Source organism: Hippocampus guttulatus, chromosome 5 (genome assembly GCF_054856545.1).
Source record: "Hippocampus guttulatus isolate MCC_2025c chromosome 5, RoL_Hgut_1.0, whole genome shotgun sequence".
NCBI lineage: Eukaryota > Metazoa > Chordata > Actinopteri > Syngnathiformes > Syngnathidae > Hippocampus > Hippocampus guttulatus.
In genome coordinates, this window is record NC_141265.1 from 2728422 (window position 1) to 2800510 (window position 72089).

Consider the following 72089-nt stretch of genomic DNA (forward strand, 5'->3'; position numbering starts at 1 on the left):
TCACATTAGATAGGAAAGTGCCCTATACATTTTGGAGGATGCCAGTCACACTAGGCCAGATGACTAAGATCACAAGTTCCATCTTTCCACAAAGTCTGTGTTGACCTTCAAACTTTAAGACACAGTTTTTGTCAAGAAAATAATATAATTGTATTTTCCGCACTATAAGGCACATCTAAAAGCATTCAATTTTCCCAAAAGCCATCAGTATAATCCGATGCGCCTAATATCAAGAGACTGTATCTCTCTTTACATTCCCCATTGAGTTGTTTCCCTGTTTGTGTTCCTATGCCATCTAGTGGTGGTTATTAGCAGGAACGAATTGTAACCTAAAAAGGTTCTGCCTGACACTAATTGAGATGTGTATTCACCAACACACACTCAAACAGACAACTACTTTGTGAGCCATTATGAAATGAAGATAATACCACAAGCATAGTTAACAAAGGAAGGAGACAAGCAAGACGTCAAAGGATATTTAGCCCCTTGTGGATGAGAGCCCACGAAGTTATGTGTGCCTTTTTGTTCATCATTTATTGTTTTGTAATGCCATTTGTATTTATATGTTTCATGTCCGTGTTTGTGACCAGTTCTGCATGGCTTCGCTCAATGTAAATAAAGCTGTATTGTATTGCATTCCTTTAGCGTAGCCTCATCTAGTGGATTCATAGCACAACTGCAACTTCTATTCTGCAACTTCTATTCTATGCGCCTTATAATGCGGTGCGCCCTATATATGAAAAGTTTTGAAATAGGCCATTCATTGAAGGGGCGCCTTATAATGTGAAGTGTTTTATCGTGTCATATATACAGTACTTTAAATGCCATCTATCATAAAATGTGTGAGGTAGCTTAAGTTTAAGAGAATTTGTCCAAGATCAGGATTTTTGTACATGTGATTTTCCAAAGAAAGAGGAGGGAAAAAAAATGTATTGATCAAGACAATGTCATTCATTTTCAGTACTTGACATACAGGGCTGCAAGCCAGGAAAAAAAAAAAAACTGTGACAAAGCTGGCTGAGCGCACAAGGGGCCGATTGCTCCTTTGTCCACACAAGTTTCACTCACCTTCTCATAATGTGTCTCCATACACAAGAACACGGTATAAGCTGTCAGGCAGGCCAGGCAACCTTCAATATATGAATGGCTTCCAAGTTTCTCTGCCTCAGCATAGAGGTTATTCAACATCCGCACCGTCTCTTCAAACTGCTGTTTGTCAATCTTAAATGCATCATTCGGAAGGGGGGGGGGGGGCAAAAATGTTAACACAAGAGAAGGACATAGTAAAATGTAAGCGTTCTTCACTAGATTTTAATCACCTGAAAGTATTCAACATGATGATAAGATCCAAGCTAACATTCAAACAATTTGCATTCAACGCTGCTAAATAACTCCAGACAATCAGGCCCTGCATCAACAGGGCGCGGACATGGTTTGTGACATGGAATCAAAACAATGCCATGGAAATTAACACATTAAAAAAAAAAGAAAAAAGAAAGGATAAGGGCTTTCAGCACCAAACCCTTATCTGTAGCTCCCACTGTCATTTGTAATTTTTGTATAAAACAGGTGGAGTCATTCCAATATTTAGGAGTCATGATTGACTCAACATTATCCTGGGAATCTGGATCTCTCGCTCTCGATCCATCTATCTGTCTACCTAGTTTGCATGTCGTCTAGTTCCCATAGAAAAAAAGCAGAATGCAACCTCAAATTCTGATTCACTGACTTCCACATCCTCCAACTTCAAATATGCATTGTCAGCGACGGCATTCAAGCCCAGCTTAACTCAGTTTTGAAATACCAACTTCATATTTCTTGGACTGCAAGTACGTGCATATCAGGTGATAATAATTATCCTGGAGAGGTTAAGATGCCCATAACAATGTGTTCTTTGAATGTCATCCCCAGAGGACTGATAGCTGGATGCACACCATAAAAATCCAGAAATATGAAGGCTCCAGTCCTACTTAGAGGCCTTAACTAAGATAAACAGATCAAAATCTCAGCCGCTCTCCCGGCTCCCAAATTATAAAGTGAGCCATGACGAACCGATATTTAAATAGGCTGCTTGACAGAGATGTCAAATATAACTAATATGACTTATGCACAGGGTGTCCTGAACAGATTTTCGGATCTCTCATGTGATACTGAGGAAAGAAGAATCTTCAGACCAGACAAGCAGGCAGCTGAGGGAATCTTGCTTTTCTGACAACTTTCCCAAGTTCTGCTCCCATGTGCCCGAGGAATGTGGCAAAAGGCCCCAAGCTTTGTTCTTCCTCTAATTTTCCAACTCAGATGCAGCGATTCAAACCACATTTCTCTGTCGGGGCATCTGTCCATTGCATTTGGACCTGATATTTAACATTCCGACAAGATTACAAGTGAGGGAGGGTATTATTCTTATTAGGAATGTCAAGAAAACAAAACAGCAGCCCTACAAAAGCTCAGTCGACAAACTTCATTAGTCAACTTGATTCTTTTCATTTCATAACTACTTTTGCATTTTGTGTGTGCTGCAATTTAGCTGTCAAGATATCACTTGCTCTCTTTATTAGTGCTGCATAGCTCCTGCTCGGTCACAATGACCCGTTTCCACCCCGAGATTGTTCCACACAACTGTCCTTTACACTTGACCTCACTCGTGCCCATTTTTGACATGAGTACAATACCTGACAGATATCATAATCAAATTGGTACTTTCACAGTTAGTTTGCTTACTTTTATGGGATACAAAAGACAAGCAAAAGAAATCCCTACAAACTACAACGACAATACCAAAATTATTTTTAGATGACAGTGTTTGGTCAGGACGAATTAGACCTAACCGGATTGATTTGTCCTTTCCCAAATGTAACCCTTTCAGGGACAGCGGTTACTACAGTGGCCAACTTATCATGTTATCAGGTTACACGTTGCATGAAAGGGTTAAGGTCAAGATTCAAAAGCATGTCCATTTTACAGATCGGAGGCGAAATATACAATTATGTTTTTGATTGTCAAGCACACATTTTCTTGACTGGTGATCTTGGCGAAGAGAAGGGAGATGGCGTGGCAGGCAATATTAAATGTCACTTTTAGAATATCCTATAAGCCAGTAAAAACTCTGCTGTATGTCAGACTTTTAACATGCCTGCATTCAGGGATCTAGTTCATATGCAACATACAAATAATCAATTCCCTGAATTTTATGAGCAGCAATCACTTCCTGGGCAAGACCATACAGGTGGTCATACTGTGTGAGTCAGACCAGAGAGATTACTTGAAATGGCAAGGAGAAAATTTGCAGACTGTGGTCATGTTGACTTTCTCTGATTAATGATGTGTACAACGATGTTTGACATTGTGTTTTACTGGGTTGTTCTATCTCATCTTGTACCTAGAAGTGTGCATGGCTGTATTTACGTGATTAAAGGTATTGCCATTGGTGGACATTGGTGCCCCCTCAACTAAACACAATGAGTTCTTAGTAGTTCCTTCACACAGAAAGTCACCTACCGGATTAAAAAAAAAGAACAACAACAGTATATGCACATAAATGCAGTTATCTTACCCTGGTTTCCAGCTCAGAAGGGAACTTGGTTTGAAATTGGCACACAGTGCCATTAGTATAATCCCTCTGTATGAAGACTTTGGCAGCAATTGCAGCCTGTTGCCCAATGGGATGCAAACTATGAGTCTGTCAAAACATGAGATGCAAATGTCAAATGATGAATACTGTACGTCATTTAATCAAATATTTGTAGCAACGCATTTTTAACACATTATCATCAGTATAATTTCTGCAGTTTTTATACTGTAGTTATTGTTACATAAACATTACAGTGCTTCTGTGACATATCATCTTAGTTAACGGAAATGAAACACGGCTATAGTCACAATAATATATCGATATATAGTCACAATAATTGAAGGAACACTGGCGATATTGTTATTTGGCAACTAATGAAATGATTCAAATGTCCCAATAACTGCTGTTGTCGTAAGGTTGTAATCACAATTCTCATCGAGGCATCCAAATGCAGCGATTCGCTTGCAGGGCACACGATTACACAATTGCTCAGGCCGTTTAAACGAAAATAATTCCCAAATCGTTTACGTCATTACGCCAATTAAAAATATGATTGGAAGCCCCGGTCGATCAGCCAAAATCGATATTTATAAAGAACATTTGTAGTGCAGCTATGTTTAAAATAAAACACGTCCTCTTCACTACATCGAGAAATCATATATTCCTAATGTATCGATAAAATGGGTCATAGTTTCTAAATACACCATTCGATTGACTGATAAGATACCGTCGATAATCTATACCTTTGTTACTCATCGATATCAGACCGACAAACGTAAAATAATGTATTTTTTTTTTTACAACATTACCTCACCCACCTCTGCCATATTATCACTCGGTTTTTTATTTATCTTCCGTTAGCGGTGCTGTGGTGCGTTCACTAGATACAGTTTTCCGTGTGGGAACCTTTGCAACATAAAAAAGTTCCGAGCCTATGTATCCAGAAGTACAGGTACAGTAGTTTGCGTTCTATTTTAATTTAATTTATCAAGCAGATGATCAAGGGACGATTCCGTTTGCATTCTTAAGACGGAACATAGCCCCATCCAAATTAAGATAACTCATCTCAAGGGGGAGATCCAAAAAAATTTAATGAAATTGAAGATTCACACACTGTTCCGAGTGTCACACATGGTTCCGAGTGTGCAGTGAGACATCATCAGGGGGTGCTGCAGGAAATTACCCGATTTTACTGAATTTGTGTGAAAAGTATTGTTTAATAATTACAAATGCAATTGAATGGTTCCATTTGATAGCAAATGCGAGTGCATCAGCTTTGTGTTCAATCAAACAAGCACAGTCCACAGGAGGCCTCACACTGTAACCGATAGATGAGCAAATGCCACCCAGCCTTTGCTATAAAATAATCTCAATTTAAAAAACTTTCAAAGCCAATTTCATGGCTGAAATTGTAAAGCAGACAGACATTTTTGTGCTGTTTTCACAATTTAAAAACAGTTCCCAGTTATCTTAAGTAACATAACATAATATCCATCCATCATAATCATAATATCCATGCATCCATTTTTGGAGTCACTTATACCTATCCCAGCTGTCTTCGGACAGTAGGCGCGGGGCATCCTGAACTGGTTGCCAGCCAATCACAAATAATAATCTTTATATCTATCTATCTATCTATCTATATATATATATATATATATATATATATATATATATAGATAGATAGATAGATAGATAGATAGATAGATAGATAGATAGATAGATAGATAGATAGATAGATAGATATATAGGGCCCGGTAGTCCAGTGGTTAGCACGTCGGCTTCACAGTGCAGAGGTACCGGGTTCGATTCCAGCTCCGGCCTCCCTGTGTGGAGTTTGCATGTTCTCCCCGGGCCTGCGTGGGTTTTCTCCGGGTGCTCCGGTTTCCTCCCACATTCCAAAAACGTGCATGGCAGGTTGATTGGACGCTCTAAATTGTCCCTAGGTGTGAGTGTGGGCGTGGATGGTTGTTCGTCTCTGTGTGCCCTGCGATTGGCTGGCAACTGATTCAGGGTGTCCCCCGCCTACTGCCCGAAGACGGCTGGGATAGGCTCCAGCACCCCCCGCGACCCTAGTGAGGATCAAGCGGTTCGGAAAATGGATGGATGGATGGATGGATATAGATATATATATATATATAGATATATAGATTAGATTTTTTTTAAAATTGAAAGATCAATAATGATCGCATACTTAATAAACCTGAAATTAAGCTGTTTTACGGGTTATCTCTTTCGTCCATGTGAGCAAGCTCTTCTCCCACCCCACGTATCACTGGGCCAATGATGAGTCTGGTTTTTGTTTCAACGACGACGACTTGCCTGGCTGTAGCAGCCTCCTATTTTACATTCACTCAGAGGCCAGTGTGCTCCGTCTGCTTGCTTCTGCAACAGAGTCAGAGTCCAGATGTGGAAGAAAAATTAGCGCCCGAGAAAATAAAATCATTTTCATTCATCGAGGCAGGATAATAGATTAAAATTTGCGTCTGTGAATTATTGACACACGAATCCCACCCCCCCCCCCCCCCACCCCATGCCTCCACCACATCCACAACTTCATATGCAATAGCAAAATAATTTTATCAGAAGCTAACACTGTTATCTAATGCTAATCTTCAACCCAAAAAAACTCAATTCAGCTCTGCTTACCTTGTACCAAGTAATCTCCATTAACCCCACTGTCACTGTTCACTGACAGCAACATTGTCAAAAATAGGCAGCTAAAGGACTTTCTATTGCTTAATTTAACACTTGATGGGTGGGCAGGCATTCCAGTGACCCAACTAATTGCAAGCCATTAAAATGTGTACATTTGCCTATTATATATATGTGTACATAAGTCATTAAAAAAAATAATAAAATCTGTGCATAGCTTGAACAGCTCTGCTTTTTGTATGATAAACTCATTAGTTTAGATTTATGTGTTTTTTTTTTAGATACCTGCCCTAAAATTAATATACTTCATGTGTCAGTTGCTTCTGCAGCTGCAACTCATACATTATAAAAGACACACATTAAAAAAAGAAAAAAGAAATAAAAAACTCCTGTTGCTTGGTCAGGAAACTTGGGTGTCTGGTGTCAATGTGACGCCAGAGTTTGAATGGTCGCATGCATCATTAGCAAACAACACACAGCAGCAATATCTGGACCATTACGACAGACGTCCAAGCTTTAAATAATCATGGTCACACTTTTTTCCATGTTCTGCTCACCCCAGGCCATGTCTCAATGCCTACGAAACTAAAAATGGAACAAAATTGCTTTTAATGTAGCTAAGATTGGCTTGGGTTTAAAAGAAAAAGAAAAACATGGCCTATCTTTGTTTCATTTGATCATTACACGGAAGATTTTGTTACGGAAAGCAGAAACCAGGGTGCAACATCTTGGCCATAATTCCGAACAGTGTGTTTGGCGCAAAAATTGTGTAATGGGAATGTGACATATAACAGCACTAAATGGAAGTAACTGTTCGTATTATTGAATGCTGACCGTACCTTTGAATGCTGACCAATTATTTTGCGGATAAGCAAAGTTGCCTGTTCATGCACTCGTCTGTACTCTGTGTAGCTGCTCAAAATGCTGATTGCGCTGGCCTTCACCACCTCCCAACAAGATGAAATGAGAGCGCAAGACGCGGAGAGAGAGAAGGCTCCCTTGACAGATCTGTGAACGGTGTCCCTCCATGTTTATTTCTTTTCTTTTTCTTTCTTAGATAAATCTCATAATTTTTTTATAAATACTTTCGTTGCCTTGGTTTCCCTGGACAAGACAATTGCTCATCACAAAAAGAACATCATAAAACAGTGAAGCACAGTGTTTGCAGCATCATGCGCTGGGGCTGTATGTTGTTTTTGTTCAACGGTAACTGGAGCCTTAGTCAAGGTGGAGGAAATTAGAAGACTTCAAAATAGCAGTCAGTTTTGGAACAAAACCTTTAAGCCTCTGTGAGAGCGCAAAAACAAAAAAGGCAGGAAATTCTAATAGCGCAACTGAATTTTATTTGGGTCAATAAGAGGCACGTATCAATGGTGGCAGATGTATGCTGACAGCCCATAAACAAGAGTTTGAATGTGATTGGTCGATGAAGAACACAGCCACATCCCAGTTATGAGGGTGTGCATACTTGTGCAACCACATTATCTCAGTTGTTTATTTTGACTCTTCCTCTCAAAAAGATTTAAAACTAATTTTCAATGGAGCGGTAGCTGTTGCAGAGCAAAGGTAATGGTCGAATACATTTTAAAGTATTTTTTTGGTCTTGTAATTTTTGTTTACATTACAAACACAGAATTTAAACAGGGGTGCATAGACTTTTTGCCTCGCCTCAGATCTGCGATCCCTAGGCTCAAAAGTGCGGATCAAACCGTCGCCAATTCCTAGCGGATCGCAGTGAAGTCCGTAAGGGAGCCTCCACGCCGAATTGACTGGACTTTCCATCACTGGAGAGTTGGTGCGAAGTGGTAATGACCATCGGGGTCAGCAAAATCCCGCGGGACCGCGTCCGGCGGTATACAAATCCACCGCAGTCCTGGCGTCAAGCGCCTAGCAAGGTGGCAGACCGGATCCCCAAGCCGACCATCCCCCTGGGTTATGAAGGAATGCCCACCCTTCAAAATAAAACACCGGGCCCGGCGCACCCACGGTCCAACCTCGGGTGCTGCAGACCCCCCTGGACCACCACCGTCGGCCACCGCGCTGCCGTGGACCCTGGCCACGGGGTCGAAGTGCGGGGGCGGGGTTGCGACCCGTCCCCCTCCCTCACGCTACATAGCCCCCAGGATGGCATCGACTTTTTATGCCCATGACATTTTCTTATGTTTTCCATTCAAACTCATACAACCGTAGACTTTGCTTTCTAAATGCTACAACAGAGACGGTTATTTCCCATACTGTTCGCACCGAGTTGGAAGCATACAACTGTCCAAAATACAGTACCGTATGCTGCTTGATGCACTCAGGAAGCAACTCTTCTCCTGGTAGCCTAATTGCCAAACAGACGTGTTCGTCGAGCTGTCTGTTTGAGAAGCTGTGCTGGTGCCCAGTGGTAGTGCGTCTCACACCACTCAGTTTTGACAGCTGGCATCGAGCTTGGTGACACAGCAGCGGCTCAGCCATTGCACCTGATGCCATAAACCTTGCTGGCATTAAAAGTGAGCTGATGTTAATGCCAGACAAGGTTTAAAACTACACTATGCTTCCACTTCCATAAAACTTTCAGTTAATGGTGGATCATCCAGGAGGAATTTCACTTACGTGTGCGTTGTAATAGAAGCAACCTATTACATTACCCTGCACAAATTCAGTGAGCTCTTTTCAATAACTCTGTGAGAGACGTTTATCAAGGCTGACTGCACGAATAGGTACTTGATTGTCTACATCTGTAGCAGTGGGGGTAAATGAATCACCGGAATTCAATGATTAAGAGCTATGGTGCGATATAAGCAAATTCATTACAGTGGTACATAAACCTCTTGAATACTTTTTCACATTTTATTAACATCTGTTTTCGAAACAACATCATGACCTAATAACTCAGACGTATCAGTACGGGATGGGCAGTTTAAGATGAATTATAAGGGATCCTGTACGTAAAGTCTATGGAACGGTTGATATGATGTGATAACAGTACAAATGTCTCTCTTCCTTCCACCGTGCAATAAGACTGCTGTTCACATTAAGACCACTGTTGGCATTTTGATAGTCCTTTTTTTTTTTTCCCAAGAATTGTCTTGGGGGTTCGGGGGGGGGGGGGGGGGGGGGGGTCGGAAAAGTCACTAAACACTTTGGCAAAAATGTTGCTTCGTTGGCAGCACTACAGGCAGTCAGACGCAAACATAGTTCTTGTTTGCATATAAAGTCGAGCATGCGCAACAATATACTGTAAATGCACCCGTTTCAAAATAAAAGGATGCCGTATTTTATGTTTAATTTTGAAATTTCATCAACTCTACGAGTGCCTGAAAAGGCTGTGGACAGATTGGATGTGGCCTGCCGGCTGTACTTTTCACAGGTCTAAATTGGAGGGATGCATCTGTTTGGACTTTTGATGGGCTATGCTGACAAGGAATGCAAGTTTTCATATCTGTTCCAAGCATCGCAAAGCCTGGGTGGGGTTCAGGTGGAAATTAGCGATTTGTACAAATGTCACATCTTACTATTGCTTCACTGTGGGTTTGCTGGCAGAGGGCGGGCCTTATAACTCGCACTCCTCTGTGAGGGCTGGTTGAGGAGAGACCACTAATGAGCGCCATTTGGGTCCTTCATTCACAACACATGGGGGTTAATAGTCTACCTACGACAATGGTTTGACTGCAGTACAGGCAACCCTTGCTGAAGTGGGACTCTGATGGAAATGTTTTCCTCCTCCTTATATGACTCTGCCTCTTTCTAGTTCCAAAGAAACCACACATTACTCATTTATCTAAGCCAGTTGTGCTTATTAAACTTTTTGTAAAAACTAAAAAGGACGCTGTGAAGATTTGCATTGGAGGTGTCCAAAGAATTTAGCTCTCGGTATTTTGAATTTTTATGCACCTACTGTCAACAACACAATTTTCATATTTTTTTTTTATCTCCAGGACAGGCCAATAATACATCTAGTCAACAAGTAGTTCATAAAAAAATAAACGATCATGGTACAAATGTATTTGATGGTAGATAACATGTACTACTCATAAATTCAAAAGGTGCAAAAGCATTTCTAGCGATTGGAAGGGGGGTGGGTTGTGGGAATAGTGATGTCAGGCTGCATTGAAATCTTGCTTTATACTACATTCAAATTGTGTTTTGTACTTTAAAGGGTCACACCCCCTTTTCATTCAACTTTCTCATTTGATGTTAAGTATTTTACATTTCACAGTGACAAAACACCATGCACACACGCACGCATGCACCCACACACCCACCCACACACACACACACACATATATATATATATATATATATATATATATATATATATATAATATATATAATATAAATATAAAGTGGCGGCCCGGTAGTCCAGTGGTTAGCACGTCGGCTTCACAGTGCAGAGGTACCGGGTTCGATTCCAGCTCCGGCCTCCCTGTGTTGAGTTTGCATGTTCTCCCCGGGCCTGCGTGGGTTTTCTCCGGGTGCTCCGGTTTCCTCCCACATTCCAAAAACATGCATGTCAGGCTGATTGAGCAGTCGAAATTGTCCCTAGGTGTGAGTGTGGGCGTGGATGGTTGTTCGTCTCTGTGTGCCCTGCGATTGGCTGGCAACTGATTCAGGGTGTCCCCCGCCTACTGCCCGGAGATGGCTGGGATAGGCTCCAGCACCCCCCGCGACCCTAGTGGGGATCAAGCGGTTCGGGAAATGGATGGATGGATAAATATAAAGTAATGAAAAAGTTTGTCTCAATAAAATGTTCAATTATTCTAGCAAAAAGCATGTACTTGTCTAAACCAGTCCGTGACGCAAAAAAAGGTTGAGTAGCATGCCGCCCTGGTTAACGATTCCAGAAGAAAGCCTGTAAAAAAATAAAATAAAACCAAACTGATTTTGCCGTCCACATTCCTAACGGTAGCACAATTGGGTCCACATTATGCTGATTTGATAAAACCACAATGTTATAAGCCAGCCACTCGATCTTTTTTTTTTCTGAAAGTGGCATTCATTCTCAAGCCTTTCAACGGCCAATGGATACCACTGCCGTTTTTGTTTCAGAACTGCATATGAATGGAGCACTGTGGAATTCATCTGTATTTCATGCATAAACACGGCACACATGAGTTTTGTGTACCACGCACTAGTCCACGCCAACCCAAATTGCATCTGAAAAGACCTGATGTGATGACCTCACCTCCATGTGACTCACTTGCTTCAGATGTGGTCAAAAGCATACATTCAACGGCATATGGAAATCTGAGCAGTTACGTTCCTTCAGATGCCAGCGAAGGCTTTCAAGGGAAATATACATGCCTCTAAATGTTTATAAGCTGTTTAATATCCTGTTTAGGGTCTCTTTTTTTTCTTCATCAGCACTCAATTGAGTCACTGCTTCCGGGAGGTACCACTTCTCCACCCCTTTACCATAATCGGATCCCATACACTTCCATTGTATTGTTTGACATCTTGATTACACCGTTTTGTGAAAGGATTTGTCTACAAACACATTTTGGCGGCTGCAATAAATTATGATGCATACAAACAGGCAAATCCTCAGATTCATCACATCAGGACACGGTCTTTGTGCTTGGCAAGTTTTGACTTGGATTGGAGAGTCAGATTACCTCATGCTTCACTCAGCAGTTTGAGGGACATTAATCATGTCATTTAAATCGAGACACTTTTACGATCTTGCGTTTGTGTGTGTGTGTGTGAGAGAGAGAGAGAGAGAGAATGAAAGAGAGAGAGAGAGAGAAAGAGAAGCTTATGACACACACAACTCGATTGCTGACTTAAGACCAATGAATCCAAATGTTTGATTTAACAACCAGTAATCTTTGCATCTGAGCATTCCTCTACAGTTCCAATGACCAAAATGTTCCTTCACCAACTCAGCAGGCTTTCTGGCAAAAGAGCCATTTCGACTGAGGTCACTAAACACATATGCGCACATGCGCGCACACACGCTCACACACGCCGCACACAGACACATCTGCACTTTATTTAACACAGTATTACTTGACAGGTTTTTTTTGTTGTTGTTGTTTTCAATATGTTGGTATTAAAAAAAGTCGCGGTCCACAGCCATGGATGAGGGTTGGAATGTTGACTGATTTAAATCGTGAGCTTTGCCTTTCAGTTCAGCTCCCTCTTCACCATGGCAGACCAATGCAGAGTCACACTAGGGCAGCCCAATTATGGGGGGAAAAAAATCCTGTTTATATTGATTGAGATTGAAATTACGACTAATAAATCGATTATTCATTGATCTCAACTTTGTTCAAATATTAACACTCAACAACTCAAAACTATCATTGTAGCCTCATGCCCATTCACCTTGCAAGTTGAACACTATACTTGAACACTCTGTTCTTTTTGTCAAATTCAAAATAAACTTGTAAATAAGATAAGATATCCCTTTATTTGTCCCGCAATGGGGAAATTACAGTCAGAATTCAGAAAGGAATACGCTGGGTAGGGAGAGGGAAAAAAAAACCACGCTTGAACGATCCTCTTCCGAGGATAACTTAAGTCCAGGAGGAACCAGGATAAATATCATGTGGAATTAAAATCTCTTGCATTTTCATTCTGCTACATCCACACCTTTGATGCCTTGCATCTTTCCACATGTTGATGCCTTGAGTAGTCAATACCTTATCTCGATTTTCACAAATCTTGAGACTTACTGAGCCTGGGATGTCAGGGATTTTATTTCGTGCCATGTCCTGTGAAAATGTGTGTGGTTTGACTGAGAAAAGTCCTTGGATTTTTGCATCCTTGGATTTTGAGGGAAACAAAATTCCTTGACTCTTCGAAAACTCAATTTTAAGTATAACTTGAAAGGACAACGAGAAGTAAGAAGGAAAAACAAGAATATATAAAAATAATAGCAATTGAAAAAAAATAATACTGTAAAAACAAATACTGTGTGTTACTGGGCACTTTGGTCTCTTGAGGGCAGTGAGGTGCTGTGCATGGATGGAGTACGCAGAATTCGAACAAGAACAAGTGAACTGAATTAATATACAGTAACTCAAAGATTGGGAAGAATTTGTGCCTTTGAAGAGTGTTATCTTACCCTTGTGTTTGTGTTTCCACAGCGTTTGTGTGCGAATATTCATTATTTGAAGGAATATCCCTCCTAAATTTAATGCTAATTTCCGTTTGCATTTCAATAGGCTATTAGATTGACTTTATCATTAGCGAGTAGCAATGTTTAAACAATGAAGCATGTAATTGATTTAAATACACAACATATGTAATTCTTTCTTGTTGTGTTTTTAGTTTTACACTAAACTCGAATTAGGGTGTTCCATGTACAATACAATACAATACATGCTGATTTATATAGCGCTTTCACAACAGCGACAGCTGTAACAAAGCGCTTCACAAAACAGTTAACATAAAGTAAAATAATAAACACAACACATAACATAAAACACGGACAGTCGTGCAGTCCTAACCGCTTTTCCGTCACACGCTTTGGTGTTTGAAGCAGTTTGAGATGAAAGAGGAGAGATTCAAAGTGTCCTTTAACCAGTGGATCAGAGACGTCATGCTCAAAATGTGCACACGTCGGCTACAAGCTCAGTTTCAAAGTCAACAAGAAGCTGTAGCATCCATTGACGAAAAAAGAGATTGGTTCACTTCTCCTGTCCCATGTAAATCCACTTCAATTCCAAGCGGCGACTCTCAGTTCCAAATACGCATCGGCGCTCTGCGCCAACGCTCCTCTCTCCTCATCCTCAACTTCAGCAGCCATCCATCCAGCCGCACCAACGCCGACTGTCCGACAGCGCCGACATAGCCACTGAACAAAACGGGGTTGTGAAAAATGCTGCCCATTACAGGCGCAAAAAACACAAGCACCCCAGGTCTGTCCAGCACCGACAGTCAATGGCGCCGACATTCCTCCCAATCAACATCTGTGCTGGTACAGGCGTGCTGCCGAGAAGGCGCAACCACCAAGCACAGATACTTCTCCTTTGACGAATGTCGTGGCCAAAAAACGCTGAAAACAGTCCATATCAGGTCCACACGATGAAACAACAAACAACATGTGACAAAACAAAAGACAAAAATACCAAAAAAAGAACAAAAAAGCAAGGCTCTTGAAGAGCACTTGCCGAAGGCTGCCTACTCGGGCGCCATCTTGGAAAAAAAAAAATTATATATATATATAAATATATATATATATATATATATAGTATATCAAATGCATGTACTTTATTAATACTAATGTCATTTGTTTTCACAATACAGTCCTGAGTTTTGATTTTGACTTCTGAGCCCTGCACAATAAATATTGCAGAAAATAAAACAGTCCGGTAGAGCTCATCTTTTGATTTGTATCTGAATCAATTCTATCAGAATATGCCCCTTATTTAGTCATATATCAACATTTGTACATAAATGTGTCAGATATTTTTGCTTCTGTTTACATTGGATAATTTTATACAGTAGCACGACTGAATGCATTTCTCATTTGGTACAGGTCTGATTAATGTCACTTGAAACTAAGGTGTGAAAAGGCAACCCGGTCATATTGTGTTGTCAATTTTTTTTAAGAGAGTAGCTGAAAATATTTCATGGTATATCATTATCGTGATGTAAAACAGCCCATGTCAACATTAAATTTCCATTCATCATCCAGTCCTACTGCACCAATCTGCGTGTTGATTTCCTCCTCCATTCTTCCCTAACTCAGGAATAAGACCCCAAGAGACGTAAACTCATCCACTTGAGGCAGGATCTCATTTGCAAACTGGAGAGGGCACTCCACTCTCTTCCAACTGCAGTTAAGAAAATGGTGTGATCACCATTCACCGACCCATAACTGTCCACCGCTTGCATAACCGAGTAATTTAATCAAATTCTTCTACATTATAAGCCACCTATTATCATGTAATATATAACACCTCAACAAATGCCTGCAATCCAAAGTATTTACGGTCTTTTCATTTCAGAGTTTATTTTTTTTTTAGATATACCTATAATGGCCAGATGTCCCAGTACTCTTGGGAAATCTATGTGTTGCAATTCAGAATTCATTATCTAATCATGTCTCTCAAAGTTTTGTGTGTGCTGATTTTTGCAGGTGAAAGAGTATCTTGGTGGCCAATGAGAGAAAGGTCTCATTGATCGGTCATTGCTGTATTGAAATGCCATGTACAATGACCCTGAGATCATCCCCCAAACAAATCTATGGGCTCTGTTCATGGGGAATTGCATAGGGGGCAGAGGAGAGAAGTGGGGCAGAGGAGGGGGAGCTATATCCATGTGAAACCTGCCCAAACAAAGACTCCCTGTTTCTGGGGCCAGACAACCCCCAACTCTCCAAGTAAGATAAATAAATAAATACAAATGGAAAAAGAAACCATATACGCCCACTCAAAAGCCCTGTAAGAGAGTGACTGACAGACAATTGAAAAGACAAATTGTTACATTGTCTTTGAGTGGGGGTGGTCGAGGGGTTTATGCGCACAAGGTAATTACAAGAATACGTGGACCGGGAGGTCAGGGGTCAACCAACAAGTCGGTCAAGGGTCAGCCTATATGTCTGACCCCAAGTTTTAGGCCAACACTTGAGAAAAAGAGGTTTTGAATTGGGCCAATGTCTCTTCTACCCATTTGCAAAAACTCTCATTGGTCAACAAAATCTCCAAGCCGGCTTTTTTCGGGAGGGGGCTGGAGCATTCTTTATCACTTTCAATACCATGTCTTTCTATACTACTCCTCATGCAAAAAAAAAATACTTTTTTTTCCCCCCTCAGCTGAAAAAAACGCTGACTAGGCATTTGTCCTGCAGCTACTCACCCATGTTTGATTTAATTGCATTTCCAACCCTCTGTGCAGGCCCTCACAGCAGCACGGCTCTGTCAGGCAGGGCTGGATGCCTGAGGGGAAGGTACTGTTACTTTGACAGTCAGGCAAGGAGACAAGCTTGACCTGACCCACACTCTGGGCTGGCTTTCCCATGGTGCTTGGGCAGCTGGGAACTGGATTTCTGGGAATAAGTCCAGTTCCACTCATTTTACTCTCTGTCTTGATTTATCGGGACATCTAGATTTAAAATAGTCGCTCATGATACAGTACTATATTAAGAAATATATTTAAGCTCTGGCTGTGTTGCCACTCATATTGCATTTTTGGAAAGGCGGAAGTCTGGATAAAATCAAGTTCAGAATATTAAACAATAATTCATGATGAATAGAAGTAAATTATGTGTATTATGATAAATGTAGGCGGCCCAGGAGTCCAGTGGTTAGCAGGTTGACTTCACAGTGCAGAGACACCGGGTTCAATTCCAGCTCCGGCCTTCTTCTGTGTGGAGTTTGCATGTTCTCCCCGTGCTTGCGTGGGTTTTCTTCGGGTCCTCCGGTTTCCTCCCACATTCCAAAAACATGCATGGCAGGCTGATTGGACGCGCTAAATTGTCCCTAGGTGTGAGTGTGGGCGCGAATGGTTGTTCGTTTCTGTGTGCCGTGCGATTGGCTGGCAACCGGTTCAGGGTGTCCCCCGTCTACTGCCCGAAGACAGCGGGGATAAGCTCCAGCACCCTCCGCGAGCCTAGTGAGGATAAAGCGGTTCAGAAAATGAATGAATGAATGATAAATGTATACATCCATCCATTCATTTTCAACACCGTTTATCCTGAACAGGGTCACAAGAAGTTGCTGGAACCTGTCGCAGCTGACTTGGGGTGTAAAGCATCTTGAACTGGCCGTCAGTCATTCGCAGGGCACAGACAGAGACAAACAACCATTCACACTCACATCCACACCGTCACTGAGTGGCAACCGATCCCACACTGCCCGCACACAAGTCAGGCGAGTGCACAACTACACCATCAGCGACACTTATAATAAATGTAACTACACAAATTAAATGTTAATACAGGAAACGTGACTAGAAATCCAAAACAACTGGCTTGTAACTATTCTAAAAATGTCAGCGTCAAATTGACTTAATATAAATGTAGGTGAGACCTTTGACCTTTTTAGCATTTAATTTCTTACAAGGAAACAATGTTCGATTTTTTTACGCCGTGGGTGTTTGACCCGCTGTAAAGTGATACAATGCCCATACATTGAGAAGCTTCAGAATAAGCATCGAAATAATCACAATTAGGACCTGATTAAGGAACGGATAACAGATTAAGATTGGGGCATTTAGCGTTGTGCTAATTATTCTTAATTGCACTTGAGCAAGTGATTTAAACAATTAACTGAGTAACAGACGTGGCTCAATTTCACATAGCCACGGGGGGTTTAACTCGCATTACGAGATGATAGGTGTCGAGGTGAGTGTGCATTGAGATTGACTAGCAACAATGAAGAGTTAGTTAACCTGGGGATCTTTTTTGTTTTTTTTACTTCATACGCTCAAATCTGGCCTTTTATTTTGACGATCTTCATTTCAAATACATGCAAGGCTGAACATGCATTTTTGTTTCACGGGTGGCATTAGATTCACTTGTTTAAACTCAACAAATTTGAATCAACAACACTGCGATAGAAAGTGAGTGCAGTGTCTGTAGCAATGCCAATTCTTAGAGCACAACAACAGAAATGTTTACGGGTAACTACAACGGTGCCTAGAGCAAGTTGAATTGGTTCCTTGACCACGCTTGTAACGCAAACCACTTGTACCTCAATTCATCTTTTTTGAACAAAATGAATGGAAATGGCACTTGTATCTCAAGTGTGGCCTTAAAAGTCAAAGTCGAAAATCGGTTGATCGACAGTTCATCGGTTAATCAATGACTCGTATGTAGAAAAAATAAATAAATAATCATAAAGGCTCCACTGCACACCTGCACACCTCTGGAGGAAAGACAGTGTGACAGTGGTTTGTGCTTTTATTTCGAGATTTTTGATTCGAGGTTGTTGTTGTTGTTGTTGGGTTTTTTTTAAGATTGCAGTGCTCAAGGCCATTAAGAAATGAAAAGCTTCACAAAGAGTACTTTCTAAAATTTGTCAAGACTCTACATGGACTGATTTCGTTTGCATCATGTTCCCTTACTCGTGGTTAGGTTTTCTGAGTTGGGGGGGTTTTTTCCGTTGTTTTCTTTAGTTATTTCCTTCTTTTGTTGTGGTGTAATTATTACTGCCAACTCTGTCTTATCAGGCAACCATCGAAGCAAGCAAATCATCTTGGTGCATTCCTTTGTGTGTCCTTCCTGATCCTTTGTTTGGCCTTATGCTTAGCTTGCAGACTTTTTCAAACAGCTTTTTTCATATCTCATGTCATGCTGAGAACAGTTTCACAGTATTTTCATGAAAATATTGCGTTTTTTTACATACATCATTTGTAATGTTCGGCTTGCACAAACATTTCCTCGTCTACTCCACGTGACGCCGGACCACAAACATTGCTGTGGTCTTGTTTCAATGCCAAGCATGAACGAATAGGACCTGATCGGATAATGAAACTTTGGGAACAAGACAATGGATTGGACAAAATGTCAGGCATCCTGGGATGTCTTACGAAATCTGCTACAGCCTTTTAAGAATTGCTAACTATCAAACAAATTGAAAAAAAAATTCGACTAGTAATGCAGAAGAAACTCTGACACTGGTCATACAAGTACGCAACACAGTCCATTTTGAAGGGACCCACCACACCATAATCCTAAAGCACGCCCCATAATATTTCCACGAGGGACACGAACAAACACATTCCCCAGAACCACACTGCACATGTAGACTTGTTGCAGAAACTCATCAGCACCCAACAGAAGGCTGTTGAGGGGGTAGAGTTGGTCCTTGGTTGCATAGCCAGGACGTCCTTGTTCTTAAAAACAGGGACCATCGCCCCACTCTGCCAGTCCAGAGACACTCTTCCGATGGCCATATAACATTGCAGAGGCGTGTGAAAAAAAACGACAGCCCCACACTATCTTAACTGCAAGCGCCCACCAATGGGTTTAGCCACCAACAATCTAGTCACCAGCAGGTCTAGTCATCCACCTCACCAATGGAGGCACGGAACATGGCACACTCTGCCTGCCCCATAAGGTGTTCAAGGTCTTTCAGAGTTGAAAGTTTGAGCCCCTACTGCCAGGGCAAGCCGCCAAATGTGCTATTATACAGGCACTTTTTATATAATATGGGAGGGGAGGGGGGGGGGGGAGTCCTACTTATTAATTCAAATTATGTTTGGTTCACCTGTATTTGGTAGCGGTGCTTAGTGACAAACAGAAACATTAAATGCACTTCCATTAAATGACAGACGGTACAATAAATCTTTGTATCCACGAGTGGCCATTCATGCAACAGAGAGCATAAATATTTGTGGTGACATTTTCCTAATGTTAAATGATTGACTTAGCTCAACAAAGGTTGGTTAAAAAAAAGTCTGAATGAATCTCATTAAGTTGCTTTGTATATGAAATTGACTATACATTGTAACTAAAGCTGCTTTGCCTTAAAGCACAGGCGTCGAATTCAAAATGCCAGATCTGGCCCCGCCACATCATTTTATGTGACTTGCGAAAACAAATCAATCATGTTAATGTCATTGATGCTTGCTAAAATCTGTACCAAAATTTCAAATTCTCATACGTAATGAATAGGTTAGATATTGTAAGCATTTTCTTCTTACGAAACCGCTCGTTACACTCATTTAAACAAGAGTTGAATAAAGCATTATTCTTGGCTTCTTTATATGGTTTCACACTCATAACGGCCCTCCAAGGGAAACGCTATCTATCGTGTGAACCGCAGCAGAGATGAATTTGCATTCAAAATCATTGTACATACTGTAAATTGTGCGTTATAACTAAACACAGCGCTCGATTGGCACCAAAATGTTTGTGGACGTCACTACTTATGCTCCCGTCAACCTCTGAAAATCTCACAAGAATTAGCCTCTCCAATGGCTCATTAATATGACAATGAGGAAAAAGCCCAAAGTCATGCCAGATATGAACGCAATGTGTTCCGAGAAGCTTTTTGCAAGAAGAATTGTTCATCAGTCGTTATATGCTAAGTTTCAATCTACAAACCCAATTCCAATGAACATTGTGTCCAACATAAATAAACGGTGAATGCAGTGATTTGCAAATCATCCATCAATCCATAAATTTTCAAATTCGCTTCTCCTTATGAGGGATGTGGGGGACCTGGAGCCTATCCCAGCAGTAGGCAGGGGACACCCTGACCTGGTTGTCAGCCAATCGCAGCGCACACATAGACAAACAACTGTTTGCGCTCACAATTACATTTCTGGTCAATTTAGAGTGTTCCATAAACCTGCCATGCATGTGATAGAGAACCAGAGTACCCACGCAGGCACGAGGAGACCATGCAAACTCCACACAGGAAGCCAGAATCGATCCCATGCGGACGTGCTAACCAGTCAACCGCCGTGCATGTAGTAGGTAACATTAATGGAGGAAGAAGTTTTTAAATTATGTGTATGAGTCTCATTTTATGGTGCCCATAGAAAATCATCATACACCTTTGAAATAGTGACTTGATTTGTCATGCAACGATCAATCAAAAAACAATTAAAAAATAAAAATAAACATTGCCAGTTTTGTTGACAAAATTAACTTTCAACATCTAAATAATGGAAATAAAGGCAACAGTTCTGAAAATTCATTAAAAAAAAAAAACTAGAATAACGGTCGGAAAAGTCACTAGCCCCCCTGGTTTAATACTTTGTAGGGCTTCATTCTTCTCCACAGTTGCCCCTCACACTATCCAACTGCCCCGTGTCAACCGTCGAGACCTTCAAGTTCCTGGGAATCACAGTCTCCCAGGACATGAAGTGGGAAGTCAACACCATCTCCATCCTGAAAAGGGCCCGGCAGAGGATGTACTTCCTGAGGCTGCTGAGGAAGCATGGCCTGCCACAGGAGGTGCTACGACAGTTCTACACGGCAGTCATCTAATCAATCCTGTGTTCTTCCATCACGGTTTGGTTTGGGGCCGCCACAAAAAAGGACAAAATCCGACTTCAACGGACAGTTAGGACGGCGGAAAAAATCGTTGGCACCGCCCTACCCGCTCTTGAGGACTTGCACACTGCAAGAATCAAGACAAGGGCACGGAAAATCCTCCTGGATCCCCCGCACCCTGCCCACCACCTTTTCCAGCTACTCCCCTCAGGCAGACGCTACAGATCCATGCGCACCAAATCCAGTAGACACTTAAACAGCTTCTTCCCTCTAGCCATTAACTCCTTAAACAGTCACTGACGTAGTCACTCTTCTTGTACTACAAATACTGCTACTGGTTACTCTAAAATGGTTCAATGATTTGTTGTTTACGATGATACTAATGCAGCGTGTTATACCGGAGACAAATTCCTTGTGTGTTCTACATACTTGGCCAATAAAGATGATTCTGATTCTGATTCTGATTCTGATTCATTTTGCTTTAATTACAGCCAGCAGTCTATTTGGATCTGTCTCTATTAACTTTGCACACCTAGATTGAAGAATATTTGCCCATTCTTACTTGCAGAATTGCTCAAGTTCAGTCAAATTGTGTGGTGGAATGGCGATGGACTGCTCTCTTCAAATCAAGCCACAGATTTTCAATACTTGGACACTTAAGGACATTCACCTTCCTATCCTTAAACCAGTGCTCTGTTATTTTGCAAGTATGTTTAGGATCACTGTCATGTTGGAAAGCGAATGACCTGCCCATCTTCAAGTGTCTAGCAGAGGGCTTTCCTCAAGAATTTGGGTGTACTGTACTTGGCATTTTCTCTTTAATCCTGACCCATAGTCCATTGCTAGCTGAAGAGCAACATTCCCACAACATAACGCTGCCCCCACCATGCTTCACAGTAAGTATGGTGTGTTTTGAGTGGTGTGCTGTGTTTGGTTTTCGCCAAATATAATGCTTGGAGTTCTGCCCACAAAATTCAATCTTAGTCTCATCCGAGCAAAAAAAAAAAAAAAGATCGTTTTCCACATGGTCACGTGGTTTTTCCAGATGTGTTTTTGCATAGCGCAGACGAATGTGAGTATGGCACTTCTTCAAAAAAGCTTCTTTCTTGCCACCCTGCCATACAGACCAGCTTTGTGTAAAGCTTGGGAGATTGTTGTCACATGCACAGACCGAAAAAGGCCACAGCCATGGTCTTGTAAGTCCTTCTGAGTTGCCTTTGGTCTCTTGGTAGCTCCTCAGATCAATGCCCTTCTTGCTCGGTCATCCACTTTGGACCGACGGCCTGATTTAAGCAAGGTGCTTGTGGCGCCATATGCTTTCCACTTCTTAATGACACTCTGAATGGTACTTCGAGGGATACACAAAACCTTCAAAATCCTTTTGTAGCCTTCACTTAACGTGTGCCTTTTGACAACTTTATCCTAGAGTTCCTTTGAATGTACTTCCCCAACCAGTTTGAATCCTTTCACTACCATGCACTATGATTGGTTGAATTTTATTCTAAAATTATCAAAACTACTGCATTTAATTTCAGGGCTTGTTTGAGCGGCACCTGAGTAAATTCATATCTAATGTTATGCGCTACAGGGCTGTTAATATGTTACACAGTCAAGATAAATGTGGTTGAATTTATCATAATTGTCAGTGTGCAAGGTGACAAAAGGTCAAGTCTTTCACAGGTGATGATGATGATGATTTTCTTTCAGTACTGCACAGCACAAAAAGAGGATCAGGATTTGAACAGGGGTGTGTTGATTTTTTTTTTATATCCACCGTAAAAGCTGCAATAGTGATTTCAAGAGACGTTTATACTTCTTTCTTTCCCCCGGCGTTACTTGACAAAAAGCAGATGTGCTTGTTATTTTTGTATTTCACGTTGGTTATAACGGAGCTTTCATTCGTTGGTGACGTCATGCTCTGGGAAAGGTCCCGTGTTTACCCGACGCATGGTGATGACAGAGCTCGATGTCAGTTCTGCCAGTTCCAAAATGCCCTTTCATGGCAATACATGAGCATGGAGTCTTAGCTCGAGTGGATATAGATGCTTGCCATTCACACAGACACCATTTATCTTTGACAAATATTTAGTCTCTGTCAGTTTTGTCTTTGTCGCCGGCATTTACCAACACTTTGAAATGAAACACGATGATAGGAGTGACATCTACGGCAACATATCAGAATTTTAAACCAAACTGGCCCGCTTTCACTGTTGTAAACTATGTGCAGACGTATCTGCTCTCCAGACTTTTTTTTTTTTTAATTTATTAATCTGGACTTGCTTGTTCCTGTCCTAAAATATGTTTGAAGCAGCCCTTCAACTCTAAACAGGCAGTCCATCTGAGCAAAGCCAGGTCTGACCCTGAGGTGAAGCCCCGCGTCTGTCCTCGACATTAAAAGTTTGCTTTAGCAACCGTCAGTTGGATGTCATCAACCCACATACGCAGCAAAAGCTTATTAAACTATCACCGTTGATTTGAAATATGTCTCCCATTCCCTTAGGAAACGAGTTGGCTTCTGTATCGATATGCGCCATCGCTTTGGCATGCACACTCCTTGTTCGCAACCAATTTGACTGACAAGCCATTTGAACTCGCATTATTTATGCACATTTTCAGATGCCTTCTTCCAATTTGATAATAGTTTCCAATTGATTTACAAGCATTTTTGACATTTAAATTATGTACTCAGTAGCAAACGACAATTTCTTTCTGATTGTGATGTCATCTTTCAGCATCCTCATGCATGACATAATGCGTTGAAAATGCTGCATGTCTCCTGGCTTTTCAACAAGTGGAAAAAAAAAATCGGCCCGACTATGGGGGAAAGCCGTAAAATGCATTCAGTTACAAGGTGTGTGTTTGCTATCCCCACAGTTCAAATCTAATTAAAGGCTTTGTTTTCCCAAAGCTCTGCGTGTTGACAACATGGCGGAATGCAAATGTGTCCACATTTAAATAGAGATAATTCACACCTTTAGTCTTATCGCAGAACTACACACAGCTGTGAGGAGATGGACACTCGTGGGTCAGCAAATTGACTTTAGCCTCTGGTTTCTAATTAGGTCGGACAAAGTAGTACTTGAACAATGTGGAAGTCATGAATCACGCTTCATTCAGTTAACTATTTTGCATTTGATAAGCTAAGCACGGCTAGGATCCTTCTGTCACATTTGTTTATCGTGTAAAGAACACGGCTCGACTTTATTGCAACCTTGAGTTTTTTCCTTTTGTGTGTGAGCCAACATTGTAAAATCTCAGCACCGAGTCGCCGTGTGTTGGATTCTTCTCTCGGCAGAAAGATTTGCAGTACTTGATGAACACGAGAAAGAGTCATAAAATATTGCTTTCGCTTCAACTATGGCGATCTTGTATTGTGTGCGTACTCTACACCAACACATAACTAACTATTCTTTTTGGTGGGGATATACACTTTGCTACAGAGGCCATGCATATATTGGCACAGGTGTCTGTGTGCAACATCTTGATTGCAGTTTTCAATATGTATCAACCGAGGTTTTTTTTTGTTTGTTTGTTTGTTTTCCGCAATAGATATGAGCATTATTTGAAGGATTTTGGTGACCGATCTCAAAATACATCCATTCCCAAAAATCTTTTCATGGCACAGAAATGCATATCAGGAGAATATGTACCTTAACTTAAAGACAAAGTACTTTGTAGTCATGAAAATCTGTATGTGGAGTTAACCTATGGAACGTCCAAACATAGACCGATTCAAAAAGAAATATAAAATTACACTTTTTGAGAACGATAGGGAAGAAGAAGGTAACAATACTGACTACGGTATATGATTATTATCATCAATATTGTATTATGACTATTCTTGATATTGTCATGCAAACGTACACATGTGTAAGGTTATATGAATAAGGTACATTGTTTGTTATTTAAAAATTGGATAATAACGTTCATTATTAACAAGTGGGATATTAGTTGTACATCAGTAGCCTATTTTAGCTGTTTTAGATTAAAATGAAGTAATATTCAATGTAGTCTACTATACCATGTATCACTACAAATTTAAAAGTCTGGGTAGTGGATTGGAAAGTGGATAGCATTTGAGATACTGTGCACCGTACATAATATATTGGATCTGACTAGAAAGGCACTTCTATGTGCATGAAGGATCGAAAACTGCCATTTCAACCACTCAGACTGAAAATGAAACACGCCACTTATTGACGTCTCGGTATATTTCTCGAATGAACGTCTCTCCGCATTCTGACGGTCTCATGAGCAGAAGGCTTGAGGCCGTTCGTTGACCATTGTGAGATTTATTTTGGCATTTCTATTCTGCAGTTTGGTTTGACAGAGCAACTACAAGCGGGGGAGCAAAAGGAAGGGTAGGAAAGACTCCCGGGGAGTTTTTACACATTGGGTAATTAAGCGCTTTGACTGACAGCACAGTGCCAAAAGGCTGAAAGACGCTCTCGGATTGGCCAGCGCGCAACTTCACAATCACCTCTTGTGCGCTTGTGTCCGAGACTCACATCAGTTGAGCTCGGCAGAAGCCGCACACACGTTCGACAGGAGGGCGACACGGTCGAGGACCTTACCGAAGCGGATCTTTATTTGCAAACCTCCGTCGTCGTTCTCTGGTTTTCTTTCTGAAAGTGAGCCCACTGTTTCAAGTTCGCGAGAAGTCACAATGTGGGCTACTTCTCGGTCAGCTTTTGGGACGATCGGCTTGGCTCTGACCATGGCGCTCCTGACGGCGTGCGCAGCCTCCGAGTACGAGTATCTAAGCTGGAAGTCGTCGGACCCGTACAACGTCGGACGCGGCTACGGAAAGCCCCCGCAGTGCGTGGACATCCCCGACGACCTGCGGCTGTGCCACAACGTGGGCTACGCTCAGATGCTGTTGCCGAATCTGCTCGAGCATGAGACCATGGCCGAGGTGAAGCAACAGGCCAGCAGCTGGGTGCCCCTGGTGCACAAAAACTGCCACCCGGGCACGCAGGTATTTCTCTGCTCGCTCTTTGCGCCCGTGTGCCTGGAGCGACCGATCTACCCGTGCAGATGGCTGTGCGAGGCCGTGCGGGACAGCTGCACGCCCATCATGGAGGCGTTTGGCTTCCCCTGGCCGGAGATGCTCACCTGCGACAAATACCCACAAGACGATGTGTGCATCGCCATGACTCAACCCAACGCCACCGAATCCACGAAGCAGACAGGTAAGATCAGTCTTTACAACTCAATGTGTGTGTGTGTGCTTTGCAATTGTTGTTTTGGTCCCTCTTATCTACTTTTCCACTTCTCGAGTCAAGTTTTTCTACAGACCAGGGGCGATTCTAGGATCAGAGGTTTAGGGGTGTGACAGAGAAGGTCTATGGGTGCGACAAAGACTGGGAGGACAAGGGACTGTGGGTGGAGGTTGGGGTTGTGGGGGTGTGGAGGGTTCGTTGGCAGCTGTGCATCGACTGTAGGGGCATTTAACACCCCCCCCCCCCAAAAAAAATGTGCACAGAAAGTCTCCCGGTAAACCAAATCTGATTCAAGTTATTTAAATGATGAACACAGCACAGGTCAAAAGCTACGACATTGGAAAATCCCAATTTATGATAACCCTAATTTCTGGGGAGGACACCTTACTTTGCCGTAGCCCCTCAAAATAGACGTTGACAATATGCATGTTTCTGGGGTAAACCAACCTCCGACTAAATTGTGTTCCACTTTTCTTGAAAGGCAGCCTCTCCCCGTTGTTTTCCTCCTCAGAAAGTGGAATAAGCAAATCATAAATCATGTTGTTAATTAATAGTAATGAAGATGTCCACTGGTATATGTTAAGTGTCTGTATGGTTTTGAATGTGAGGATCAAAAAAAAAAAAAATCAACTAAATAGCCTATCGAGGTATCTCCCCGCTATCTCATTAACAGCAGCAAAAAAGCAGATAACTAAGCAACGGGGTTTATTTTTAACAAGCCAATACTGACACGTTCATCCAGTTCACGTACATCATCGTTGAAGGAAAGATCATTTGATCAAACACTCTTAGCTGTACCTTGCTCGTGTTTGTTGAAAAACAATCTTTTTCACATGAGGCTACCCGTATGCGGCCTTTAATGGCAATATTGTGTCGATACTGAGGAGAAGTTAAGAAATGTGTCGCATCCAGATTAAAGCAAGGATAGACTCACTTGCACTCTGATGGGACGTCGCGGAGGTAACAGACAGCTTGCTTCTCTCGCACTCGGCGCTCCAAAGCAGGGGTGCGAGGGGTGAGGTGGATCAAACCATTTTTCAAGCAAAAGGGAAGGTATTGAATTTTTTTTGAATGAAAAAAAAAATGGTTTTCACAATTTTCTAGCGTGTTAAAAAAAGAACACAGGAAATAAAGATCTAAAAAAAACTTGACAGTGCTATCATTAAATAAAGGATATCTTAATTCTCTTTAGGTTTGCTTCAGCTAGGGGTGTCCTGATACAACTTTTTTCACTTCCGATACAATCCCGATATTGTGGCCTAGAGTACAGTCCGATACCGATATCGTGCGATATAATATCAGGAGGAATGATACATGCTCTTATTTATTTTTTAGTATGAAATATTAGAAGAGATTTGATCAAGTGAAACTGTTCAAACATAAAACAAAAGTCAGCGGCAGTAGGTATGAGAAAGTCTGACCCATATATTCTAAACAGCTACATGAATTTGACCGCAAACATAAGAATGTACTGCACTTGAATTAAATCAATCCAACGTAAGGTTGGGCTCTTGACTAAGTTTTTGTCTTAACTCATTCACTCCCAAAGACGTTTTTAAACGTCTTTTCAGACTTGCTCCAGAATTGGCTGGTACTGAATGAGTTAATTGTACTGGCGTGCCCAACTTTTTTTTTTCTTGGTTGCACCTGCGCTAAGGTTAGAACATTTCACAGAGCTGCCAATTTTCAAAAGTGCAAGACTCCAAACATTTTACTACTAATGGGCATTTTCCTGTGAGACATTTTCAGGAACCAAAATGAAAACAAATGATTAAAAATATTACTCAACATAGTTGGACTTCAACGACCTGTGATAAGTATTAACTACCAGGATGTCAGCAGGACACGGTGCAGTGTCCCGACAGCATAATCTGGCAATGAAATTTAATTTTGTGCCACGGTCAGCCTCTAGTGCAGTTAGATTGAAGCGTCGGGATTTCTGAGTGTTTAGCCAGGTTCCATGATTAAAAAAACGCAACCGCCCCGAACAAAGCGATTTCCCGCTAGTCGTTATTCCAGATCACCCATTTTGTATGTTATGAATCTGCCGTTAGAGCTGTACAGAGGCTTGACAGCGGAGGCTTGCGTAGCCAGCTTTTAGCTGAGACAATTAGCTCAGCTCCACAGCCCCACTTTTATTTACATATCCTCCGCCGCTTAAAGGGGCTACCAGACCCGGCAACAATCCACAAATATCCTGCTGCTCACGCCATCTTGTCCAGGATGTTCAAAGTGTTGTGAAGAGTAGCTAAATTTGTATTGTAATCTAATGTTGATTAAGTCCACTTGATTATAGTATCCAGCAGAGAGATAAAATCACAGTGAAAAATAAAAAAGCACGGCTCGGTTGTCCTCACTCTCCGACCGGTGGGAGTACAATTGTCGTGCTGGGTGACCGCCGAGGTCGACTCAGCCACAGCTGTCATTCAAGTGAACATCAGCAGTGTGTGCACTCGTGAACCTTTTTTTTTTTTTTTTACTCCAAGCTTCAATATTTATAATAAAAATGTTTCTTTAAAGTCGGGCAGACTACAGCTGTGGGTACATCATTTTTTTTCACTCGGCACATCTTGAAATTCAGGGGCTCGATATGCATATAAAGTGTGGTTCAAATTCAATAAAATACACACTTTAGATCCTATTTTAGATCATATGTATGCAACATTATCCTGAAAAACTCCAGTCGCTGTTTCACACTTAGGCACGTACGGCCTGTACGAGGGATTACTTTAAAAAAAAAAAATTCAGATCTCACTCTAAAACAATGTAAGCAGTTCATTCGTTCATTTTGTTTGCCTTTAAAATGATCATTGCCCTAATCAGTGATCCATTTCGTGTAATATGGGCCCCATCTTCTGTGTAACAATGATTACATTTACATGTAATCAAATAGCCTTTTTTGAAAGGCCATGTAAGCACATGCAAAAACGCGAAGATGCTCATGTGATATTTTAAAATCCAGATAAGACCCCTTTTACCCCTTTTCTAACCCAAATAACAGCACAGAAGCTCTCTTTTGGAACGAGGAGAAAACCGATGGCTTTATTCCTGTGGTGAATGGCATGAATAGAATGTGTTGGATTGACGGTAGAAAGTAAGAAGAGGAAATGACGTCTTTTAGCTTCATGACATTATCCATACGTCGTGGTTTTTATATCGGGATATTTCAACTGATCACAATGCCCATATATACTGGAGTAACTCTGTCTGCTGACGCATGTAACCAGGTTATTCCGAACGATTCAAAAAGCTGAATTTTCACCTTTACCCAAATATCGCCTACATGTAAACATAGCCCGGGAAGTAACCAACATTAAAAGAATTTGAAGTCAAAGTACCCTGCTGAAAAAACAAGCAGCGACCACTTTTGTCACCCTGTAAAATGTGACACTGCTGCAGATAAATTGGCTTGATACTGTTGTTTCAGGAGTGAAGGTGTGAAGATGTAAAGCCAAACACAAACAAAGCGAGCGCAACCTTTTGTTTTGGAAGGACAACCCACATCTGACATGGTAGTAGGTTCTTATTTTGAATAGAAGGACATGGAACCATGACCATCCAAAGCTGTCAGCAAGCTGCTAACTTAGCGTGATGGATGACCGAAAAGCTCATTTTATGCGTTGTGTTTATTGAGTAGCAAAGAACAATGCTGGGTCAAAGCCCACGAAAAAAAAAAAAGAATAGCTCTGTCTGTTAAGTAAACCATTCAATGACCAATTAAGCGAAACAGGAAAACGACCCACATCTTTTTTCAATATTTCATCAAGGGAGACTTTCAAATTCGGAAGTTTGTGAATTTCTTAAGCAATCTTGAAGCAAGCCGCCAAAGACATGGCGAGCCCCACCAAGTATCCACCCCTCCCTGTGACCCCACCCGCAGCCCACCCCACCCAGAGCCATCATCCATTACTAATGGCTCTTTGCCTGCTCATTGCCCAAACCTGTAGAGACTCCCTGGTCTGAGGCTGACTCACACACCTCACACAGAATCAATGGAGGGGAGGGCAGGGGGTTCTGTTCCCAGCCCGAGCCAAGTTGACAAATACCAGAGGAACCTTGAAAGATGGCCAAAACCACCAAGTCTGGGGAAAGACAAAGTGTGGGTTGATTATAAACGTAGGTTTGCTGTTGTGTTGCTCTGCCCCTGCCACAAGCCTCCAGTGAGGTCTACACCCGGGGTAGGGAATGTACAGCCATCTCATTCATTTTCAAACCTAACATAAAGAGGGCTTTCCGTCATCACATCGTCAACTCACTTAGATTTCCATCTGACGCTTTAACGACACCACTTGAAGGCTTTTTCACACTGCATGTAAGCTCTAAATGGGGTGACTGTGCATCTTCCAGCATTTACACAGTGCTCACTCTATCTGAAAAGAGGACATGGCTCTGTGTGTGTGTGTGTGTGTGTGTGGGTGTGTGTGTGTGTGTGTGTGTGTGTGTGTGTGTGTGTGTGTGTGTGCGTGTGTGCACATGTGTGTGTGTGTGTGTGTGTCAAGGGGGCGGGTGTTATTGACTGACACGTTGGTATGGATAGAGGCCTGTTTTTCTAAAAAGAAAACCCCTCCCCATTTGAAAGTTCACGGGACCACACAGATGTCCCCATTCTACAGACATCACCTGTTATCATTCGTTGTCGCTGTCGAGAAACAAACCAGGGCACACTCGGAGTTCCTGCTAGGTGTATTGAACTTCACCACGGGCATCTGCATTCCAATGGATCCTCTCAGCTTTCCATCATTATTGTAAGCAGAGAACTGCTAACAGTGCTTCCCACTCTCCTGTTGCAACATAAAATGTGGTGATAATTGATTTGAAAGGAGAAAGCATATCAAAAAGTGCAAAGGGACTGTGACACTCTGTAAGCAGCGTCTGTTTTCACAAGCCCTTTACACCTGGGTGTCGCTGTGACAAACGTTTGTGAAACACATGTAATGGACAACTGGCAATGGAGAGAAAACTATTTGTTTACCCCCCCCCACCCCACCCCACCCCCTCCTATCCCCGCCCCAACACCACCACCACCATTTTACCCCGGTGTGATTGTGAAATGCTGCGGGTAGTTTGGTTAAATAGGAAGCACACTTTTAACCACGTGCGATCGGCATGTAAAAAACATTGCTTTCTGCCTCTTTTAGTCACAGCTGGCCATAAAAGATGAAAACATTCCTTGCTGTGGTCAGTTTAGAAAGGCCTACCCAGTTTAAAAGACAAACTCCAGAGAGTTTAAATAATTAGATATGATTTGGTCATGCAGCCAAATTGCTGTGCGGTCATAATTGTGTAGATGAATACGTTTCATTTATTGGTGTGGACTAAAATTGATCTTGTCTGATTGCGACTGTAATTTTCATGTCATTGTACTTTAACTACTTTGTCCCCACATTGCTCCACAGGTTATTCTCCCATTTGCCCTCCCTGCGACAATGAAATGAAAACCGACGCCATGCTGGATCATATGTGTGCCAGCGAATTTGGTAAGGATGCTGTGACACTCTGTCATTTACACTCACATCAAATATATCCATCATTTTACAGTCAGCGGCATTTTTTTTTTAATCTTCTCTCATTGATCTTGGAACCAGCTCCTGACCGTTTTACATAGACTGTTTTCAGTATGTCAAGCAACATATATGTATCTTTTTTTTTTTTTTAAAGTGCAACCTCCGTTAGGCAACCTTTGTTTCTACAAAAAAACAAAACAAAAAAAACAACAACAGCTCTCGGCTTTTATCATATGGTCACATCCCAGTTGGCTGGATTGGGAGAGGATTGTGTTCAGTGGCTAATGAAGTGGGGTCGTTAAAGTCTTTATGTGATAGCTCCGCACAGCAGTAAAGTTGAATGTTTGTTTTGCTGTCTGGGCCAACTGTTGTTGAATATTACCCTCTTAGACTTCTGAATAAAATGCCGTTTGAAAGTGCTCTATAAATACGGTTGAGTTGAGAAATTGTAACTACCAGAAATCATACTAAGTGAAATAACTTCATAAAAATGTCATGCATGACCAAAACAGTACGAGGAAAATATTAGTCACATTACACCATCTGAAATCTTTGGAAGCATGGAACTGCCAATGGGGAGTAAACATTTTTGACTGGCAAATACAATAAAATATATTTGGAAATATATTTAAACATATTTCTAAGCACGTTCTAACATATTCAAAATACATTTGCGCATACTTGGAAATATCTAATATATGTAATTGTATAATAAATGTATTTGCAAGTACAAAATACGTTTCAAGATATTTGAAAATACATTCATACATATTTGTGGGCAAAATGCTAAAATATTGCATTGCAAATGCAATTTCCCATAATGCCTTGGGGTAATTGCATGGGCAAACTTTGTGGCAGTGTGGGGAAAAAATGCAGAATGGAAGTCATGCACTGCGGACATAATATATGATAAAAAATTTTGAATGAAAAAATTTTAAAAAGAAGCTAAGTTTTCAGCATTTAATCGACATGTTTGAACACATTTGCAAAAATGTTTAAATTCCATTTAAAGTTCCATTTTTATTTAATTCATATTGTGCATAACAGCAAACTGTGTTTTCTTGTTGAGAAGCAAAGCAAAATGTATTTAAAAAAAAAAAGATCTGTAATTGTGCAGATCTCAAAAGTCAAAATCAATACTCAGTACTATATTCAGAAAGCAAATAAATAATATGACTGATATAAATATTTTATATGACTTGTTTATCCATTTATTTTAAATTAATTTAATTAACTTTCATATGCCACTCCTCCTGGCTAACATATGGCACAGCATACCTTATTTCAATTTGTTTAACAAGTAGGTTCTTATTAATTTGCCTGACAGTTTGTTGATCATAGTTGGATGTTTTCCGCTTTAACGCGGTTCCAGCCAGACCTCTGTGATAAAATATAACGATCTCTGAACGTCACAATACGATATTATCACAATATGAACCTCACGATACAATAATGATCACGATACTGTGGGGAGATTGGCGAAAAGCTCATGATACTGTGTAAAAACGCATGAGATAAAAAGCACAATGCTGTGTGCAGTCACAAGGAAATAGGATTGGCCGGTCATTTTATTGCCATGCGCTCCGATTGGCTCAGCGGCGAAAAGTATCATGGTCCATATAGCTCACAATGCTATGTTCATCTGAAACGGGTGAAACGTTTTTTTATGTCTTCCGGCAGTCGGCGAGGTACCACATTAACTTTTTGTTAGCCAATCACGGGGCACTCAAAGACAAACAACCATTCACACTCACAATCAAACAATACTTTGCGGATGAAAAAACATGAGACGTTTAAAGGCTCATATTCGGCTTTTTACTTGAGACTCATCTCATTTCTTTTCGAGTTGCAGTTGTGTAGGTCCTCAATCGCTGACAACTCTTCTGTTTACATGCGAGCACCTCCCTCCAGAGGGGATTGGCAGCATAGTGAGTTGGGATGAAGTAGAAATGTTTTTAGATGGCTGTTGAAAGCTTTGATCCTCGATTCCGTCATTTCATTCGTCGTCTACTGCAGATGACATACATGCACGTCATTGATGCGGTTCCAATACAAGCAATTTAATCAGAATACGGCGCTCATGTCGGAATGTTTATGAGATGGTGCACATTGAGAGTTGACCTGGTTGCCATGCAACACACTGCCTTCAAATAATCCCCTCCTCCCCAAAAATTCCCCCCAAAATTATCACGATGACCGTTTTGTGTGTGATCAGTTCCTCAACTCGAAATCCACAGGTGCTGATCCTTTTTTTCCACCAAGTAAAATGATACCGTCATGTCGACGGTCGTCCGTCATTGTAATGTAGTAGGGGTACATATACAGATCTTTGGCACTCGGTGAGCGTATATGGGAGAGGTGTTTATAGCGTTAGGGTTAAAATTTCACAAGATGTCCTTACCTCCAATCGTTTTCCAACTGTTCCAGAACATTTGGGGCAAATATCTTTTTCTTCAGTTACTGGTTGCTACGGACCTTTGGAAGATGTCTGTACCAAAACCTTAAATGTGTTTTTCCTCATAACTAGGGATTTCAACTTAGCAACATTAAAATTGCTGAAACTTCATCAATGTTTGAGGTACGCCCATGTATTACACTGTATATAATTTTAAAGGGAATTGAGCTGAACTTTTAGAATTAGAAGAGATGAAAAGCTCAATTCACATTTTAGAACCCATGAGGACTATCTAGATCTCTCTCTGTCTCTTTCTCTCTCTCTCTCATATATTTATTTATTTATGTATGTATGTATGTATACATATATACATACATTTTGTATGTATGTCTGTACATACATAAATTTTGCCTGGACGAAACCGTCCAGGCAAAATGGACAAGGACTGTTTAATCACTCCTTCTCTCAGAAATGTTCACAAACATGTGGATTGCCTGCCTTTATTGTACATCTACTGCAGGCACACAGGATCAACAAATTTTGCATCAGTCCACTTTTTGTAAAAATTGTGGTCTAACATGCCAGCGTATACCTTGTTTGGTGTTTCTGGTTGATCCCTTGCAAGTTGTTCTTCATGTCCTTCTCATTGTCCCATGTGAGTTTATTGCCCAGCAGTAAATCACACACATTACATCTCATTGGAGCTATCATGGTCGTAACAGTGTGCTGAAAGTGTTGCCATAAAAGTATGTATGTATGTATACAGGGTGACCCAAAAAAATGGGCCCCAACTCTAATTAGGCCCCGTTTCTTTGTGTTTTGTCCGAATGAAATGAAACTTTGGCCATAACTAGTTTATTATATTCAAAACATCACATCAAAACACTAGGGTCTTTGGCCTTTTTTTCTCCGTTCTACAGATGGCCTCCATTTAGCTCCGTGCATCCATGACGTTCTTACAGACTGAATTGGTAATGGCTCTCATCTCCTCCCTGATGGCTTTCTTGAGTTCCGTGATGGTTCTGGGTTTCCCTGCGTAGACGCTGTCCTTAAGATAGCCCCAAAGAAAAAAATCTGGGGGGCTTAGGCCCGGGCCACTCAAAATGAGTCTTGAGACTGATCACTCGGCCTCCGAAGTTCTCTTTCAGCCAATCTCGGGACAGGTTTGAGGTGTGAGAACTTGCTCCGTCTTGCTGGAACCAGAAATCTCGGCCAGAGGCATCATTGGACCAATCTTCATCGAAGAATCTGGCGCAGCAGTGACAGTCACCAAGGAGCGGTATGTGGAGGTCCTCAAAACCTTCAAGACTGAGCTCCAGACCATCTACCCGTCGCTCATGAGCAAGTTCTGGTTCCAGCAAGACGGAGCAAGTTCTCTTCACAGGAATCTGTCTGTGCATTGCGGCGGACATATTGCAATCTGGAAGACAAGTATTGAAGACTAATAGATGTGCACATTCATCACGTTGAAGGTTTATCTGCCCAATTGGGATGGAGTCCTCCAGATGGAGTGCAACATAAACAAATCATTCTGAAAAGGAAGTAACTGGAAGTATTTGATTTTAGTTCGAAAAAGAAGCATCAACAAACTTGTATATTTATTCATTCGCTGCTCCAAAGTATATTGGCAAGCCGACTTCCACATTCCCTATCGAGGTAACATGAATATTAAAAACAGACTTTCTCCCTTGTCCCATCTGAGGTTGAAAGTCATTGTTCAATGTTTAACCTTGTTTAGACTGGTGATGAGCCTTGCCCTTTTGGCATTTGTGTTGTCATTGGCTATAAACAACGGTGGCACATTATTTTCGAGTTGAATCCTGGAGAAAATGTGTTTTTGGTTCCTAGTTAAAGGTTGAGACGTGAGTTGACGCAGACAAGTTAAGCTCCGGTGAACAGGACGAAACACCGCAGTGCTTCAGAAACACATCTTTAGGAGATCTCAAAAAGGCTACTTTGATCCCGGTGTGGCGTGGTGTAATTGCGATGCAGTATCAAGTAATGTACAGCCTGACAGCAGATAGCATTTTTTTGCAGCATCTCGGCCAAACATCTGTTTCTTCTTCCAGCTGGCCAACTGAGAGTGTTTCTTGTAGGACGCTCAAACTGCAAAATATTTCCAACTGTGCTTGGAGCCAAACATGACTTCATGGCATGTATTCGGGAAACCAATTAAATACACGCAAATTACAAAAGACCCTCACAAAGATTATGACGTTTTTCACACCTACGGCATGTAATGTGCTCGGTTTTGAATTGACAACAGGGAATGGAGACAGCAGGATTTGGAACCGATTTTACAAGCTGACTTTACAGACAGCCTTGTCTATTTTGTTTGGAATGAACCATAAAATAGATATGTATTCAAGACTTCCTGTTCTTTTCTGTGCAACAATGAGATGGATAAGCACGCCGAGTTTTCAAGAATGAGTCACTGACTTTTGGCAGAAATCCTTATTAAATATACCCTCTCTGGCAGTGGATTGGCCTATTTATCCACTGAAAATCTCACTTACTGGAAATGGTTGTAAACCTGTTTTCATTTAGAGGTGGAAGTTAAATAGTTGTTGTTGGTGGTTTGTTTTTGGTATCCCCCTCAACATTTTTACACATGCACATGAATGATTCCTTCTCAATGCACAGGCACGTCCCCATGTGGTTTGACCTCACTAAGAGCAGAATCTAACGAAGCCAAGTCAGCTTTTGATGAAAAGAAGTCAAATGTCAGGAAGGAATCTTATACTTGCTCTGCTGCCAATGGATCAGAATGGTTGTCGAAAAAGTTACGCTTTTAAGTCATTCCCTCAACACTATCACACTCCCTAATGTCTCGGGGATCCTGATGAATTTCCCTCTGTCAGACACAAATCCACACGGCACTCAGCTCTGAACAGATTTATAGCCTGTCCCACTCCACACTTTGTTCCCACCGCAATTTATCTCTCCGCGCTTCGAGTTTTATGGAACTTCATTGCACCCAAAACTCCCAACACCCTTCAATTAAATCCCTCCTCTGCTTTGGACAGCTCACTTTGTTGTCATTGCCAAATTGCTTTTCCCCCCTCCCCCTACCCCTTTGTTGATACAGTGAACAGGGCCGTTCCGTACTGCAGGACGGATCACTTAAGTCACTTGGATAAGCCATGTTGCCCTTCATTGTGAATGGGAGACAACACACACCCTCCTGTTAGGCTTCAGCTCTCGGCAGCCATAAAGACAAACTAAACTACCAGAAAAAGACTTGTGTCAGGCAGCAGCGGACAACAATAATAAAGCAAAGCACCCGGTGATGTAGGATACAGTCTGTTTAATGTTTGTTATATGCATTGTGAAAATAGCAGGAGATGAGACAGTGTGCTCCCGTTAATTAATTCATGGCAATAGACCAATGTGTGCGGCTTAACACACAGTTTTAAATCATTTGAACACAAGTTCAAGTTTAATCATATGAAAGTGGGGCTGTATTTGGTATTTTTCCCTTTTGTGTGTGTTGTGTCACAAATCCTTTGGTGGTTCTTAACCTTGTTAGAGGTACTGAAGTACAAGTTCATGAGTGAAAAATAAAAATATGATTTTTTTACAAATTCAAGATGTTAAAAAACGTATTTATTAAAAACAGAAAAAAGTCAATACAATTTCAAGACTTATACGTTTTTTTAAAATTATGTGCAAAATAAACCGTGCATGATGTTCGACCATGACAGTCACACTTTGACTCCAGAGCGAACTAAATTTCCTGCAGCACTGATTGGACAAGCAATGTCATGTGATCATCTGCAGTCAGTGATGGCCAGGTGGGCGTGTCATAACTAATTAACATGTTGTGTCGGCTGTGTCTAAACCTCCATGACACACCGACACCCAATGTAATGTATCTATCCATCCATCCATTTTCTGATTCGCTAATCCTTACAAGAGTTGCAGGCGTGCTGGAGCCTATCGCAGCTGTCTTTGGGCAGTAGCTGAGATACACCCTGAACTGGTTGCTTGCCAATTATAGGGCACACATAGACAAATAAACATTCTTGCTCACAATTATGCCTACGGACAATATCGACTGTTCCATTAACCTGCCACACATGTTTTTGGAATGTGGGAGGAAACCGTAGTGCTCGGAGAAAACCCACGCAGGCGCGTGGAGAACATGCAAACTCCACACACAGGAAAGGCGAAGAAGGAATTGAGTACTGCACTGTGAGGCGGACGTGCTAAACAGTCTCGACCATTGTGCCGCCCTTTGTGCATCTATACTGGTGTTAATTCTGAAAGAATAAAGCTATCTCGTTTCCAGCCAATACGATGAAATAACTTGACCAAATGATATTCCATTTTTGATGTGAAATATGCAGCATCGGATTGTGTATTTCTGGAACAAAATACACTTTGGAAAACTAACGAACCAGGAAGTGCTCTTTTGCTCATGAACCACAACCGCATGAACAATCCTGGGAAATGGAAATATATGTCCTCCTGCCTGTCCTCCTGCCCCATCGTGTTTAAATTTTGTCTGGTGTCTCAATGGCTCCATTAACAAACGCTCTTTGCGAACATAAGAGCCATACCACGACCGGCTGGTGCTGGGGATTCATATCCGCACTCAGTCAGAAAGCTCATCTCTGGCTAAGCTTGTTACAAATAGTTGGGACTGTTTTATTATCACCTTCTTCGACTGTTTAATCACTCCTTCTCTCAGAAATGTTCACAAACATGTGGATTGCCTGCCTTTATTGTACATCTACTGCAGGCACACAGGGGTCGACAAATTTTGCATCAGTCCCCTTTTTGTAAAAATTGTGGTCTAACATGCCAGCGTATACCTTGTTTGGTGTTTCTGGTTGATCCCTTGCAAGTTTTTCTTCATGTCCTTCTCATTGTCCCATGTGAGTTTATTGCCCAGCAGTGAAAAGTGAAATACTGTATATCAATATGGAGGTGAATTTTGTAGCTCTTGCGTTTTTTCAAGCTAAAGTAATTACTCAACACCTTTACTCTCAGTGCAAAAGACTCACTCCAGAAGTTCCGGGAGGATTCCGAATGATCCAATGTTAAACTAAATTACTGATGATGATGAATACTGTCCACCTGTGTGGAATCAATCTCAGTATAAATGCACCTGTTCTGTGATAGTGTCAGAGGTAGGTCTGTTTACAGCGTAAATGGCATCATGAAGACCAAACACACAAGGCGGGTCTGAGATACTGTTGTGGAGTTTAAATCAGGCTTAGGGTGTACAGTGAAACCCCTCTACAACGAAACCTACATGGCAGGAAATACCCCCTAGTGTGAAAAAATCTTCATGCATTAACACCATTCCCACTTTCCTGCCCCCCTATACAACGAAAACAACCCCTGTTGCGAAATCCCCTTCTCTGCTCTTGCCTCTCGACGAGATTCACTACAATGAAGTGTAATCCAACAGTGACCTCTATTGCTTCGTTGGGAAACGGCAACAGCAACCACCACACTGGTTTACACATGCGCAGTAGTCCAGGAAGTATTTGTTATTGTTAGTTTCAGACGCAGCAAGAACGTTGCATTGCTAAAATGGCTACAAAACTGACCTTTGGATGTCAAGCAGCTAAGACAAGAAGAGGTCTGACGCTGGAAGAGAGGGTAAAAGTGATCAAAACGAAAGACGGAGGAAGCAAAATAAAAGACATTATCCAAGAAATTGATGTACCGTATTTTCACGACCATTCGACGCACCGTATGGTTGGGCGCAGTCTCATTAATGGGTGCTATTTCTGTATTTTACACATAGACAAAACGCACTGTATTATTGGGCGCAATTTTAAAGTGGTAAAACATATGCCAGCTTAAACATACGGCATGCATGCGCGCACGCTAAAAACACGTTAGCTTGTAGCATACGGTAGCATGCCAAGACATACAGATACAAGCTAAAAACACGTTTTTAAAAAGGCAACGAAGCAAAACTGAGTTCCGTTGTATTTTATTTAGCCATCGTACAATGTACTCACGTTTTTCGATCAATCATCACCCAGAAATCCATCAAAGTCCTCATCCTCTGTGTCAGAATTGAACAATTGTGCAAGTACCGGTAATCCATCAAAAACGCCGTGTTCCCTCTCGTTGTCAGTCACTCTCATTGCCATGTGGCTCCACAGAAATGATGCCGGCTTTGCCAAAAAGTCGAACAACAGTGCAAGCAGCCACGTTCGTCCAAGCAGCCACAATCCATTCGCAAATTGTGGCGTAACTCGCCCGGCACTGCCTCTGACTCTTTGTAAAGTTGTGTTTGCCATCGATCATTCATTGTTCCCATGCCGCTCGCAACTTTACTTTGAACGCCCGGTTGATGCCGATGTCCAGCGGTTGGACTTCTTTAGTCAAGCCTCTGGGAATAACGGCAAGATCAGAGTTCATTTGCTTGACTTTGTTTTTCACCGCTGCTGTGAGATGGGCACGCATGCCAAAAGCATAACCCATGGCTTGAAGTTTGAACTGAGCTTCGTAGGCGTGTCTCTTTGTAGAATTTATTTTCGGGGGTTCTTAGAAACCAAAACCGAAGTTGTTTTGCAAAAATGCACATAGCCACACTCTCTACAGGTGTTGGTACCTGCTTGTAGCGTCCCTTTAGCGTCCACTTACACGCCCACCCTTCACTCATTGGCGGACCGCTTCCCCGCATGCCTGTCACTCACGTCTGCCTTTTCTCTCTCTTTCTCTCCATATATGTATATATACACGCCCACCCTTCACTGATTGGCCGACTTCTTTGCCGCATGCCTGTCCACAGTCACTTCCGCCTTTTCTCTATATAAACAGCGTGTCGGCTGTCAGTCAGGTTTTGGAACTCAGCGCATAGACAAGACGCTCCGCATCATAAGGCGTCCTGTCCATTTTGGAGAAAATTTTAGACTTTTAATGGCGCCTTATAGTCGTGAAAATACGGTAAGTGAAAGTGAATGCTGATCGTAAATTCCCAATTTCTTTCCCTTTATTTTCTTTCTACACTGAATATATGGAGTGTCAAATAAGTGCACGCTCATACTTATGCACTATTGGAATAAAAATAAAGAGTACACATACGTTTGTATATGTGCGTGTGTGTGTGTGTGTGTGTGTGTGTGTGTGTTTGTGTTTACATCTGAGATCAAATTTGCTACAGTGAAAACCCCCCTGTTGTGAAAAATGTCTTGCTGCAAACATGATTTCGTTGTAGAGGAGTTTCACTGTAAAAGGATTTCACAAGCTTTGAACATCTTGCGCCCTGCGATTGGCTGGCAACCGGTTTAGGGTGTCCCCCGCCTACTGCCCGAAGACAGCTGGGATAGGCTCCAGCACCCCCCGCGACCCTAGTGAGGATGAAGCGGTTCGGAAGGTGAATGTGAATGTGAACATCTTGCAAGCAATCATATTGAAATGGAAAGTGTATGAGACCATTGCAGGCCCGGCCGTTCCTCTCAACTTTCTGCCCAAGCAAGGAGAGCACTGATCAGTGATGTAGCCAAGAGGCCCATGATCACTCGAGATTAATTGCAGAGATTGAGATCTGAAGTTGGGCAATCTGTCCATTGGACATCTATTAGTTGCATACTGCGCAAATCTGGCCTTTATGGAAGAGTGGCAAGATGAAAGGCATTTCTCGAAGAGATCGATAAAAATATGTGTATTAAGTGTGCCATAAACCACCTGGGAGTCACACCAAACATGGGAGAAGATGCTCTGGTCAGATGAAACCAAAATGAACGTTTTGGGGCAAAATGCTAAACGTTGCGTTTGACATCAAAGGCACACTGCACATCACCCTGAACACGCCATCCCCTCTGTCAAGCACGGTGGTGACAGCGTTATGGTCGGCAGCTGCTTTTCTTTAGTAGGGACAAGGAAGAGAGTTCGAGTTGATGGGAAGATGGCTGGAGCCAAGTACAGGCACATTTTGGAGAAAATCTACAATGAAAAGGTTCAAAACTTAAGATATGCAGGTGTTACGATGGCCAAGTCAAAGTCCAGACCTGAATCCAATTGGGAATCTGTGGACAGATGTGAAAACTTCGGTTCACTAGTACTCTCCATCTAACCTGACTGAGCACGAGCTATTTTGCAAGCAAGAATGAGTAAAAATTTCACTCTCTAGATCCTTGAAAAACTGTTAGAGAATGCTCCAACAAACTTAACCGTAACTGCAGCAAAAGGTGGTTTTACAGAGTATTTGCTCAGGGGTGCCGAATAGCTTTGCAATCCTGATGTTTCAGGTTGTTTATTTCTTACAATAACGTTTTAAAGTCAAGTCAAGTCAGCTTTTTTGTCAAATATGCTCGATCACATCTCCTGTCCACATCATATGAATTTCATTCCACTTCTCGATTGTGTCCCACTTGGTGTTGATTCTTCACAGAAAATTCCAATTTGATCTCTTTTATGTTTGAAGCCTGAAATGTGGCAAAAAAAGTTCAAGGGGTCCACATACTTTCACAAGACACAGTCTATTCCGCACTTGGACTGAAGGGATTTAACCGGCACGGGGCAAAGAAAGTTCAGAATGTCAAAGGATTAACAGGACAAAGCATTTCTCCGGATGAAGTTGTTCAGAGGTGGGCTCAACCTCGTTTTATGACTCACTAATTATGAACGTGGTCCATTTTGTTTTCATTGAACACTAAGCCTCATCAGAGATTGTTGTTGAGACCAGGGACTGGGGATAAAAGTCCTAAATCCCTAACATGTGCACTCTTAATACTGGGGGAAACGGTGACTCTGCCCTCTCTTTCTTTTTTTATTTTTTATTTTTAACATTCTCATTGGCAATTATTTGAGTACAAATCCTTTGTTGCGATTTGGGGATTTTGATACTCTGTGGCCAGTCAAGAACAACAACAACAAAGAAAAAAAAGCAGTATAAAAAAACCCACTATGGGCGTTTTTCTTTTCCTTTTAATTACAAATCTTAAATTATTTGATGTAATGAATCAGTTCAGGGTGACTGAGTACAGCAAGGAAAACATCTGTAACGTTCCGTAATTGAGAGACATAACACAATTGGGCCACCACATATTGTTTAGGCTGCAACTCAGAAGGGAGACAGATTGTCTACAGCAGGGGTGCCCATTACGTCGATCCTGATCTACCGGTAGATCTAAGACAGGTCCCAAGTAGAGGAGTACTCCGAGGAGTACACGCACACGCGCGCACGCCGCACGCCGGTAAGGGTAGATCCCGGGAGGTTAGTTGATCGAAAAGTAGATCTTCGGTCCAAAAAGTTTGGGCACCCCTGGTCTACAGCTAAGATCATGGGCTTCAGTGCACTGAAGAATAGAGTCATATGGATGACATTTAAACATTTTGCATTTGCAACTGGAAAAAAACAGACACGCCTAAAAAAAAAACAACAAATGCGGATCAAGTAATTTCTGGTTGTAGAAAATGTCGGTTGGATCGAGTTTTATGTCTAAATGTTACGTTTTATCACTGGGGGGTTTTTCATCATATTTTCTGATTAGATTTCACAATATTATTCTCCGCGCGTAAGAAATGAACTGATGCGTGTAATCTTTCTTGTCGCGCAGCTTTTAAGACCAAGATCAAGGAGGTGAAGCGAGAGAACATGGACCGCAAGGTGATCTTTCAGAAGCGGAAGAAGATGCTGAAAGCCGGCAATCTGAAGAAGAAGGACATGAAGAAGCTGGTGATGTACTTGAAGAATGGTGCCGACTGCCCATGTCAGCAGCTGGACAATTTGGGTAACCAGTATCTGATCATGGGCCGGAAGGTTGACAAGCAGTACCTGCTCACGGGCATCCACAAGTGGGACAAGTCCAGAAAAGAGTTCAAAAAGGCCATTAAGAAACTCAAGACCCACAAATGCCCCGCATTTGCAAATGTCTTCAAATAAGTTGACCTCCCTCTATTTGGTCACTTCTTTTCCTTCATATGAACTTGCACAAGCATGAAACTCCAAAACGTTGCTTTTTAAAAAAAAAATGTTTTGTTTGTATTGATATATCTTTCTATGTTTACGTATATCCTTTGCAATGTGCTTTTTACACTTTTTGGATGAGAGATGACATCACCAATTGAAGAGTTACATTTCTTTATTTCTTCACTTGAGAAAGCTCTGCTTTCGTCTGTCCCAATTTCCATGTCGATGCTTTCTCAAATTTGGACATCAAGCGTGTCGGCCTATTTTACCTGATGGTGGCAGAACATTTTGATTTGAGAACTTCAAATGGTTCTGTGTGAATTTTAGTCATAGTTATGATGTAACAATCAAGCCTGGGTAACAGCTTGCTTGTTAATTTCTACATTCTTTTTTTTTTTTAATGAGAACTAGACCACAAAAGTGAGACTATTTGTTTTTTGTTATTATTACATACAAATTGTTAAGAATAAATTGTAAATGATTAGTGTAATGAGTGTTTTGTTATAAGTGTTTTGAGTTGTAAGAATTCAATCTCACATCATATTTTCAAAAGAATAAGTGCACAATGACTAAAGTCATGAGATGATTCAACCACTTAGCTTGTTTTCATCGTCAAGCTTCTTGCAACCTCTTTCAGGAACCCGAATTCCAATTGAAAAAATGTTTTGCCGGTGTGTCATGCACTCTTGACCAAATATTATTTGCCTCAAGCGCCACGGTGTATTTGCAGTAATCATTAAAAAGGTGAATTAAAAGCGTTTGGACTTTGACAGATTTCAGATGGAAAAGCGTGTCAGCAGTTGTCTTTTACTCGACGTGGATGGTCTGTTTTAGCACTATTTTGTGTGCGTTTCTGACTATGACATGTACATACAAATTTTACATAAATAAAGAAAACCTAAATTGTGACGTGTTTTATTTGTTTGCAGCTCAGTCTTATACAGTGCTCAAGTGGACAATAAGGATTGGTTGTTTGATATCATCAACTCAACTCCCAACCAACACCGCATCCAAAGTGCCTTACATGGAGCAAAAATAATTCATACAATAACAAACCATAAAACAATGAATTAATAGCAAAGACAGTGGAAAGCACAAAAACAGTAAAACTCAAAACCAAGTATCATGCTGAGTTAAAAGGCAAACAATAAAAATGAGTTTTAAGATGAGATTTAAAGATGGTAGCGGCGTGGGATCATCCGTTTGAATCGCTGTAGAAATTAATGAATTCTAAACAGGTGGCCCAGTGTTTAGCGTGTCGACCACACAGTGCAGAGGTACCGGGTTCAATCCCAGCTCTGGTCTCCCTGTGTGGGTTTTCTCCGGGTACTCCGGTTTCCTCCCACATTCCAAAAACACGCATGGCAGGCTGATTGAACACTCCAAATTGTCTCTTGGTGTAAGTGTGAGTGCGGATGGTTGTTCGTCTACATGTGCCCTGCTATTGGTTGACTACCGGTTCAGGGTGTCCCCTGCCTACTGCCCGAAAACAGCTGGGATCGACTCCAGCACCCCCCCCCCCCCCACCCCACGTGACCCTTGTGAGGATAAAGCGGGTCGGAAAATGAATGAATGAATTCTAAACATCATCGGGAACATATTTTTATAACACCTCTGGAACTATTGGAGGAAGAGGGTCATGCAGGTTCAAGGCTTTCTCCAATTGCCCACATCACATGCACGGCCGACGACATCATCCCCAATGAGAGACTTTGCAGATTTCTTGCCAGAACTCACCGAATCTATTTCTGTCTTCACAGTGTCAACCATGGTTTACTCGGGTGTACTTCACTCCAAATGCCCTGATTTTAATGCAATCGAGGGATGCCGCCATGAAAAGGCTCGTTCCATCCCACAACGGCGCAAATGCCCCATTACGCCGAATTATACTCGTGCAAAATTCCAAAAGAATGAAAACTCCACCCATGCGCAGTTAGACTTCACATTGCACTAGACTTGCGCTCGGCACGAAAATAGGCCCCCAAATGTCTTCATTCCATTTTAGAGCTGGATTTGTTGATAAAGGAGTGGTCAATGTGTGAAACAGCAGCAATTGTGAAGCTAACAGATGATGGAAGGCCTTGAGGAAGAAAGAAACCATTAACGGTAACAGTCTGATGACACACCGTCACCGTTCTGCGCTTGACATGCTCAGAAAGGTTGCACGCTGTCTGGGTCGCGTACGGACACACAGCAGCCAACACTGGCCTCAATTTTCATGTCCAACACCACAAGTCCTGTTCAAAATGCGGTCTAAACCTCTGCACAGAGGTTGGTTACACCGAGTGTTGGTATTTTCATGACAGGGCCATCTGCGCAGTTGTGTGAGTGAACACAGTCGCCGACTTGATTCGGCTCTCATTTTCTATAAATGCAGCACACGAGAAGTGCACTGTCATTAACATGGTGGAAGAAGAAACTCATGAGACAAATTGTGTTTGTAAGAAACCGCAAGCGGGCCTCAACGGGCGGACAATGTCAAGTAGGCCAGGGAGATGACACCTCGAAACTGTGTGGGCACTTAGAGACTGCCTTTCACCCCCGATCGCTCGTGTCAGCATGTGATCCCAGCCACAGAGCTGTGCCACAGCCAGGGGGATGATTTGAAAACATAATAAACATCGTCATAATCATGAGCTCAATGAGTTGATTTCTGATATGATTGAGAGAGTTCCCATACATGCAGTTAGTTGTCATGTTTATAAAATACAATACAATACAATACATCCGTCCATCCATCCATCCATTTTCTGATCCGCGTATCCCCACAAGGGTCGCGGGGCGTGCCGGAGCCTATCGCAGCTGTCGTCAGGCAGTCGGCGGGGGACACCCTGAACTGGTTGTCAGGCAATCGCAGAACCGGATTTAATTTCATGCATAATTTGATGTAGCAAGTATTTCATTTTTAGAACGTTTTTATTTTTACACTGTATGCATCTCTCTCTCTCTCTCTGTCTTTCTCTGCTATTGGGCCTGATTGCTTAATTACCCATCATGCAATTATTATTGCGTATTACAAGTTACCCATGTTACCTTAAATATTTAAAATAATAAAACAGTTCACACCACAGGAGAGCACGTCTCAAGGGCGATGCTTTGAAATCAATCATGTCATTTTTCTATATTTGCTTTCTGGTCTTTTGCTGAAAGGCTTGATTTACAGACGCTACTTGATTAATAAGCAAAAACACGACATGTACATGACAGCCAGAGCAAGGGGCTAATTTGACGCACTGCTGTATATTGTCACTGGGGAGGAAGCAAATGATAATGATCAACATTAAGTCATGAAAGTCATGGCAGTATCATCAGGCAATGCAAAGAAAAAAAATGATAAATGAAAGAAGACGTTATAAAAACAGGATGAGTAGACAATTCCATATTATTCCTGTAAAGGCTTGGAAAACCTTTCTCAGATGTGGACTTTCCTCATAAATCATTACTTAAACTGTCTTCAAAAAAAAAAAAAAATAAATAAAAAGCAGAAAGTCCACAGTCAGAATCCAGCTTTGTCCAATTAACAAATGATCTGCAAAAGGCATCTGGTTGGATTTAAGCCTGCGTCTACTTCTCTCTCTCTCACACACACACACACACACACACACACATACACAACACACACTCACCCTGGACCCTGGAACGCCCCTCTTGCGATTTGTCAGCCATCCAACATTGTCAGAAGAAAATATGCCTTGTAAGTCACACAAAATGACTTGATGGTCAAACGTCACGCGAGACTTGATCTTAATGAGCTTCCAGATGTTTCATTTTGAAACAGAGGTGCCGAGGGATATACCGAGGACATAATACTGTGTTCATCTCTTGGCCAAAGGTGTACATCAATCTTTGTCCTGACTGCTCAGCACATGAAGAAGCACAATGAGTTGTATCAGAAATGTTGTATAGTTACGAATGCTTAAGTACCGTTTAGAAAACATGGCTCCGAATTTTAAAACACAACACACATTTATCACCACACACGCACACACGCACACACACACACTTGACAGAACACTTTTGCAAAAAGTACACAGTACATGCATTTATATAAACCATACTATGTGATCACATAAATCACACACACATTTGCAAAGCTTCATTCTGTTTGAACCAGTTACACACCGCCGTGTTGAACCTAAAACACTTTTAGCAACACCGCTCAGTGATTAGATTACAATCATAAAAATAAAAATAAAAAAGTCAACAAACTGATTGGAAGCCACCAAGTCGCTGGTTCTTCATGTTAACATGAAGAAAAACGCCTCTGAATCGCATGCGGTAATCCTTTAGCCAGCGGTCATTGAAACCATGTTCTTCAAGCGTCATAGGTCATTGTGAGGACTTTTATCTTTTGTAAGTATGATGAGAGTTTTACATTTGTATGACAGTTGAAAGTGTCTCTGTGTGCCAGACATTCCAGATTTTTTACATTTTGGATAAGACGACAAGAGGACACTTGTCCTTTTGCTGCCTTGGCCCCGTCCCTCCAAATGCTATCAAACCATCCACACAATCTGTTTTATAGATGAACCACTGGTAGCCAACAACTATAAACTGTCATTTTGAATACCCTTGTACGGTCATCATACATGATAATAAATTACTCCACCATTTATTAAAATGAATAAAATAGTTAAAAATATATTTAGAAACAATAGTGAGCCGTCACCATCAGAAGCACTGACCTACATTTATAAGTCTAATCATTTGTTCCATTAAATTGTATTCATTTGTTGCTAACCGTCTTTTGCGATAATTTGGGAGCATTTTTCTTGCTGCACTGTTTGCAACACAGTGAACCCTTTCTATAAGATGGTTCACCTTTCAAGACAACGGCCCTCCGTGAGCCGTCACCTTACCGTGGTGGAGGGGTCTAAATAACTACATGACAAGTGACCGTAATGTTCGCTTCTCATTTCTGTAATTATTACTTACAGAGAATGCCTTCAAAGGGCTAGAGAAAAAAGAAATACCACTGGAGCTTCAAATGTTGGCTGTTCATTTCATTAAAGGTTGTTACAAACCGCTGTATGCGGAAGGCCATGTGGCCAAACCTGGAAAGCAGTCTAGCAGGCTTTCTTTGTATTAGGGTGACCAGATGTCCTGGTTTTGATGTGACTGTCCCAGTTTTGAGCTTTTTGTCCCGAGACCCAGCGGATTTTTGCCAACACCATTGATTTGTCCCACATTTATGAAGGTCCCTTTTTTTTTCTTCCAGTGAGCCAGCCAATTGTTTGGACCATATGTAATGTCAATCACACAGTTGTCATAGCAATTCAAAAGAAATCTAACTGTGAAATTCCTTCCTATTTACTTTTTGTCAGAGCCGAAACAGAATTGCTTCCTGTTGCCGTCCTGAAGAACCATGGGAAATTAAGTCCAAACAAACGTGAACTGGGTTGGTTTCTGGTGGCGTGTTTCGAATGCTTTAATGTGGGCCAGTGACGTTGTTGTGCCACTGTAGTTAGGCCTATCCCTAAAAAAAAGTTGGGTCCCCTGAAAGGGCCATTACTTTCTTATTTTCATTTCAAGACACAAAGAGGGTGGTCCGGTCGTCGAGCGGTTAGCACATTGACCTCACAGTGCAGAGGTACTGGGTTCGACCCCAGCTCCAGCCTTCCTGTGGGGAGTTTGCATGTTCTCCCAGTGCCTGCGTGGGTTTTCTCTGGGTACTCCGGTTTCCTCCCACATTCCAAATACTTGCATGGCAGGCTGATTGATCACTCAAAATTGTCCCTAGATTTGTGTGTGTGTGTGTGTGTGTGTGTGAGCGCGGATGGTTGTTCGTCTCTGTGTGCCCTGCGATTGGCTGGCAACCAGTTCAGAGTGTCACCCGCTTACTGCTCGAAGACAGCTGGGATAAGATCCAGCACGCCTGCAAATCTCGTGATGAAAAAGCGGATCAAAAAATGGATGGATGGATGGATGGAAGACACAAAGAACACACTTTTGTATTTATTTTCTTTGTTTTATAAACAAGGTTTGGCAAAAAAAATAAAGTGCTTGCATTTCATGATCGATAGCTGCGCGGAGAAGCAAACGAAAGCACATTCTGTGTACACTCGCGTTCAGCATTTGATTCCAGGTGTGGTCAATGAGCCCTCACAGAGTAGGATTGAAACATCCATAGAAATCCTAATTCAAAGCACCAAACAGCAAGAACTCGTATGTGAGCACGTTGTAGGGGGTACGTGGAAACATTTTGACGCACCAAAATCAGAACAGCGGCGTGTTAACTGAATTCGCGGGGGCAGGGGTAACAAATTTCTTCGGTTAGGCAAAAGAGGTTGGCTAATGGTGATGATGTGTCCACTGACATCTTTTGCGCTACTGAACTGTCAGCCAAGATAGCATTTAGGCTAATCTAAAATATAATAAAACATTCTAACAAAATAAAATGTTTTGACCATTACTTAGAACTACATACAAATAACGCAAAGAAAAAAAGACTTCTCTATATCGCAGATTTGCATCAAATTTTCTTGTGATAAACTGGGCTTCACTTTCTACACTGCACATTTGTTCAAGAATTTTATTGCTGAATGTTTGAGAGTGAAAATAAAGCCAATAATATGACTCATCATTCCATTCACATGCGCCATCCTGCACCAAAGGTTAATTCCATAGTGTGTTTTGTAACTTTTTTTGTTTTGCTCTGTTTTTAATCGTGATCCCCCAGGTGTATTCACTCTGGGGGAGTGCCTCTGAGTGGTGTGATTATTATAATATCATGATGCATTTACACAATAATGACCACTTTATTTTACGGGGAATTTCCACCTGAATCAAATCCTCATTTCATTTTCCTGGCAGCGTACCTGGGACAAGTTATTCTAGCAATCACTGAAGTAAAAACTCACATTAAAAAGCTATAATCAAGAAAAGCAATACATTTGCAACTAGCAGGGAAACTCAGGTATGTAAATACCCGACGGAGAAAGTGACCGTGCATTTATAAACTTTATTTGAAATGATTTGACCTCGGTTCGCCTCATTACCTTTCTGTGATTTAGAATACCAAGTGAAGAGTGAAATTATGTTTGAAAATAAATATGAAATGTGTCACGTCCGAATGACAACCAACCCATTGAAGGTACTTAAAACGTTACATGATGCATGGCAGTCCAGTAAGTGATTCGGCGACTTGGTAAGGAAACACTGCACACGTGTACATGAACTGTTTATCCTCTGCCCTAACCAAAACCACAAGCGAAAGACATTTTAAAGCACCTGTGGCTTGTCGGCGCACCGTGAAAGGTCGTGGTGGGACGATCAAGTCTATACACGGCTTTTTATAAGAGTTCAAAACATGTCTGACTGTACAACACTTTCCTTTGTGCAGATAAAACAAACCTTAAATTACAAGGTGTGAAGCGATCACTCACGAATTTAGTGGCTGTTTATATAGAAAATGTGCAGCTCCCAGAGGGAATTTCTTTCCCTTGCTTAATTTGTGGGGCGGCTCTCACAGACATGGTGGCACTTTCGTTGAGAGATATGCACATCAACGTAACATTACAAATAATAAACTGTATGGGCCACTGTTTGGAATATTTCTGAGCCATTTTTTATTTCCTAATTCCCTCATTCTTTTTCATCTCTAATGTACAGCAAAGCTGTCGTTTTTAGAGGGTACAAAACGTTCACATTCATTTGATGAGCAAGATGGAAGTTGACAATTGTTCATAAAAGACAAGAAATCTGACTTCACTCAATAAAAGCTTTAAAATGGTCACAGGAAAGACTGAAGAGAAAAATGCAAAGGCAAAGCATAAGCAAAAACCTCGGACAAAAACAGGAAATAACTCCAGTCGTTCAAAATTAAGGGCAGTGAAGACAAACGGTTGAAGGGGGAATTGTTTTTGTTTGTGCTCTTTATTCTCGTGCCGAACTTCATAGGTCAATTGTCATGACGCAAATTGCTTGTGACAGTGTTCAGCCATTTTAAGTCGAGAGGACAATAACCCAGCAAACAATCACCAGTCATAGTAAAAACTCGAAACTTCATAAAATCACAATCAATTCAACTCAATTCACCACAACAGAAACGCTTCAAAAATGACGGAGCCAAAATATTATTCTCGAGAAGTTACACCATTCTCTGCAGCTCAGAGATCCATTCCCAAATTTGACAACGATTTAGCAATAATTTCCCATCCCGACGACAAGATTCATCCATCCATTTTCAACACCGCTTATCCTGAATAGATCCACGCTAGGGTGCCGGAGCCTATCCCAGCTGATTTCGGGTGGAAGGCAGACTACACCCTGAACTGGTCGCCAGTCAGTCGCAGGGAACATGAAAGCGGTGATGGAGGACCCCAATAAGCAGGCAGGAGGGAGGAGCATAAATCCAGAACAAACATCCATCATCCATCCATTTTCAGAACCGCTTGATCCTCACTAGGGTCGCGGGGGGTGCTGGAGCCTATCCCAGCCGTCTTCGGGCAGTAGGCGGGGGACACCCTGAATCAGTTGCCAGCCAATCGCAGGGCACACAGAGACGAACAACCATTCACGCCCACACTCACACCTAGGGACAATTTAGAGCGTCCAATCAGCCTGCCATGCATGTTTTTTGGAATGTGGGAGGAAACCGGAGCACCCGGAGAAAACCCACGCAGGCCCGGGGAGAACATGCAAACTCCACACAGGGAGGCCGGAGCTGGAATTGAACCCGGTACCACTGCACTGTGAAGCCGACGTGCTAACCACTGGACTACCGGGCCGCCCCAGAACAAACAAAATCCTGAAAACAACAAGAATCCAAAGTACAAACAAAAGCCCATGGCATAAGAAAAACACTAACAGGAACAGAATCAGCAACAGAAACAATGACCTGACACTGAGTGGTCGGGCCAGGAGTCCTTTTAACAGAAAACCTACTAATAACATGATGACCAACAGGTGTGCTCCTGTAAGAGGAGCCCTACAGAGCCACCCGTTGGTCCCAAACAGATCAACCATGACACATATAAGGACGAACAACCATTCACACCCACATTTACACCGACGCTGAGTGGGCTTGATATGATGGGCAAAAAGCGTTCACTTTTTAATCTTATGCCACACTGCGGCCACCAGTGGTTAGCACGTCAACCTCACAGTGCAGAGATCGTGGGTTTGATCCCGGCTCCAGTCTTCCTGTGTGGAGTTTGCATGCTCTCTCCGGGCCTGCGCGGGTTTTCTGCGGGTACTCCGGTTTCCTCCCACATTGCAAAAACCCGCATGGCTGGCTGATTGAACACCCTAAATTGTCCCTAGGTGTGAGTGTGAGCACGGAGGGTTGTTCGTCTCTGTGTGCCCTGCGATTGGCTGGCAACCGGTTCAGGGTGTTTGCCACCTCCTGCCCAAAGACAGCTGGGATAAGTTCCAGCACCCCCCACGACCCTTGTGAGGATAAGCGGATCAGAAAATGGATGGAATTAACAGAGGGAAAGCAGGAGAAGCCGTGCTAATTGCCGAGATAACCTCATATCATCGTGAAATTAAAAGTGCCTGTAACTGTGTTCAAGCAGCGTGAATTCAACGTTAATCGGCAAAACAGGAGGCAATTGAATAAGTGTCTGGAGAGAAAATCAAGACAAAATAATGCTTCATACACACAGGTTATGCAAACTGTTGCAGCGTCTGTGCTCGTCGGTGGAAACAGAAGATCAGGGAGGTGAAGATTCTGGAATTGGAGGTCCTGGGCTGGTGTGGTTCCATTAGGTCTGCTGTTGCGAGGCCGGTGGGACATACTGTCAAATTCTCTCTCCCCTTTGGAAATGGCTTATCAAAGAGAAATTGACATTTGATTCATAACAGAGAGGTTAAGAACTAAAAATAGAACTTTACATGGGATCTGCAAATCTGAGGCCAGTGGGGTATCCTGCCAATTTTTCAGAAACACCTTTGACAAAAGCTTATCATAGAGAAATGAACATTCAGTCTCACGGGAAACAGCTCCAGTGGACATTCCTGCAGTCAGCATGCCAATTGCACGTTCCCTCAAAACCGATAACATCTGCATGCAGCATTGTGTTTTGTGATAAAGCTGCTGTCAAATCACCATCTTTATATGGCACACCTTATGCGCCGGATGGAATATCTCGACAAAGAAGTGCTCACTAACAGAGTTAGACAGTCAGAATACCTTAGAATCGATCATGGAGTTCAATATGCATTCATTCCCACACATTGACATATTTGTAACACGTCCACTCTTCATGGCTTCGTGAACTGTTGTTCCCTTGATGTTTTTTTTTTTTTTTTTTTTTTTTGCCAGTAGCTGCTGAAGACGGTCACTACACAAATGATAGAAAGATAATGCTGGGGACCTAAATTATAGGTTATGATTCACCTTTCTGCATATCCCCTCTGAGGGCCGCTCCCTCTAGCGAATCTCTTTCCTCCTTGACATTTCAAAGGTCGTCACACCAAAGATACTTCTCTCTTTAATGTCGACACAAGCGAGGGAAACTCCACTTAAAATCACTATTCCAAACTTAAACACATTCATTAATCTTAATTATGGAAAAGCCCTGCACAAATCACTGGAAGCTGAGTCACAGAATTGTAGGTTGTGCGAGGGCATTAAAAAAAAAAAAAGAAAGAAAGCATTTTAATGTGAGACAGATAACACATTATTGTGTGAACATTGATGATGGGATAACCCCCCCCCACCCCCCCACACACCTTTTATTTTCTGATTATATGGTAGGATATTTCTCACGTCCCCACAATGTCTTATTGCACCCCTTCCTGAAATATTACAACTGTCTCCACTACATTTGTCAGAACATTGAAAGGGTTATTGTACTTTGAATACAGTGCTTTGACCAGCATTTATTTTCTTGATTTTATTGTTGTGTTATTGTTGTGAAGAAAGATATCAAACAGAAATGGTGGCAGGATTTTATTTCTTTTATGTGGCTGAGGGGGGGACTTGAACGATATACAGTACTGTGTAATCTTTTTTTCTTGCACAAGCACATTTGGTTCATTTGAAGACATTTTAACTCAATTTTATCTAAGAATATCTCACAAAATACAATGTAAGTGACCACAGGGCAATTCAGAAATCTTTACCATAATGTACAAGTAAAGCAAAGACTCCCATGCCCTCACTCCGCATACATTGCAACTCAAACACACATGGATTGGATTGGAAAAGAATGGCTACTTGCAAAATGTTTATTGTTTTAAAACTGTATTAAATGAATTAAAAACTGCAACTATAAAAACTATAAAAATGTCAAATACAATGCTGGGAGGGGCTGATACGGGGCTGCACAGATTTTTAAGTCGGCTGGCTGCCTTGGGGGAGCGCCGTGCCTCAAATTAAAAGTGACTGTTGGATTTCAGTCAACATCTGAGTAAAATTTAACCTTGGTCTAAGAGAGACATCAAATAGGATATTAAAAAGCAGTTTTTCATTGCAGTCGTAATTTATTCGAAAAAAATGCACCCATGAATATTCAGATAAGAGGTAGCATATGTATTTTCTAAAATGCTGTTACTTTAGAACAACTTGGTGCTGATTTGCAAATAGTCCAAAATGGGAACAACAAAAATATTGACAAACAACATCCACTGTATGCAGATAGAGTAGAACAGAAGAACAGATGTGTCCTGTTTTTGTATTTTTCCAAAACTGTTCTTTTAACTATTCATTAAAAAAAAAACAACAACACTTTTTTACCATGTCCCAAATACAGTATGTTCCTATATTCTCTTGCCAAAGTCTGAGTTATAGTCGGATTTCATCTGCTGAATGGTTATTTCAAGGCTGGGATGGAATATTGATTTAATTACAGTACAGTATATGCTATTTTTGTTGATATTTCCAAAGGCTTTTTAAATTTTATTTTCTTTTAACGAATTGATAGGGAAAATGATGAATTAACATTCAGGGACATATTAGGCTTGCCCAAGCACATGGCATGAAAACTGTCACGTTGCGAGGTGGTGGTGGACCCCAAAAAGCAGGCAGGAGGGAGGAGCAGGGTGTATTTGAAGAATTGTATTTAAAACAAAGAAAACTACATCCAAAACAAACAAAGTCCAAAGTATCAAACAAAAACCATGATTAAAACTAAAACATAACAATGAACTAAACATAACAGAAGCCAACAGCAAACAGCAACACACATGACAGTAGCAAGAAGCAACAATGACCCGACACTGAGTGTTCGGGCTGGGAGTCCTTTTAAAGCCCTAATTAGTTATGACCAACAGGTGTGCAGCTTCCGGGGGAGCCCTACAGTGCCACCTGTTGGTCCCTAAACCGAATCATGACAAAAACTTGCTCATTTGTTGGTCAGTGGTTAATTGTTATGCTTGTTGTTTGCTGCTTGATTGCACTCAATGGTGGATGGTTCGTTTCAGACCTGGGCCTTCAGTGGAGATTTAAATGGTCTAATCCACCACTCAATACCACGTCATGTTGTAGTGATATACAAAATGATATACAAAACCACAATATAACTATGCATAGCCTGAGAGAGGGAGAGAGAGAGAGAGAGGTTTCACATATTTGGAATGAATACTATAGTAAGAAACATATAGTAGATAACTCCAAACCTTTACATTCCAAGTTTGGAGCAGTTCACAATTCATTTGTCTCCAAACTACTCGTGCTGGGGTCTATCCCACCTGTCGGTTGTCAGCTGTTTAATCAAGATGTGAGGTACAACCTAAACTGGTCACCCGCTAATCATAAGGCACACATTTAGACAATTTACAGTGTTCCATTAACCCACCATGCAGGTTTGTGGGATGTGGGAGGATGTGCAAACTCCACACAGGAGGGCCGGAGCCTGGAATTGAAGGGGAGGTAGATGTGTTAAACAGTCGAACACTGTGCCACCACAAGAAACATAATAGTAAAAAGAAGAAGAAGAAGAGATGCCCAATTAGACAGCACGTTGTATAAGACTTGTGCCGGGAACAAAAATTGAGGCTTTCGTGTTTCTTGCTGTTCCAATCTCCCAGCTCAAACAAATGGCCTGGCCCTAACTGGCGTCGCATCAAACACTGTGTCTGTAATCATGGTGTGAGAATAGTTCAATTCACTTTCTGTTTGACCATACCAAAAGGCGTCGGTCCATTTTCAGCTAGATCACAACAGAGCTAACTGTTGACAGATAAGTAAAATATTATTTCTTTCACTGATGAGAGTTTGAAAGCTTCGTGTAGGATTAACTAAATTACGCCCTTTGACTGGCTGAATTAAATCCACAAGATATATGTATGCAAGTCACAAGATGCTCACAAAGATTTATAACTAATTGTACATCTTAAAAACAAAACAAAACAAATTAAACTCTATTACGTCATTTCCTGGGCTCCATAATTCAGTTGCTGGAGAACATATACAATACTGTAAACACAATCGTTTTGAATGAGGATGATTTAAAAACCTCCTGTCATGTTAGTCCCTAATTAGGCACTAATTAGTGAATGTGACCCGTTCTGTTTATTATCAAAAATATCACATAACGCGACGGCCCGGTAGTCCAGTGGTGAGCACGTCGACTTCACAGTGCACAGGTCAATTCCAGCTCCGACCTCCCTGTGTGGAGTTTGCATGTTCTCCCCGGGCCTCCGTGGGTTTTCTCCGAGTGCTCCGGTTTCCTCCCACGTTCCAAAAACATGCATGGCAGGCAGATTGAACACGCTAAATTGTCCCTAGGTGTGAGTGTGAGCGCGAATGGTTGTTTGTCTATGTGTGCCCTGCGATTGGCTGGCAACCGGTTCAGGGTGTCCCCCGCCTACTGCCCGAGGACGGCTGGGATGGGCTCCAGCTTCCCCCGCGACCGTAAGGATTAAGCGGTTCGGAAAATGGATGGATGGGTCACATAACGCAGTACGATGCAAATTAGAAAATGAAAACTAAAAACAGAGGCCAGTAGACTAAATTAATACAAATTTTTAAATGCTAGATTTTCCAAACAGGTCGGTTTGACCCGCAACATAACAAGAAGATTAAATGACTATCAATGCAAATACTCAAGACAGTTTTTGTATATCGGCATTTAATGTCATTTTGGCATCAAATCTGCAGTGCAAATTCAGATAAAGGGATGTTGCTTGGGGTTGGTCTGTGCCTGTGTGATGACAGTGGCCGGAACCCTGCTGTGGACGACCTTCGATAACCGGGCGGCCTCAGTGCCTACTGTGGTGTTCCTCCCACGTGGCGGAAATACAGCCGAGGCATTATTAATTGATTTGAACTGAATTCATCTTATTTTTGAACTGTGAAACTCATGCATTTTTAATTTCATTTTTTAATGTGATTAAAATTGGCTGCTGATCACTACAGACTCCAGACCACACTCACTGCTGGATGAGATTTAAACTCACCTGTGACTCTTAACAGTATAAACAGATAACACATTAAGTAACTAATACGTGATAAAGATTTCATCAACTCTCTTCAGATGCAAACACTTTGACATTTGTTCTACAGTACAGTACTGAATTGGCTATAGAGTGCCCTCTAGTGTATTTTATCAAACCTGCATGGGTCATTTATACAGTTATACACTAGATGCACTTCATCCCCTCCGGCGAGTTCTATGTACTTGTGAAGAATACAATATGTTTGCAATTTAACACAACAAAGAAAAGTACAACACTAACAACTATTTAAACAGTTCAACACATCCATCCATCCATTTTTGAATCCGCTTATCCACATGAGGGTCGCGGGTGTGCTGGAGCCTATGCCAGCCGTCTCCGGGCAGTCGGCAGGGTTCACCTTGAACTAGTTTCCACCCAATCGCAGCGCACACGCAGTCATACAACCATTCGCGCTCACACTCACACCTCGGCACAATTTTGAGTGTTATAGATCGACAAAACATGATATTATTATCATTATTTTTTTAAGTGTGTAAATGTATATCAATGGTAGAAATTTAACTATACCTCAGTGAGTAAAGGGGCAGGACTAGGTTTGATTGACTGCACATTGTATTTTACAATTAATGAACTTTAAAAAACGTCCTGTTGCCAGACAATCATGCTATTATCTTTTCCCGTTGGGTCAATTTATCGAGCTTGAAGAGCAATTAAATAAGATTAAAGATCCTTAAAAGGCTTTTGACAGCATCTCATGGTCACAGGAAGAGACAGGACATTGTAAATGACTGCAAGGAATGATCAACCAGCCCATACACTGAACGCACTGGTGTATTTCAGCACAGAGGCTGGGGTGACAATTGTTCGGCACATTTTAGTATCTGCAGGCCACCCTCGCCTCGGTTCAAGTCAGTGCTCATGACTTAACATATGGTGTTTGCCTTCTGCGATCATGGTTGCCTGTTAGCTAGGGAAATCAGTGCATGAGAGAGTTCACAAAAGCAAAGCCACTGTTAAGAAAATGGCATTATAACTGTATAGTATAATTAGACTTAAATATGGCTCAAGAAATGCTGCTTCATGTTTCGATTTGTTTCTGCTCAATTCTGAGTGCGATGCGCATTGTTCTGGATATGTGTGAATTTTATTTCCTGAAACCCTGACTATGGGTGGAATGATATAGAATGGCAGACGCACGCAAGGCTACTCCCGACCACTCTTCTACTGAGTTGCTGTTTCACCCTGGCTGCCCACCTGGTTATGCTTGGTGTAAATGTACTTTGTAACACAATATTTGAGAAAAAAAAACCAACCCAACAGTCAAACGCGGTGGTGGTAGTGTGATGCTCTGGGACTGCATTAGGCTTTCAGAATCTGCATGACTTGCTGCTGTGATTTATGGAACCATGAATTCTTGCTCTGAACCAGAAAATGTTGAGACGATGTTTGGCCAACAGATTGTGATTTCAAGCTGAGGCAAACTTGGGTTCTCTCGCAGTACAATGATCTAACACGGCATCAACCCGTGGAAATGTATCACAACGACTAGCCTTTTCATGGCTGACTTAAAAGAGAATGAGATTCCATGGCCAAGTTTGTGTCATCCCCTTATTATTTCACTTACGAGGAGCTGATAAAAGGCCTTCGAGTTCATTTCGAGTTTGGTATATTCCTATTTTCTGATGAGGTCATCTCTCAATGTGAAGTCCAAAGAGTCGTCACGATCAGTGAAGCAAGCCATCATTAACTATTGATGATGTGACTGCTGACAAAAGCAGCAGAATGAATCCTGAAGTGTTTCAGTTCATATTATCCTGTTATAGTCAGCCAAATACTTCAAAGTCATTGGACGGCGTTTGACAAAGCAGCCCGACATTGACACAAAGTGTACTGCCAAAGCAACCAGAATTTTTAAAGGCAAAGAAGTGGACTCTTTTGTAATGCCCAAATTAATCACCTGACCTGAATCCGATTAAACAAACAGATGTGAATCAAATTTAATAATTATATATATATATATATATATATATATATATATCTCCCTGGAGAACCCAAGAACCCGTTTCTTCTTTGGAAAATGATTAATTATACATTAAATGCCTGCTACATGTTCACTGAACACCAAAATATATGTTTTTTCAAATAGTGAACGCTTTAATCCTAATTTAGGATTAGGGCCATATTTGACCCTTTGGGATTTAAGGGTAGCATTTGAATAGCAGAATTTATAGGGGCCAAATTTGACCCCGTGGGTTCTCCAGGGTTTTATATATATATATATATACTGTATATATATTTGTGTATGTGTGTGTACACGCATCCATTTTTGAACCCACTTATCCTCTTAAGGGTCGCGGGGGGTGCTGGAGCCTATCCCAGCTGTCTTCGGGCAGTACCAGTTCAACCAGTTCAGTACACCATGAACTGGTTGTGTCACGTTGCGTGGTGGTGGTGGACCCCAAAAAGGCACGAGAGGAGCAGGTCGTACTTGAAAAATTGTATTAAAACAGAAAACTAAATCCAAAACAAAGTCCTAAGAACAAAACGAATCCAAAGTAACAAACAAAAACCATGGCAGAAACTAAAAACTCTCAATAACAAAAACATGACCGAAACATGACTGAACAAACAAAAATGACAGCAGCAAAGAAACAGCAACATACAAACATGACAGGAGCCAACAGCAACAATGACCTGACAATGAGTGCTCGGGCTGGGAGTCCTTTTAAAGCCACTAATTACCTAACGACCAACAGGTGTGCAGCTGCAGGGAAAAGCCCCACAGTGCCACCTGTTGGTCACAAACCAAAACATGACAGGTTGCCAGCCAATCGCAGGGCACACATAGACAAACAACCATTCATGCTCACAATCACACTTATACCCCTTTCCCACTGCCGCAAAAACACAGTTAAACACGCTTTTTTGAGCAGTGGGAAAGGCTCACTGGCCAGTGCCGATCTGTGCCGATCCGTGTCCACCAGCACGCCATCGGAGGCGGGTTGTGATCGCCTCCGCTTGCAGTGTGAAAGCCTAACACGGGACTTCCCGGTAATTACGTGATGACACAGGGCGGTATATGATGAGTCATAAAATCGCGCGCCATCGGCCTCGTATATAGCACGCCCTCACAACAAAGCTAGGAGATCGCCCCTTAAGCTGTTGTCTCAGTAGTAGCAAAGAGTTGATCCTCCGCTGCTTTTTGGCCATTTTGAGGACGGTAAAAAGCATGATAAAAGAAAGAACACTCGCTTCCATGTTGCTTTGTTTACCACCAAGAAATGTGTCACACTATCATCTACGCAATCACAGAGTGGTGGAGGGGAGGGGGGGGGGGGGCGCAGACTCGCCTTCTGTTGGTCAATGGGAAAGGGACAATATGCCAATTGGTTGTGTGTCGCCACGGATCACTACTACCCGCTTATTTCAGTGGGAAAGGGGTATTGGGGGCAATTTCGAGCAGGGGTAAGGAACTCCAGTTCCTCGAAAGCCATATCCTGTCTGTTTTAGATCTGTCTCTTCTTCAACACACCGGATTCAAATGATCAGCTCATCAGCAAGCTCTGTAGAGGCCTGAAACGATCATCAACAATTGGGTCAAGTGTGTTGGAGTAGGGAGAGATCTAAAACAGGCACAATGTGGCTCCTGAGGAATGGGAGCTCCCTACACCAGATTTAGAGTGTTCCATTATCCTGCCATGCATGTTTTTGGAATGTGGGAAAAAACAGGAGTACCCAGAGAAAACCCACGCAGGCCCGGAGAGAACCTGCAAACTCCACACAGGAAGGCCAAAGCTGGAATCGAACCCTGCACCTTTACTCTGTGAGGCAGATGTGCTCACCAGTCGTCCACCGTGTCGCCCCCTATAATAATCATCATGTGATATAATTTGAAATCTATAATTTTATAGAAGAACTCAGACATTTGAGTCAATTGACTGTTACAGGAAAAAAAGTTTCTTTTGGACATTTACCAATTTTGTTAATTTTTGTGAAACTGTGGCATAATCTTTATGTTGACTGTTCTAATAGATTTGGTTGAATATACTGTATATGTACTAAGTACAAAAGTGAAAGAAAGTTAACAGCTGACCTGGAGTGGCTGACAGCTCCAAGTGAATCTTTGCCACATACTTTCCAAACTGATGACAAGTTAAAGACTGCTGACATCTTGTGACTTAAAGTAGTGTTGTCTTTTTACACTGATATCCAATCCTTCATCTTGAAGCACTGGAGGCTTCTTCTTCTTGCTGTGCTCCCCAGTGGGGTGCCAAGGCTAACACGCAGTAGGTTGGCAGCCCTCCATCTCAACCAGCAACCTCCCACTATTTTCCTCTGCCGCTTGAGCAGAGGTTACGGCCCTTTAGATTCCCACTGTGCCCCATTTCATTTCTCGACATCTGTTTCCTCAGTATGACCCTTCATGGAAACAATCAATTAATGGATGACGGTACTTTGAACTGAAGTCCATTCACCACTTGCTTCTGTTGAATAATGAGTCATTACATTTGCTGATACTGTATAAAAAAATTTCATGTTTTTACTCCACGCCTTGCATGGTTCAAGATGTCATCAGCTCAGGCTCGGAAAATCATTGATCGCGTTCCACAATTATGTAATGTTCCAGTCCATTGCTTGCTTGTGAAGTTGAATCCATAACCCTTGCTGTTGCATGAATGTTAACTTTAAAACATCCATCGATCCATGCAGAAATGTTTACTTGACTTCGTGACTGCAAAATGCAGACTAAAGTCCTCCCACTGTTCCAGAGGTGAGCAAACTACGGCCCGCGGGCCGGATCTGGCACATTTGTCTTTTTAAACCGGCCCGCCGATGGTTGGTACGGTACACAATTAAGGTTCGATGTAAACGATTGCATTCATTTCATTTGGACTTGTAATGACAGGCATTTCAACGCCAGGTGGCGCAGTTACTTGAACTGGCAGAGCACAGGGAGGGAGGGAGAGATGATACGGAAGCCCGCAGTAGCACTAGCTCAAGTAACTCCCGCTCGATACAACGGAATAAGTGTGTCCGCGCGCTATTTTCTATCATTGGATCCAAAACAGCGACATGCAAGTGACTCTGTATTGTGGTGAGTTTTACCGAAACTGCGAACATTCTTACGTCCTGTAGATCATGGCATCCAAACGAAGAGGAACAGTAATGGCCGCGGAAGAGAAACTGAAGTGTATCTGATTAAACGAAGCGGGTTACAAACTACAAAACGTTCAGGAGATGCTTAGGATCTGAAAGACTCAAATCTACGAGACTTTGAAAAACGAGGAAGCGATACCTGCTCAGTCCGATTCTGGCTGTTTCCATGCCCAGAGTGAATTGCATGCGGCTCGACGGACAGTCGAGTAAATAAACGTTTCCTGAAATGGTTTGACTGTTATCGTGCTAAAAACTTTCCGCAAACTGGACCGCTAATGAGAGAGCAATCGAGTTCCATAGCACTATGGGCATCGAAGACTTCGAAGTGTCCCGTGGCTGGGTTCAAAAGTTCGTTGCATGACATCAGCTGAGCAACGCTGTCTTGTGTGGTGATCGAGGGGAGGTCAAATTCGAGACAGTGAGTGAGTGGAAAGAAGCCCACCCGGTCTTTTACATGTCTCATTTTGTAGCAAATAGTCCTAACTTTATTATATTTTGTCATACACCTGTACTGTAATGCGCAGTTTTTGGGCAATATATTGTTGCACTTTGTTGCTGGTGTTGTCACACATGTATGTTGTTCACATACTTGGACGTTCATACAAGACATATACCATAGTTGTTTCACTGTTCTATGTAAAATAAAAAAAGCATGGTAATACTTTACTGTTTTTGTTCTGTTGATGTTTGGTGTGGACTCTCAACATATACAGCTTTTTATATGTACCGTATCTTGTGCTGCCCCGGCCCACCTGTCAAATTTAGAAATCAATGTGGCCCCCGAGCCAAAAAGTTTACCCACCTCTGCACTGGTTCAAAATTTGTTTAACAGCGAGTTCAATGGAAAGCCAACGTGTTGCACCCACCTTTGTATTTGCAAGAGCCCCCCCCTCCCCCCACAGTTTATAGTTTCATATATGGCCTTGTAGATCTCCCTACATTTTGGAGACACTAAAAATCAATTCCAAGTCTCACAAACCAAATAATCCACACTACGGGGGATGGTATCATTAGACTAGGACGGCAAGGTGGAGAGATTTGACACACACAGCGAATATGAACGAGAACTTTGAGGCCATACTTCTGTTTCACCACGTTATTGACCCCATTGTTAATTGTTGTCATGACAGAGACAGTCAGTCCCTGTCCTCAGGAATTTCTCTTTTTTAAGACCACACTTTTCAAGGAAAGACACAACAGCACGGGCAATGGATCTAGCACAGTGGTGGGCAAACTACGGCCCGCGGGCCGAATCCGGCCCGTTGGTCTTTTTAATCCGGCCCGCCGAAGGTTGGTCCACAATTAAGGTTCGATGTGAATGATTGCATTCATTTCAATTGGACTTGTAATGACAGGCATTTCACCGCCAGGTGGCGCATTGATTTGAAGTTGCAGGACACGGGGGGGCGGGGCAATCTTTTCGACCACCTAGTACCTCTGTATCGCTCTACTTCTACTGGTCTGATCACAACCCATCTGCAGCGATGCACAGGCTAAAATAGGTCATCAACAACACTTTTGTCATTTAAAAAAAGTATATTAATACCGTACTTTCATGCTTTTGTTCTGTTGATGTTTGATATGGACTGTCAACAAATGCAGTTTTTTTTTAATGTACCATAGCTCGTGCTGACTTGGCCCTTCTGTCAAATTTTAAAAGTCAATGCGGCCCCCCGAGCCAAAAAGTTTGCCCACCCCTGATCTAGCATCACCTCCCTCCAACTCAACAATATGATTATGACGATATGAACCTCACTGTCATGTGCTGCTCTGCTTTGTTTGTGTTTTCAGCACCAGCTGGAGTGTTGGGCGTGGCCTTCAGTGGTGCAACCCTGTCTCGTCTCGCAATCAAGCTTCCTTATATTTCAGGACTTCCAAGATGCCTCGTGTTTGTCGGATTATTGACCTTGTTCACTGTTCATGCCCAAGTGCCATTTTCTAGACTTCATGCTCTCGCTCACAGTCGCTTTTGTCTCGATAGATGTTGGTTTTGCAAGTACCTTTTTTTGTCAAGCTATTTTTAGTCTTTTTATAGTCATTTGATCCTGCTTTTGTTTTGTCATGTGAATTGGACTCTTGTCATTTCGTTTGGCATTCTCAGTTGAACTATTTCCTCGTCTTTTGCAAGCGCCTTTTTTGAATGTATTGTTTTTCTTGGATCGTTGCAACCAACGGTTTCTGTTTTGGACATTGTCGGCTTTGAGTTTTTGATCATTTTCTTTTCGTTATCGCATAGTGTCTGTGTCTACATTTCTAAACATTATTCGGTTCATTCCAAACCTGACAGCAAGCACGTGGAAGTCACGCCTGCATTCAGGCATCTGAAAAACAATATACATGTGGTTCTCAAAAACGGGACAATCACGGACACATATATGCATCTCAAAAATATCTGAAAATCACGAATATTTCTTCGCTCTAAGCACCAGCCTCTTCCAATTCAAGAAAATGAGTGGGTCCTCACTTGTCTACATCACAAAGTGAGGAGCCACCTCTGTACTGCCCCTGCAGACTAAACACATGTCCAATTCCTCAAGCAGCCAGCAGGGCGCCTGACAAGCATATCTGGGAGAAAGGCGCTATGAGCCATCATTTTGGCTGAGTGTCCTGCCTCTTCGGCTGGAGCTCCACTGCTCTGAAGTTTTTCCACCTCCAGCAGCCCACCATCTCACATGCTGGCCGAGGAAGGCGCGCTTTGAGTGGCCTCCCACTCACCAGCTGGATCTCCCCTCTTTCTTTTTTTGGGGTTTTCTTTTTTTCTTTTTTTTTTTTTTTTTAAGTAAACACACGCCCTCTTTCTTCGTCCAGACAGCATTATCTGACGGATGCCTGACATATCCGAAAGAGGTGCTCTGAGCTCAACCTTGGTGCCGGCCTCACCGGGGAACAGACCATTCAGCAGCTTTTGGTCTATCTCGTCACTTTTCAGACGCCTGCCTGGTGTACCTTGGCCACTATAAAAGTGGATTGGCTAGGAGATTAAACCTTAAAACTGGTACCACAATCAAAACTGCTCTGTGTGTGTGTGTGTGTGTGTGTGTGTGTGTTTTACATGGTGTGGCAACAATATGCTTCTGTATGTTAAAAACCTTTTTTATCTGTGATATTTCATATGTACGTTGGTCATCATGAGGGAAGGACATGGGGAAAAAGGCCATTTCATGGGGTGGTCATGAGCTATCACAATTGAAATTGTGCCCCCCCATGTCATTCTTGGGACCCCACTGACAAATAAAGACAGCAGTGTGACAGTGCCTGTGCATCCATCGCCTGCACGTCTTGCGGACTAAGAACCACACGGAGGCGCTGTTACACAGCACTTAAAAAAAAGCCCAAAGGAGGGGAGGGGGGGGGGGTCTCATGTGCTAGTGTCATTGATGGTTTTGTTAACCCAAGGCTATTGATCTGTTTGGTGGATGCTAATGTGGTGGTTTCCCTTCCTTTGTCAACCGTGCAGATTTATTTTTGCAATTATTAAACAATACCATATATATTCCAAATAACTAAGATAGTTTTAAGAAATACTGTAAAATAATAGTCAATATGAGGGACTCACTCGTATTTCACAGTTCGTCTGACTTTGCCTCTTCGTTCTGATTTCGCTCCCGTGTAGTGTCTTTTTCTACTGCGGTACAGCTGAGCGAGAAGAACATAGTTATGAGTAATTGTTGGAATATCTCTCTTTTTTTCATTTTATTTTTTTAAATTCTCATGTTTCTCATCTCTCTTTGTTCCATCTGATTTTTCACAGATGGCGCTGTTAAAAAATGTGAATCTGGAGTGTCAGGAGAACCATTTCAAACGGTACACATACGTACGATAGTTTCTGCACTTAACGCACTGCAAAAGTGCGTCCTATGCCTCCGCGTCAGGTCTCTACGAAGGTAGGCAGTGATTTCCTTTTCACACACTCTGTTATCTACTTTATCTTTCTGTTTCATTCATTGCTATTGCTCATCATGGCATGCATATGCGTGCGTGTTTGTGTGTGTGTACATGCGTGCATGTTTGGTAACGGGAAGTTTGTTGCTTGTAAAGTGGATCTTCGGTCAAAAAAGGTTGGGCACCCTTGCTGTCCAGAGACAATGAGCGGAGACTGTTGACATTGGTCTACAGTCCCTTAGCCAATCAGGATGCAGAACACAATACACAATGCGTAAAAAAACTGCACCAAAAAATCCGCAAAACAGCAAAGCCATGAAAGGTGAACACCGTTACAGCGAGGGTTCACTGTACTCCAGTTTCCTCCCACATTCCAAAAACCTGCATGGCAGGTTAATGGAACACTCTAAACCGTCCCGAGGTGTGAGTGTGAGTGCGATTGGTTGACAACCGGTTTGGAGTGTACCCTGCCTACTGTCCGAAGACAGCTGAGATAGGCTCCATCCCGTGTGAGGATAAGCGGATTAGAAAATGGAAAGATAAATCTGCCTGTAAAGAAAAGTGATATATATATGAGCATTTGGAATGACAATAGTTGAACTCTTCAGTGAACAGGTTGCTTGAATGGTGCAATCAGGAGCACCAGCGGTTGGAGACAGGTATGCATCATCACCAAGTAGGCTGGATCCAGGTGGAGGGGCTAACGCTGGTGTCGTGCCCAGATCCCGGGAAGCCCACAAAAATGGCAAATAATTGGCATAACATATTTCCTGCAAGGCGGCCCGGTAGTCCAGTGGTTAGCACGTCGGCTTCACAGTGCAGAGGTACCGGGTTCGATTCCAGCTCCGGCCTCCCTGTGTGGAGTTTGCATGTTCTCCCCGGGCCTGCGTGGGTTTTCTCCGGGTGCTCCGGTTTCCTCCCACATTCCAAAAACATGCATGTCAGGTTGATTGGACGCTCTAAATTGTCCCTAGGTGTGAGTGTGGGCGCGGATGGTTGTTCGTCTCTGTGTGCCCTGCGATTGGCTGGCAACTGATCCTGGGTGTCCCCCGCCTACTGCCCGGAGATGGCTGGGATAGGCTCCAGCACCCCCCGCGACCCTAGTGAGGATCAAGCGGTTCGGAAAATGGATGGATGGATATTTCCTGCATGCTCATTGAGTACAAACCCTTCAAGTTTAAGATAATCCATCTGATGTCGATGCAAGCTTTGGAATCTTTAAAGATTCCAAAGCTATATTATTGAAATGATGAGCAAGATGTTTTAACCTGTTTACTTAGATCCTGGCATATGGCAATTTAAGGATAATCCCACATATGCAGAGCCACAAACTACGATAGACACATGCAAGATTGAAACTACAGGAGTTTGTTTGTTTTTTGCAAGGTGGGAGGGGGGCTACTGCAAAATGAATGTATCCTATGTATGAGAGTAAAAGACTCAACCCTGGTACAGACATTTCCCCCTTTCCTTTGCCCAACACTTCCTATATTTATCCCATTATTTTCTATGCTCTGGAATCACAATTGCTTGATTCTCTCGTGAGAATCTTCTCTACCCCGAGTAGAGAGGCACACGATGACAAAGATTGCATCTCTCATGACCTCAAGATGAGGTCCATGTATGCACACCTAGATTATGGAATGGTATCACGTGTTGTCATGCAAAACCTGTTCCACGAGCATATGAGTCAATACAATGGCCAAAAAACAAACCGATTAGTACTGGCACAACAAAAATAGCGAGAGCAAACCATATAAACAAACAGCAAATGAGAATATTGTTTTTCTTTTCATTTTTTTTTTTTATAATGCTTGGTAAGAAAAGCGTCCAACTCTGATGAATGAGGGAGAAATAAAATACGGGAAAAGAAAAGCAAGCGTCTATCCGCAGCACAAGGCAATTTATTGTCGTGCAGTGTGCCGAATGACGTGTTTTGCCCTTGGGGGAGAAAAATGGCCGGAGCGTGCACTGGATCCAGGGCTGTTTGGATTGAAGTATCATTTTGCGCATAAAGTGCATAGCTAAAAGGTAGCAGAGCGCTCGACTCAGCGTATACGGTGTTTGCATAACAGCATGATGTTTCCCACATCCAGCAATGACTCATGCACCCTTCTATGACATTGTATTGTACACAACGCATACAAGCACAATCTGTGAGGATTATGAATGGATTTAATAGTAGCGGTCATTGTTACAGGAGTGAGCTTCGGAAAATGATGTATTTAAAGTCTACATGTAGTGTAATTGGATAGATTAGGTTCATTACAAATAAATTCCAAAAATCGGACACGTATCTGATCCGGGACCACATATGAAAGTGACCCAGGTCGGATTTGAGAAACTTGCAATTGAGCCGTTTACACTGTCATTAAAAAAAAAAAAAAAAACAATCTGATTCAGATTTGAGCAAAAAAATTCTATCTGGGTTGCATTTGTCTGCAGTGTGAATCTAGACTCCATGGTCTACATGCAATCTATGTGTCTATGTTATCACAATTGTTGGAACTTAAGTGGTGTTGTTGGTATGTTAAATGTAGAGTACGTTATTGGTCAGTTATAACGTCCTATTACATTTAAAAAAGGGGAAAAGACCGGCTGTTTGGGAGTTGTTTTGAATTTTGATGTGGCATCGATCTGGTTAGGACGCCTTCCTGCTGGTTAGATATTTGGGCAGGCCCACCGGTCAGTGGTCGTGGGGATGACCCACAACTGCATGAAGAGACAATATATTCCGGTTTACCTGGGAGCGTTTCGTCATCCCCCCAAAAAAAAGCTGGGGAGCGGGAAGCCTGTTCTTACCAATTTAAGATGATGCTCACATGACTTGACCAGGCATAACCAGAACAAAATAGATGCACGTTTGCTGCACAAAACAATAATTGTTTCAACCAAATTGATTCGTGGTATGCTAGGGCCCTTATTATATATTGTAGGATTATTTCTAATTGGATGAAAGATTAAAGGTGAAGTTTATCATTCTTTCTATGGAAATTATGCAAAGGAAATTAACCTTGCAGATTTATTTGCGTTCACTTTGCCTGGAGGAAAGGTCAGAATGTAGATGCAGTAAGTACAGTACACAAGTCTGTGTGTGTGTGTGTGTGTGTGTGTGTGCGCGCGTGCAACCCTACTGGTTTATTGCCCTGCTTCCCGCATCAGTGGAAGTCATATTTCACGTGTCGGCATGGGCCATCTTTATTGTTGTCATGCCAGTCCACAGAATTTCCTTTGCTTTTCTTTGTCGTGTGCTTTGTGGCAGATGTGCATATTTGTATGCTGGTTGTGTGCAATTCAGCTGATTGTGTTTGTAAATACAAAAATGAATAAATAAACAAATCTGAAATGCCAAGAGATGGCTGCAAACATACTGAGCCTGGAAAAGGTGAAAAGTGTGCGTGTAGAAATACGGGATGCCATCTCATGACTCAACAAAAATTTCTTGTTTGATGGATATTTTGTGAGCAGATGGTTCATTAAAATTCCAAATAAAATGAATGAAAAATATATTTTTTCACCTACTAATACACACACATACATGCATTTCTTGTCGTCTTTAATATGTGCCTGAAAAGTCAATACTCCATCATCTGCCAAAACACAAAGTCACTTTTTTTTGGTTGAAACAGTTAAGTGCTTCATCAGCATTAAATGGCATCCATCTGTTCATTTTTTTTTTATACTCTTTGCCCCCAGTTTTGGTTTCGGTGTGAGCTGGAGCCTATCCTAGCTGACTTTGACGGGAGGTAGTATACTATACACTCTGGGCTGGTCAGAATGCATTCCACCTTTTTTTTAATACTATAGGACAAAAAAAAAACATAGGTGTTGCCCCTTTTCATAAAGCTAGTCAAGGCTGGCTGTTTCAGCGTGTTACTCCTCTGGAGCTGGAAGAGCGACTGTGTGAAATGCAATATCAGAAAGCATGTTGTTTCGCGCCCAAAACTCAAAAACAGGTTGTGTGAAAAGCAATTAATAATGTTTGGTGTTATTTATACATTGCTTTTTGTTATTTTACCCATCACATTGTCACATACAGTGTAGTCTAGATGTGGGAGTTAATTTTGGCCATGTGAAAGCACACATTGTCACTGTCTGCCTTGTTATGTGGGGAAAGGCACAGGCTGATAGATGCCAAGCCTGCTTAAGCTTCTGTGGTGTCAGTTTGGCAGAAAATGTGTGAAACAAGCACAAATACTTGTAATTATCCTGCCTTGGGACTCGAACTGAAAATGAGCATTTATGCCAAGTCTGGTGCATTTACACAGTTTATTCTTGTGTTGATTCACGTGTACTGTCGTAATGGAATTAATTAATTATTTAAACCTAAAGTCCAAGACAGACGCTGGAGCTTTCTTCTCTGTGCAACAAACAATTTTCCAAAACAAACAGAAGGTTGTCGTTTTGAGCTCTTCTTCCCAGGAACAGTCAGTCCGACAGCCACCGTGCTTCTCGGTTGCTCCGGACAACGAAAGACAGATAGACTGATGGTGAGTGATGCTTTGTGTGCCAGCTCAAACTGACAGAAATGACAAAACAGCTCGGCAGGCGGACCGACATGTATGCTGTGGGTCAGCACGGAGGCTCCCAACA

The 72089-nt window shown here is 42.0% G+C and overlaps 2 protein-coding genes across 3 annotated transcripts in view; one reads left to right on the forward strand and one right to left on the reverse strand.

The window, feature by feature from the left end:
- LOC147204641 (golgin subfamily A member 7-like) overlaps positions 1 to 4462 on the reverse strand; it is a 15971-nt gene extending 11509 nt beyond the window's left edge. Inside the window, exons 1-3 of one of the 2 annotated variants that reach the window (XM_086111578.1) lie at positions 4390 to 4462; positions 3554 to 3679; positions 1069 to 1221 (exon numbers count right to left, since the gene is read on the reverse strand). In XM_086111578.1, coding sequence (XP_085967704.1) covers positions 1069 to 1221; positions 3554 to 3679; positions 4390 to 4398 — 288 coding nt within the window. In that variant the 5' untranslated portion in view covers positions 4399 to 4462. Of the gene's footprint in view, positions 1 to 1068; positions 1222 to 3553; positions 3680 to 4380 lie in introns of both variants that reach the window. The other variant, XM_086111577.1, reaches the window with a different exon arrangement.
- A 21110-nt stretch (positions 4463 to 25572) lies between these two features.
- On the forward strand, positions 25573 to 45020 carry sfrp1a (secreted frizzled-related protein 1a). The gene is made up of 3 exons (XM_086112223.1): positions 25573 to 26299; positions 31726 to 31806; positions 43759 to 45020. Exons 1-3 carry the CDS (start codon positions 25774 to 25776, stop codon positions 44082 to 44084), a joined length of 933 nt encoding a protein of 310 aa, XP_085968349.1. The 5' UTR covers positions 25573 to 25773; the 3' UTR covers positions 44085 to 45020.
- The last annotated feature ends 27069 nt before the right edge of the window (positions 45021 to 72089 follow it).

Excerpts from the sequence above, each read along its gene's own strand:
- sfrp1a (XM_086112223.1), top strand. The coding sequence starts at position 25,774 with ATGTGGGCTACTTCTCGGTCAGCTTTTGGGACGATCGGCTTGGCTCTG. Across the intron at positions 26,300-31,725 it reads CGAATCCACGAAGCAGACAG|GTTATTCTCCCATTTGCCCT; the intron begins GTAAGATCAGTC and ends ATTGCTCCACAG. Across the intron at positions 31,807-43,758 it reads TATGTGTGCCAGCGAATTTG|CTTTTAAGACCAAGATCAAG; the intron begins GTAAGGATGCTG and ends CTTGTCGCGCAG.